Raw genomic sequence first — 72,089 nt, forward strand, 5'->3', positions numbered from 1 at the left:
CACACTATTATATCACAAAACTTAGGCTTTCTGAAGATTCTGTGGGATATAGTAATTCTACGAAAATCGGATTTTTTTGGATTTTTATCATTGAAACTGCTATATCTCAGAGACAGAAACAGAGTGCGAGCTTCCGATTTCTATACAATTATGAACGGTACTGTATATTTGAATAAGATAATAACAATAGTGATAGAGCTCTTATTATTTCAGCTAAGTTTCATATTTTGAAAATATCTACCACTTTTACAACTGTGACTAATTTTTGGTACTTTCACGTTATAGGGAGCGGTCTAACTAGTAAATGTTCTCAGGACACCTAACATCGAAAATAAAAAACAAAAGCACTAAGAAAAAAATCTACATAAGTCCCTTTTGGACTACTGTGATTTGGTCTGACCACCTCACTCGCTACCGGATTGGTAGCGAACACTTGTTTTGCATTCTCGCCTTGTTCGGAATTCTCACAACACGCCCTGCCCAGCGTATCCGTCCAGCCTTCACCACCTTCTGGATACTGGGTTTGCCGTAGAATCGCGCGAGCTCGTGGTTCATCCTTCACCTCCACACTCCGTTCTCCTGCACGTCGCCATAGTAGGTTCTTTATATTCGTCACTCGAATACTTCGAGTGTACGCAGGTCCTCCTTGAGCAATATCCATGTATCGTGCCCGTGGAGAACAACCGGTCCAACGAGCTTCATATACAGGTTACATTTCGTGCAAGGGCTAAGTCTTCTCGATCGCAGTTGTTTGTGGAGTCCATGGTAGGCACGACTTCCTTTGATCATTCGCCGCCGGATCTCTCGGCTGGTGTCATTGCTTGCGGACACCATAAATAGGTAATAGTTCCGCTATTTCCAGCTCGTCACCGTCGATCGTGACCTTGTTATAACTGGACAAGCGGCTTCGGTCGGTCTCGGATTCACTGGCCAGAATATACTTGGTCTTGGACGTATTAATCATTAACCCAATTTTTTCTGCTTCGCGTTTCAGTTTTCTGTTGATCTTCCCCACCGTCGCAGATGCTCTGCCGACTATACTAATATCATCGGCAAAGCAGATAAGTTGACTGGATCTGTTGTTGATGTGATTCGAATGAACTCAACATTTCACCCGAAATTCGCAAAAACCACTGCGTTCCATCAATCGCCGCCTTGATAAATTTGGCCGTTCTCGCCCATGATTTTCCATAGCTTGTCCCGGTTGATCGTGTCGCATCGGGCTTTAAAATCGATGAATAGATTATGCGTAGGGACTTGGTGTTAACGGCATTTGTGGAGGATTTGCCGTAAAGTGGAGATCTGGTCCGTTTTAGACCATCTATGATGACTTCCCACGAACCTGTTTGCTAGTGGGGCTAGGCAGCGGAGTAGGGTTTAGGACAGCACTTTGATCTTGATGTCATGTTTTGAACAGCGGTCGTATTCACGTTTCAGCTGCACGTAGAATTCGTCCATGGTACTTCCGAGGTGAGGGCTGAGCTCGTTGATGATGCTGATGTTAAAAACCGGCCCTTGAGTTTAAACCGGCGCATTCGTGAGTTGCTCGGACACCACCCGATCACGCGCTTCTTCATCTTCCGCATCACTTTAAAAACTGTTCCAAGCTTGAGTATGTTATGAGTACGACCAGCTGGGTACGTTCGTACCGTGGAGCCCTTCCAGCATACCTCCTGCTGCGCTACGATGTCGAATTTGCGGCTCTTCGATTCATTGGAGAGCATGTGGGTACTGCAAATGAAATTTACAAATCGGCATTTTCATGATCCCAATCTAAGGTCTAATTCCGCCGCGTGGATCTTTGCCGATTCCATCCGAAAATTGTTGTGTCATTAGTCACGGGCTCGGAAAGCCAATAGCTAACCCCACAATCTCGCAGGAGGACCGTTGTGATGTGGCTGTTTTGCGCCCCGAACACCACCAGGACATTGTTGCACGCCGCACGTCTCCCCTAACATGAAGAACAGAAGCGTACGGAGTTTGGATACCCGATCCCCGTTAAGGTTGCCTGCACCGTAGCTAGCACCTCGGGGAGGTTGAGAATCGGAGTTGTAAGACAAGAGGTGGTATAACCACTACCCGAAGGTTGGGTGTATGAGGTCTCGAGTTGCACATTGTCTTCCGTTTGTCAGCCGATATGCTAAAACTAAAACAACATTTGCTTTGAATGACCTTTTAAAAAAGCCATCAAAAATTCTGAAAACATTTTTCATCACTCCTGTCCTTAATAAGCATCCAAGCCATATTTCAGCGTTCAAGGTCTTATGACGGCTGAGCCTTTACTCAGAGGACCGACAAACAAACATATAGAAATTGCTTTTTAGATACATAGAATTCACTTTGACGTGAAGAAAAATCAAATTTTTAAAGACTAAATTCAATAAAATTATCAGCCCATTCTAGAAGAGAAGGTGACAAACTCATTTTAATATTTACAAGCAAATATATCTTTGTAGGCCATTGAGCTGAGTCGAATGGTTTTACTAAAGGGGAGTCAATGACCCTCAATTAAAGATACTCTCAACTGACCGTTTGCTATACCATTATGAAAGGAAGGCCACAAAATTATCCTTCTTCAAGGAAAGCTATAACACATCACTAGCAATATACTTTCTTTAGGAGATCTATCGTTCCAAGCCAATTCAAAAAAGAAAAGGTGTTTTACATTATGTACAATAAATTTCAGTTCATCTCCACACGAACGGCTTGTAACTAGCTCAACTAAGTGAATAGGAAATAACTGAAACGGTCACGTTCCCTCGAGTGGAGAAAGTACTAGATCATTTCCATCATCCTGATGCTATAGGTGCGGCTTGGATATAAAATGCACGGTGAAAGAAAGCATCAACATTCATTACCGATACATCTTCCCGAGTGATAATGCAGCTGTGGATTGTTTTGCTAGGCGTGTTGCACACCGTTGCCGGGGATCAGTTTTGGAGATCGCCGTTCTTTCGATCGTTCGAAGAATCCCTCTTCGAATGTGCAAGTTACTTCGACATATCAAACAGTACCGTCGATCGTTTCATTCAAGATGGTTTCACAAATGAACCAGGCGTCAGTCAGCTGATTTATTGTGCGCTCATCGATTTGCAGGCTTGGGATACTCAAAAAGGGATCATTGGCCGGCAGCTTATTGCAGTTTTAAGCGATTTTCAGTTAAACGAAGAAAACGAACGCCAGATACAAAACTGCCTTGCCAATTCACGAGTTGATGAGCTGAAAGATCGAGTCCTAGAACGAGCGTATCTCTCATTTTTGTGCTATTATATTGTGTATGGCAACCCTGGAAGCAGCAGCCAGCAGTATCTCCGCTACACAGAAGACATCCGGAAAAAGTTCATGCGAGAAGCCATCTTGATCCAGAATGTACCAATCCGAACGTTGTTGGAGTTCTGCAAGGATAATGTTGTGACTCAATCGGAATGGCCAGACGTTTCCCTAACGTACGCTCTCAGAACAGGATTTTACAGTCGTGAGCGAGGTTATGACTTCGAGCGACTCTACGCTCAATTTGGAGCACCGGAATTGCTCGGAAACGAAGTGAAACTTTGTCAAGATAGAATACGAGAGCTGAATTGTAAAGAGCCCGCATGTGTGACACAAACAGTCGGACAGTGTGTCAGACCCTACATAACGACACTGAACATTGTTTCAATTGCTGCCAAGGAACTTCTCTTGGAAGCTGGTACTGTTTGTGGAAGTGATCCTGAGCCATCAACCACGCCAACTTTGATATCTATGTCTGAACTATTAAGTCTGATGGGTCTGTCAACTTCGACACCGGTATCAAATGTTCCTGAAACGACACCAACTCTGCCAGCTATTGGAGAAACTCAACCAGCTCAATCAGCCGTAGGAAAAGCTACAGAACTAGTAACCCTCTTACCAATAACTCCAGCCCCGATAGATTCTGATTTTGATCCAACACTTTCAGACGTTACACTTCCTAACGGACTGCCTATCGGTTTAGGAGGAATTTGAAGAACCTCACTAACATCAATAAATTTGTCATATTTTGTAACATGTCCATTACGAATCAACAAAAACATTTATTAAAAAGGTTTATCAACTGTTCAATAGTATAAGAACCAAAATAAGGAGTGAAATAATGAGTCTTTGCTGCTACGTTTAATTGTAATCCCAAAATAAATTTAAGGTTGAAAACCACTTTGTTTATGATGTCTATTAGCTTGGAAACAAGGCTGACCCCAAGAAGAGGGTTTAGCGGTATTCCCCCTCCACCATTGAATTATTCTTTAATGCAACTGTTTACCAAATGAAACCTTATAATAAGCTTTTACCATTGTTTCACCTCTGGTATTTGGAACCGACTTTTTTTCTAAAGATGGGTTTTTGATGTTCTTACATACCATTTTTAAAAGTTGAAGCACTCTTTACTTATTGTTTTTCACTATATACTTTTTTGAGAAATTTTCTGGCGTTTTCAACATTTATCTTGGGTCCAGAAATTATGAGACATGTATTTATTTGAAGGTTTTTGATTTTAGCTCCAAAGAATCCGGTCCCACGCAAACAAAAGTCTCTTAATACATGAACTGAGGAATATGTTTTTGTTAATTGGGAAATCTTTATTGACTTTACAAATAAAATACGAAGTATTACAGGACAAGACATTAGACTGAGTCGATTTGGGGTCATTTTTGAATTTTTCAAACCCTGGGATCTTAAAAGCTTCGTTTTGGTCAAAAACTCATCCATGATTTTTTGCAGAATTTTTAAGTAACGTTTACATGAGTAAATTTGAACTTTTAGGTTTGTATGGGAAAAATGAATATTTTGTACTGAAAAATCAACATCATTTTTGTTTCTTCTGTGGAACCGAGCCTGCTGATGGTTTTTGTGCCAATTTATAAATTTCTTACAGGAAATTTTCCGCTGAACAACTTTGTCGAATATCATAACTTCGTATCTTTTTAGACAAAAAAAGTTATTAGCTCTTCAACAGGTGTATGTCTTTTGGCATTGATAAACAAGAAATTCAATTGACACCACTGCTGGGTGCCTAGTGAAGTATTGCAAGACCACTATTCATGCCATAATTCGTGGGGCACAAGCAGTGGTGTCAATTGAATTTCTTGTTTATCAATGCCAAAAGACATACACATGTTGAAGAGCTAATAACTTTTTTATCTAAAAAGATACGAAGGTATGATATTCAACAAAAGTGTTCAGCGGAAAATTTCCTTGAAAAAATTCATGAATTGGCACAAAAACCATTAGCAGCCTCGGTTCCACAGAATAAACAAAAATGATGCTGATTTTTCAGTACAAAATATTCAATTTTCCCATACAAACCCAAAAGTTCAAATTTACTCATGTAAACGTTACTTAAAAATTCTGCAAAAAATCATGGATGAATTTTGGACCAAAACGAAGCTTTTAAGACCCCAGGGTTCGAGAAATTCAAAAATGACCCCAAATCGACTCAGCCTAACACGACATATAACGTTCTTACTCACGAAAAAAAAGGAACTACAATTACCTTTTTGTCAACCGGTTTCGGACTCGATGTTGCCCACCTACAGGACGATGTTTGACTGGCATGAAATCGTAATTGAGTAATTGAGTGAACAGATTTACGATAAATGGGTGGTCTTTGGCACTCTATCCCGGCATCTCTATCTACGACGGCCAAAGTGCGATCCCGGAGGCTGTGCACGACGATGCTGACGAAGTTTGACTGCGTGGTAATGGACGACGAAACCTACGTCAAAGCCAACTACAAGCAGCTTCCGGGACAGGAGTTTTATACGGCAAAAGGAAGGGGAAAGGTAGCAGATATTTTCAAGCACATGAAACTGTCAAAGTTCGTGAAGAAATATCTGGTTTGGCAAGCCATCTGTACCTGTGGCTTGAAAAGCAGCATTTTCATAGCTTCCGGGACTGTCAACCAAGAAATTTACATGAAAGAGTGTTTGAATAAACGTCTGCTGCCTTTTCTGAAGAAACACGGTTGTTCTGTACTGTTTCTGTTGGATTTTGCATCTTGCCATTAAGGTAAAAAGGCCATGGAGTGGTACACCGCCAACAACGTGCAGGTGGTTCCAATGGACAAGAACCCTCCCGACACGCCAGAGATCCACCCAATTGAGAAATACTGGGTTATTGTCAAGCGGAACGTAAAGAAGATCAAAAAACTGCTAAGGACGCACAGCAGTTCAAGGCAAACTGGCTTTCTGCGGCGAAGAAGGTGAACAAAGTGGCTGTACAAAATCTGATGGCAGAGGTTAAGCGTAAGGCCCGGCATTTCGGATTTGGAAAAGCGGAAGCCTATCTGAATATTTTTCCTAAATTTTATACTAATTAAACTTGAAAAAGAAATTTAATTTGATTTTTTAAATTAACGATTTCACCGATTTACACGCGTTTCCCTTGACCAAATTTTGTCCGTATCACCCTTTAGCATATAGCTACAAAAGTGGTGGCGATATATCTACAAAGGCAAGATTCAAACGATAGATTCCCTCACAAAAAGCAAAATATAGTATTTTTAGTAACTTGAGTAAAACGAAAAAAAATTCCCCGACCGAGATTTGAACTTCAGTCCTCTGAGTTCGCTGTCCGATATCTTAGCACGATGCCATCTCATCAGTTGATATGATTCACGCTATAGCTTTATAGGTGAGATTTTATTTTTACAAACCGGTCAAAGGAAGAAAGGGGACGGGATAATGTGCCAAGGACCACCCATTTATCGTAAATCTGTTCACTCAAATCGTACATGTCGAATAAGCATATTTTCAACTTATTGGTGACACATTTACGATTCGAATAAACTTCTATCCCATTCAACTTTTTCTGGGCAAAGCTTGTCGTAAATAAATGATAGAAAATCATTCAATACCAACTTGTTTACGATGGTTATTGTAAATGTCTTAATATTCGATTTGGATTATCATTTCTATTACGATTTCATGTTAGCTAAGGAAGCTATAGAACGCTTTTTTGGTTAGTTGAATACAATCTTTTCATCCGGTATAATTGTTTGAATAATTATGTTATTTCTGCGATATACCTTCTAAATGTTTGCTGGGGATTACGTAGGAGGAAAACACTAACACAGCATCATACAATCTTACAGTAGTTGTCAAAGGGTGTTTGTTTTTTTTTCAATTTTTAAAAATATCAACCATCCTTCGACAAGGTCAAAAATTTTCGCTCTGTGAAAAATTCGTTCTAAAAAAGGAAGAATAAAGTTTAAATAAAGATGAACCAGTATCGTATCCAGTTGCGTGAAAAAGTTGCATTTTGGAAATTTGACGAATCTTTTTCTAAGCTAGGAGATTTAAAATTTCAACTATTTTTATTGAGTTTGAGTAATTTTAAGTTGAAATGATGGAAAGAAATATACCACCAGAATGGTGACAGACGTGTTCTGCATTCTTTTGGCTGCGATTCGCACGGCAATGAAGAAAATTGATAATGGAAAAGGATGAACCCCAGTGTTTTTATTTTGTTTCGATTATAGTCGTTGTACCATCTTTATGGCATTCGCGACTTTATCAACGTTGCAATTTACGGATCGTTATTGAAAAACTTATCCGGTAAAACTGTATTCGATGTTTACTCTTGGGCTCGAACTCGCGAACATCGGCTCAGGAGACAACAGACTTGCCAACTGAGCTATATCATAAGCCCATTATGATGAATCCCAGGTTTCTCGGGATCTCGTGAAGAAAAAATATGGCGGAAAGAGATCTCTTGGAGGATGCGCTTTTAGAATGCAAATGTTGATCGATTCGAGCCGAATTGTCTAAAAGAACTAAGAGGATGGAGAGTGATTGATTTTAAAATTGAGAAACATTTACATTTTCTAGTGTCATTTTCGGGAGCCATCATTGCTTCGCCAGCGAAAGAACGGATTGGCTTGATTTACAAAGGTTTGCTGAGAAGATTTAAAGGCCGCCCACTGTCTAGCTTTCGAAGAAGAACAGTTTGCATTTGACCGCACTAGTGTTCGGAATCTTTTTGCTCTGCAGTCTTGATTAAAATTTTCTCTCACTCTCAAAGAGCTGCTGTTCTATTCAGAACGGCTGGTTCTTGTTCACCAAATTGGTTTTTGAAACACGAAATCGTCTGTGACAGCTCATAGTTTTTTGTGGTAACTGTTCCATCTCGTGATGGATTCAAATCCTCCCTGGGGAGGTCAAACCGGACCACCGGGCTCATCCAACAGAGAACAGTGCCTATATGGATGGACCCAAAAGGATTGCTTAGAGAAATTCAGTTCATGGTAATCAAGCTGATTTCCGGTGCGAAATTACCAAACCCTTTCATTATTGCCAAAACGATCGACCAAACCTTTGGTAAAAAAGATGGTGCCCACTCAACCGATGGCGGTAACACCTACCTTCTGAAGGTTAGGAGCCAGGATCAAGCCTTGTTGGCTCAAAAACCTTCCCTGCTTCTTGATAATACCCCTGTTACTATCACCGACCACCCTTCGCTCAACGTCTCCTTATGCGTCGCCACCTGCCGGGATGTTGCTGGCCTTAGCGACGAGGAGTTGCAACAATACTTGTTTGACCAAGGCGTGACCGGTTTATCTGAAAAGTTAACGGCAAGGAGGAACTATCAAAGGAGCTCTCCCACCACACATCTTTTTCGGATACATCCGTGCTCCAACCCGCCCCTATAATCAACGTCCGCTCATGTATCTGAAGTGCGGCAAGTTTGGACATATGTACTAAGCTGCGCTGCCAACACAGTGAAGTTTGTCTTACTTGCGGTGAACCCAATGTCCACTCAAAATGTGACAAACAACCGCACTGCTTCAACTGTAACGGTTCCCATGCTGCAAACAACCGATCCTGCCCAATACAAAAGAAAGAACAAGAAAATGTTTGCATCCGTGTTGATTTGGAAATTTCCCAATCCGCCGCCGCACAGTGATTCAAAATCAAAAATAGTGGGAAAAAATTATTAAAAAGCTTTTTTATTATAGATTATTGGCGGAAAGTTGAAAAACATAATAAATTAGAATTTGTTTTCAAAATTTGTTATTTTTTCAATAATGGCTGAAACGGGGTTTGAGCTTTATACTAGGAAATTGAATATTTTTCAATTAGTTATGAATATTTTATTAAAAGTAAGTATGGGCTCCTAAATTCCTGTATATTAGTTGGATGAATATTGAAACTGATGTTTCAAGGTGAATTTGCATATGTATTGAAGCAAACAATGCTTGGTTTACTCTGTATAAATATTTTAAAATTTGCATTTTTAAACAAAACAACGTTCCACTCAATGACTTCGTATTCAAAATATAGCAAAAACTAGCAGCTGATTTTAAGATATGTTTTTTATGAGGCTTTCACCTATCCAACGGTGTATAATTTACCACGGCGATGGACAGCGCAAGCTTTATTTTTGCTTCCGAAAAATAAATAGAGTAAATAGAAATTTTTTTATCATCTAATTTTGGGTTTTCAATCAAGCGAAACTTTATAAGTTCATGATATTAAGGACATTTTTTATCTTCAAACTGTGAATATGGTTATAAAACACACTTCGATATAAACATTTATAAATTTTTAAGGATTTATATTCTTTTTTATGTTGTTTTGGCCTGAGAATAAAAAAACCAATTTTTAATTCTTGTGTTAAAGTTGTCGTTCATGTTTGTTTCACAGAAGGTGTATAAAAGGTCCTAGAAAATATCTAAATACATCATAACGTTCCTAGAATATTGAAGATTCGATTCCAACATAAAAAATTTGGTTGTCGCTGACTTGAAAAATTGACTTTTTTCCGGCTTTTTGGGGATTTGAACCACTGTGCGCCGTGAAAGAGTACTGTATCTTCCCAAAGCGCCATCATAGGAGCCCCCACCAAGGTTCAACAGAGTCGCGAAGCCAATCGCTCCCAGCTGCCGTTGGAGGTAAAGGCTTCCATGATTCGTCAACTGCAAGCCCAAGTCATCGAACTAACATCCAAGATGCAGGAGTTGAAAAAAAAAACGAGTCAAGTTCCGGTGACGAGTGTGACAGCACAATGCTCAGTGTATCGAGCCAATCCACATCCTAATAAACACCAAAACGAAATCGCAACGGCGGATCATCCGGGGAACAATCACCAACCAACAACAAGACAATAGGCCCTGAAAAGAAAAGAGTGTCCCCTCCAAATGACCAGAATAACGCAACACCAGATAAACTACTCCCAGAAAACTCCTCCAAACCCATTCGGTAAGTCAAACCGCTCTTCAAAAATGGAAACAATAAACCAAATCAACCCCATCAATTTCCCAAATAATCTACCGTAGCCTTCCTCAACAACCATTGAACTTTGCAATTCAGTGGAATACCAGGGGTCTACTAGTGAGACTCCCCGAAATTCAGCATATACTATCAAAATACTCTCCATCTGTTTTTGCAATCCAAGGTATTCTCACCAATTCTTCTCCTCCCCAAAATTTAATTACAAATTACCATCTCTACACCGTTTCCAACTCGACTTCGAACATCAAACAAGGCGCAGGAATTTCTATTGAAGCAAACATACCATACGATCTTGTGATACGATCTAATGAGTGTCATGTGCAGGTTACACTAAGTGCGAGGACTAAGTCTTCTCGACTGCAGTTGCTCGTGGAGTCCATAGTAGGCACGACTTCCCCTGATCATTCGCCTCCGGATCTCACGGCTAATCATTGTCTGCGGTCACCAGTGAGCCGAGATAGATAAAGTTTTCGACTATCTCCAGCTAGTTACCATCGATCTGACCTTGTTATTACTGGACAAGCGGGTTCGTTCGGTGATAGATCCGCAGGCCAAAATATACTTGGTATTAATCTTTAACCCAATTCTTCCTGCTTCGCGTTTCAGTTTTCGATTTCAGTTTTCAGATGATCTGCCGACTATATCAATATCATTGGCAAAGCAGATTAGTTGACTGGATCTGATGTTGTTGTGATTCGAATGAAATCGACAATTCGCTCGAAATCCGCACACAGTACTGCGTTCCATCAATCGTTGCCTTGATAAATCTGGTCAGTCTCCCGGAGCCGTTCTCGTCCACAATTTTTCATACCTCGTCACGGTTGATCGTGTCGTATGCGGCTTAAAAATCGATGAATAGATTGTGCGAAGGGACTTGGTATTCACGGCACTTTTGGAGGACTTGCCGTAATGTGCAGATCTGGTCCGTCTTGGACCGTCCTTCCATTAAGTCGTGCTGATGACTTCTCACGAACCTGTTTGCTTGTGGCATTAGGCGATGGACAGCACTTTGTAGGCGGCATTTAGGATAGTGATCGAACCCTTGAAATCTTGATACCATGTTTTGAACAGCGGTCGTATTCACGTTTCGGATACACTTAGAATTCGTCCCCGGTACTTCCGAGGTGATGGCTGAGCACGTTGTTGATGCTAAAGTATAGAAGAAAAAAACGAACACAAACGCATACAGGATCTCAATGAAACATGATGTTTCCTCGAAAAGATTCCTTTTTACTTAACTCTAAGCGTACATTTTTCGAGGATATGATGGCTAGCATCTTCCAAATGCTAAAACCACCAACCCACCGAAAGTGTACTATGTATGCCGTGACTTAGAAGACTTGAAGGCTATCCTCTACGCCACGGGCGGCGGCAAAGGTTAAAAAAAAACCGGCCCTTGAGTTTAAAACGGCACATTTGTGAGTTGATCGGCCACCACCCGATCACGCGCTTTTTCATCTTCCGCATCACTATAAGAACTGGTCCAAGCTCGAATGTGTTGCTGCAGCTCTTGTAGATAGCACGACCAGCTGGGTACGTTCGTACCGTGGAGCCCTTCCAACATAGCTCCTGCAGCGCTACGAAGTCGAATTTGCGACTCTTCGATTCTTTGGAGAGCACGTGGGTACTGCAAATGAAATTGGCAGTATGGCCAATAGCTAACCCCACAATCTCGCAGGAGGACCGTTGTGTTGTTGCACTCCGCACGCCTTCCCTGACATGGAGAACAGACGCATACGGAGTGTGGATACCTGATCCCCATTAAGGTTGCTTGCACCGTAGCTAGCTCCTCGGGGAGGTTGAGTATCGGAGTTGTTTGTAAGACAAGAGGTGCTATAACCACTACCCGAAGGATGGGTGCATGAGGTCTCAAGTTGCACATTGTCTACCGTTCACCAGCCAATATGCTAAAACTAAAACAATATTTGTCTAGAATGACCTTCAAAACAGGTCATCAAAAAATCTAAAAACATTTTTTATCATTTCTGGTCCGTATGAGCATCCATGCCAAATTTTAGTTTTTTTTTTTGCTTTTAAGACGGCTGACCCTATAGAGGACCAGCAAACAGACATACAGAAATTGCCTTTTGGATACATAGATTTTACTAAGACGTGAAGAAAAATAAAATTTTTAAAGGCTAAATTCAATAAAATTATCAGCCCAGTCTAGAAGAGAAGGTGACAAACTCATTTTAATATTTACATACAAACAAATATATCTTTGAAAGCCATTGAGCTGAGTCGAATTGTTCCACTAAAGGGGAGTCTAAGACACTTAATTAAAGATACTCACAACTGACCGTTTGAAAGAAAGGCCACAAAGTTATCCTTCTTCAAGGATTGCTAAAACACATCACTAGCAATATACTTTCTTTAGGAGATCCATCGTTCTGAACCAATTAAATAAAGAAAAGATGTTTTACATTATGTACAATAAATTTCAGTTCATCTCCCAACGAACGGCTTGTAACTAGCTCAACTAAGTGAATAGGAAATAGCTGAAACGGTCACGTTCCCTCGAGTGGAGAAAGGACTAAATCATTTCCTTTCAACCTGATGAAATAGCTACTTCTTGGATATAAAATGCACGGTGAAAGAAAGCATCAACATTCATTAGCGATACATCTTCCCTAGTGATAATGCAGCTGTGGATTGTTTTGCTAGGCGTGTTGCACATCGTTGTTGGGGATCAGTTTTGGAGATCGCCGTTCTTTCGATCGTTCGAAGAATCCCTCTTCGAATGTGCAAGTTACTTCGACATATCAAACACTACCGTCGGTCGTTTCATTCAAAATGGTTTCCCAAATGAACCAGGCGTCAGTCAGCTGATTTATTGTGCGCTCATCGATTTGCAGGCTTGGGATACCCAAAAAGGGATCATTGGCCGACAGCTCATTGCCGTTTTAAGAGATTTTCAGTTTAACGAAGAAAACGAACGCCAGATTCAAAACTGCCTTGAAGATTTACGGGTCGATGAGCTGAAAGATCAAGTTCTCGAACGAGCGTATCGTTCATTTTTGTGCTATTATAGTGTGTATGGCAACCCTGGGAGCAGCAACCAGCAGTATCTCCGCTACACTGAAGACATCCGGAAAAAGTTCATGCGAGAAGCCATCTTGATCCAGAATGTACCAATCCGAACGTTGTTGGAGTTCTGCAAAGATAATGTTGTGACTCAACCGGAATGGCCGGACGTTTCCCTAACGTACGTTCTCAGAGTAGGATTTTACCGTCGAGAGCAGGGTTACGATTTCGAGCGACTCTACGCTCAAAACGGAGCACCGGAATTGCTCGGTAACGAAGTGAAACTTTGTCAAGATAGAATACTAGAAAGGAATTGTGAAGAGCCCGAATGTTTGACTCAAATATTCGGACAGTGTGTCAGACCCTACATAACGACACTGAACATTGTTTCAATCGCTGCCAAGGAACTTCTCTTGGAAGCTGGTACTGTTTGTGGAAGTGATCCTGAGCCATCAACCACGCCAACTTTGCTATCTTTGTCCGAACTATTAAGTCTGATGGGTCTGCCAACTTCGCCACCGATATCAACTGTTTCTGAAACAACACCAGCTCTGCCATCTATTGGAGAAACTCAACCAACTAAATCAATCGCTACAGATGCTACAGAACCAGTAACCCTCTTCCCAATAACTTTAGCGCCGATAGTTTCTGATCCAGAAACACTTTTTGGCTTTCAACCTTTTACAGGACCGCCTATCGGTCTAGGAGGAATTTGATGAACTTTATTAACACCAATCATTGTGTCAATTTCAATAACCTGTCCGTTACGAATCAACGAAAAACATTAATTAAAAAGGTTTATCAACTGTTCAATAGTATAAGAACCAAAATAAGGAGTGGAGTAATGAGTCTTTGCTGCTACCATTAAATGTAATCCCAAAATAAACTTAAGGTTGAAAACTACTTTGTTTATGATGTCCATTGTCTTGGGAACAAGGCTGACCCCAGGGAGATGGTTTGCGTAGGGTTGCCATCCGTCCGGCTTTTTTGATGAATGTCCCGCTGTCTCGTTTTTTCCTCAATATGTCTCGCTTTTTTCTTGGAAAACTTTTGCAAACTTCACTTACTGACACTGGAAAAAATTGAACTCCGGCCTCATTTTGAATTGGAATAACTTTGGTATGAAAAAAATATTGTTTATGTTGCTTCCAACCCCAAAAATCAAAAGTCTCGTTAAAAAGGTCACAGCTTAATCAGCATAATCAATACGCTGAATTTCGTTTGATTCACATCAGAGTTTAAGTTCTTATTGAAACTTTGCAGTTCCATTACAGATTTGAACGGTCTTCTCTTCAGCTCAAAAGTAATCGTTTAGTGAGCAAACACAAAAAATCTCTTGTCCCTTCTCTTACTTTGGTCACCACCAGCCCATGTGGTGCTGCCGGTTTCTCGGCATCCATCTTTATTCCTCCCATCACCTCAATTCATCTGACTTAATTGTTTTGTTTTTGACTTTGTTCGATACATGCCGGCACGCACGCCTACGATACGAGTCGTATCATACGACACGCATCATTATTTCGTCTGACGGCTTCGCTCTCTGCCCAAATCACCACCCACCGTACCTACTCGGAGAGCAAACAAACACGTTTTGCTGGACGCGCTGCTTGTAGTTCTAGAAATTCAGGAATGATTTTACGTATATAATTTTCATATTTTTTGTGAAATCTTACAGTGTAAATTGTTGCACCTTACTAGAATGTAAATTAAATTAACTTTCCAATGAATATACTTTTGATTGGTCCAAACAAAGTAAAAGCACTGAAAATCCGGGTACAACCAGACGGTGGACCACAAAAACAGATAAAATTTCAATTTGTAAAAAAATCGCGCAAAGTAGTGTACTTTGAAAAACTCCAGTAAATTTGATTTTTGTTGCATGGCAAATCTAAAGACAGCAAAATGTTAGAATTTTAATAGATTTCGTAGTCAAGATTTTTCAAAAACTCTACCATCGCTCAAACGTATTTACAAGCAATCGAATGAAAAGTAGGTTTTTCAGACCACTTTTTTTAACTTTTTGCGATCGTTTCATTAAAAAAAAAAAATTAAAAAAATATTTCTTGGCTTCATGATGTAGACATTAACTTCCGCTTTCATATGCATAAAACAAATATTTTTTTGGACGTGTAATATATGAACTACAGCAGTTTTCCTGAGGCATGTTTATCGGATTTTATTTCTTTCGTGCTGAAAAACGAGAAAACTAGACCCCTACCTAACCTACCTAAGGGTCCAGCGCCGATTGACCGGCGCATAGGGCTGAGATAAAAGATCTCCACTACTGGCGATCCGGAGCCAGCGTCTTCACTTGCTGCCAGCCAAGGTTCTCGTCAACTGTGCGGATTTCAGCGGCTAGACTTCGCCGCCACGAGCTTTTGGGCCTGCCTCTTCTTCGATGCCCATCTGGATTCCAGTCAAGCGCCTCTGTGCAAATCTCGTTTTCATCTCTTCGCAGCGTGTGCCCAATCCATCTCCACTTACGTTCCCGAATCTCGATTTCTAGCGCCTTTTGATGACACCGGCGATGAAGTTCAACGTTTGAGATCCAGTTGCCAGGCCACCAAGCGCGGATGATGTTCCGCAGGCAGCGATTCACAAAAACTTGCAGTTTTCGCGTCGTTACCGCATATGTGCACCAAGTTTCACACCCGTACAGCAATACGGATTTGACGTTTGAGTTGAAGATTCGGATCTTAGTTCGTAGAGAGATCTGGCGTGACCGCCAGATGTTTCGGAGACTCGCAAACGCAAATCGGGCTTTTCTGATCCGGGTTTCGATGTCCTTCTTGGTACCACCATCAGGCGTAATCTGACTACCAAGATACTGGAAGCACTCCACTGTCTCAACCTGTTGTCCAGCTACCACGAAATTGGAACGATTTCCTGTATTGATTTCCATCGACTTGGTCTTTCCGACATTGATTTTGAGACCTGCTGCCTTGGAGCTTTCGGTAAGGTCGTCGAGTTTGCTTTGCATGTCTTGTTGTGTTTGGGCGAGCAAAACAATATCGTCTGCCAGGTCAAGGTCGTTCAGTTGCTCCATGGTTGAAGGATTCCACGGCAATCCTCGGTTTGGTCTACAGTCAATCGATCCAGTCAAGATCTCATCCATTACGATGAGAAAAAGCAGCGGTGACAAAATACATCCTTGTCTCACTCCAGCAGTTACCGGGATTGGTTCGGACAAGACACCGTCGTGCAAGACCTTGCACGAAAAAGCCTCGTACTGTGCTTCGATGAGATGGACTAGTTTCTCTGGGACCCCTCGTCGTCTAAGAGTAGCCCAGATGTTTTCGTGGTTCAGTCGGTCAAATGCTTTTTCGAAATCAACGAACACCAGCAGAAGAGAGTCCTGGAATTCGTTGATTTGTTCCAGTATGATTCGTAGCGTTGTGATGTGGTCCACACATGATCGTCCGGATCGGAATCCAGCTTGTTGCCGTCGGAGTGTAGCGTCGATTTTCTCCTGGATCCTGTTCAGGATCACTTTGCAGAGTACTTTGAGGGTTGTACAGATCAAAGTTATGCCACGCCAGTTACCGCACTCTGTTAGGTCTCCTTTCTTTGGGACTTTTACGAGGATACCCTGCATCCAGTCGGCCGGGAATGTTGCAGTATCCCAAATGTCAGCGAAAAGACGGTGCAACATTTGTGCTGACAAGGCAGGGTCGGTTTTGAGCATTTCAGCAGGAATGCAATCGATTCCAGGCGCTTTGTTGGATTTCATGTCCTTGATTGCCGCTCTATTTCAGCCAGCGAGGGCGCTTCCGAGTTGACGCCATTAATGCGACTGACTGTGGGCGCCTCGAGCTGCGGGTTCTGTTGGCCATTGCTATTTGTAACTCGGAAAAGTTGATCAAAATGCTCAGTCCAACGCTTGAGCTGATCTGTTCGATCTGTCAACAGCGGACCTGCTCGGTTTTTCAGCGGCATTCTTGCATTAGTCCTTGCACAACTAAGGCGGCGAGAAATATCATATAATAATCGGATATCTCCAATGGCGGCGGCTCTTTCTCCCTCTTCGGCTAGGGAGTTTGTCCAGGCTCTCTTGTCTCGTCTACAAGCTCGTTTAACTGCCTTTTCCAGCTCCGCATATCGTAAGCGGGCGGCTGCTTTGGCTGACCCGGTACATGTCTGCTCAATTCCGACTTTCGCCTTTCTCCGATCATCGATCATCCTCCAGGTTTCATCCGACATCCATTCACTTCGTCTTCCACAAACTTTACCGAGAGTACCATGGCTCGTCGTGATAAAGGCATTCTTGATTCCACACCACTGTTCTTCGACTGTTCCGTCTGTCGGCAGCTCCGAGGCTCGGGATTCTAGCTGTTCAACGTATGCCCTTTTCACCTCTGGATTCTCCAACCGGCGGACGTCGTATCAACACCCGACTTTCTCCTCGTGCCGTTGGACACGCGCAACTCTCAGTCGTATCTCGCCAAGGACGAGGTGATGGTCAGATGCAATGTCTGCGCTTCGTTTGTTGCGGACATCAAGAAGGCTCCTTTTCCATTTTCGACTGATGCAGATGTGGTCAATTTGATTTTCTGTTCGGCCATCTCGGGATACCCAAGTGACCTTATGTGCTGGTCGATGGGGGAAGAGCGATCCACCGATCACCATGTTGTTGTTGCCACAAAATTCTACAAACAGCTCTCCGTTTTCGCTCATCTGTCCTAGGCCATGGCGCCCCATGATGCGCTCAAAGTCCTGATTATCGGAGCCAATCTTTGCGTTGAAGTCGCCTAAGTGGATTTGAATGTCACCCTTCGGAATTTTCTCAACCACGCTGTTCAATTGACTGTAAAACTGCTCTTTCTCCTGCAAATCGGCAACGTCAGTTGGCGCATAACACTGGACTATTGTAAGGTTTCTAACCCGTGTTCTGAATCTGGCTACGATTATTCTTTCGTTTATCGGTTCCCATCTTATGAGGGCCGCACGGGCCTGCGGGCTTAACAGGAAACCAACTTCTCGTTCCCGAGTAGCATGTTCTCCTCGTATGCCAGAGTAAAGCAGTACTTGCCCGGACTGTGTCTTGTGTTCTCCAGTGTTAGGTCAACGGACTTCGCTCAGTCCCAATATCTCTAGCTTGAAGCGGCTAGCTTCTCTAGCCAGTTGAGCCAGCTTTCCTGGCTGGGCAAGGGTCAAAACATTCCAAGTTCCAATTCTAGTCCGTGTTTTCATGCTAAAAGTCGTTGCCAAAGTTCCAATTCGGTTATTTCTTCTCTCAGTTTCTGTAACAATACAAGATATCAGGAGCAGTAGGTTGTTAGCCTAAAGTCCCTATCCCGCGATGGGGCTGCCATCTTGGACTTAGCTGGCGGGAGCCGCATTTCATAAGTTCAGCCGCTCGCTGCGAGACAGACGCTGTTTGAGCCGCCCCTGACCTGGAGAACAGACGCTCGGTTGTTGTTGCACGCCGCCCCTGACCTGGGGAACAGACGCATGCGGCCACCTTCTCAGTATGCATGCGACCAAAGCATCCACCGGGGTTGGGTACCCGATCTCCGCTTAGGTTACTCGCATCCCAGCCGGCACGGCGGATAGGAGTTGTGAATAAGAGGTGATATGACCACTATAGGGTCTCGTGTTGCACATTATCCACCGTTTACCAGCCAGAAAACTAGAAGCTTCAGCTATATATAATGTTCTAAACATATTTTACTGACATTACAAGGTTTCTATTGATATAAGTTTTGTTCAGATCGGTTGAACACGCCAAAAGTTATTACGATTTTAGTTTGTTGTGTCAAATTGACACTCCTACCCAGTAAGCGCGGCCTCTCAAAAATCGACAGAGAATTCAGAAAATTGAGTACTGGGTATCCCGACTTAGGAAAAACGGTTATATTTCGGCGACACTCGCGCACGGCGGGGCTGATATTTCTTCTTATTCGCCTTGGCAGCATTTTTCTGAAGAACTTAACCAGGCCGACGGGCGCCGGCTGCTCGTTTGATATTATTCATATTATTACCTCACCGGGTTACTCGTTTGTCGTTTCGAATAAACTGTATGCAAGCAAAGCATTGGCAGTTCCAGACGTGCCCTCGTGTGGTGCGGTCGGGTGATAGCGGGCGGTAATTTTTTAAACAAAGGATTGTGAAGTTTTGAGAAAATGTAGTGTTAAATGATTATAGTGATTTAGTGATATTGGTGGTGATAATGGTGTCAAGTTGTGCAAAAGGCATCGCCAATAAGGTGCAACATTCGGTAAGTGACATATTACGATTTGTTTAAAACGAATTTCATTTAAAAAAATATATTTTAAAATTTCATACCGATCTGATTAAATCACCGACCAGGTATCCGAGCAGGTATCAAATTTTGTTTCATTGGAATGATCATTCTTAAAACTTTTGTTTAAGTTTTTGAGAGAGTTTTGCATTGGGTAAGTTTACAAGTTTCACCAAACTGAGCATGCCTCATCTTTAAAAAAAAATAGCTTTGTTGATTTTTTCTAGTACCAGCACGAATTTTTATCTTAACTGATTAAAAATATTTTCAAAAAGCGCTCCTTTTTCTGTCGAAAAGGAAAAAAATTCTCCAACAAATTTATATTCGCCTGACCTAGGGTGTGTTCATTTTTTGTTCTTTCTATATTTCAGTATTCAGAAGTAAAAATCAAATCTTAAGACATATGGAATCGCAATTCCAAATTTCGAATTTAAAATTAGGAATTCAGAAATCAAAATTTTTAATTTAAAGTTTGTTATTCTGAGCCTCGATCGTTTATTTAGGAATCTTGAACTGTGCAATCTGAATTTCATATTGTATGTTTTTCAATTCATGATTCAGAATTAAAAATTATGAATTTAACTCTCTTATTTTAAGTGAATGGAAAGTTTGTAAAAAATAATTGAGATCTAGAGATATTGAGAATTTTGAATTCTGCGTTAAGGTTAAAGATCATTGAGTAAAGCACTCACAACCCAGGACTAGGAATTTCGAATACTATGTTATTCAAAGTTCAGAATTTAAAATTGGAAACCCTTAGTTGGGAAATCGACGTTACAATTTAAATCGAAACATCGATTTCCAAACTACGGATATGGATGAAATTAATTTCTGAAATCTTAAAGGAGAGTTTAAAATCTAGAATTAATAATTTTGAATCGAGGATTCATAATTATAATTTGAGATTCAGGAATACTAAAATTGAAGTTCTTAATTAAAAATTCATTTTAAGAAACGTAGATCTTTGAACACAGGTTCAGGTGATATTCCAGAATATAAACCTACGTATGTTATGGTAAAAATACAAATAACCATCTTAATCTGAACTCTGAATCTGAACTCTGTATGTGAACTCTGAATCTGAATTTAAAATCTGAAATCTGAATTTAATTTTGAATCTGAATCGGAATTCTGAAATCTGAATCTGAATTGTAAATTTGAATTCTAATTCCGAAATCTGAATCAAAAATCTGAATCTGGAATCTCAATTATGTTGAATCTGAATCTGTAATAAGACACCGAAATCTGAATCTAAAATCTGATAAAACTGATTCCGAAATCTTAATTTGAAAACTGAATTTGGAAATCTGACTTCTGGATCTGAAATTTGAATCTGGGATTTGAAACCAGAGTCTGATGAATGAGTCTGAAATTTTAAATACAAATCTGAATCTAAACTTTGAAAAATAAATCTGAAATCTTTATCTGAATTCTAAATTTGAAATCTGACACGGAAACCTTTATCTAAAATTTGAATTTGAACGCTGAATCTGAATTCTAAATCTGAATTCTGTATCTTAATTCTGAAGCTGGATATCTACAATGTTTTGGTTGTTGGATAGTCTTTTAGACTGAGTTTGCCATGTTACAACCAAAACATCAAATAAGAATCACAGTCGATAACTCCGAACAAGAATCTGGATTCTGAATCTGAATTAAAATGCTGTATCTGAGTCAAAAGTTAGATATGTAGAAAGCATGAATCAAAATTCCCTATTCTGAAGCTTGATTGTATTGTTCTGATTATATCTATTTGCTATTAAACAATTCTTAGTCGGATATTAAAAATTCAAGAGATTTTGAAAAGGAAATTTGAATTTCGAATTTTATGATTTGGAAAAAGAAATGTAGTATAAAAAAAGTTTAATAAAACACTCATCAGATCAGGAAATATAAATTTAAAAGTTTTCTATATGTACTGTTTTAGTACGCTGCCGAAAGAAAGTAAAAGCATTCAAACGAGAAAAAAAATGCGGTTAACGGTTTCTGAAAGGGTTAATCCAATAAAGCATTAATTTGGCAAATTGCGTTTTTAATGCCCTTAATCAAATCAACACCACTGAAAAGAGCCGAACACACACACCACGATAGGAACACACGAGCATAATTCGGATCGCGCTCTCTTCGAGCGGGCTAAGCATTTCTACTCAAATTTCGTAGCACTCACGCACGAGACACGCATATGGTGAGTTCCTCTCTACCGATATAATGATGCAAAATCGCCAGAGAGATCGTTAACGATTTCTCTGGCGATTTGAGTTACCTCTCTGCCGATTCAAGTTTACCGGGTAGTGCTGATTAGGGTAATATTTTCATATTTTTAAAACCAGTACTGGACTCCTATGAACGTAAAACATGGCTGCAGAAATTTATAAGACAATTTTAGATTTGATTAAAAAATCGATACCGTCTCTGTTCAGAATTGGATGCTTTGGGGTAACATTGATTAGTCTCTATTTTGACGGTTTTAACGAGTATTCTTGATCATAAACGATACAAAACACCTTCGTAATTTTCTACAAATGCTAGTTTATCAATTTTACCTTGCTCTTTGACGTTTTCTCTTAAAAACATTCATAATCGAAATAAGGACAATGATGCTGCATACACTTAGGGGCAAAAATTATAACAATTGCTAAATAGTTTTAGCTTCAAAATACAAATTAAATTTAACCTTCACACATTCTCCTAGGGCCTCTTATTATTGCCATTTTCATTTTTTCTTCAAAGCTAACCATTTGATACGGTTCCAATGCATTTGTCCAATACGGGCTTACTCTTGGAAAATGTCCTTATTTTTTTAAATATTAAAAACTGATCATTAAATGACTATGAAGATAGCACTCTAACTATACATATAGGTACAAAGAAAAAAAGTTGTCCTTTCACATTCAACAACCCGTTTGAATCTAATTGCTTTTTGGTATCATCAGGAGAGTTTTTTGTTTGCGAGCCTTGGAATAGATAGATATTTAACGATTTTGAAATTACATTTTTACTCACAGAAAAAAAAAATCAAATACAAACCAAATTTCTCCTATTCGATACTTAATTAATAGTCTTTAAACGTTGAAAACAGATTTAAAAAATTCAAACTATAGACTGTGTTATTTATGCTAATGTGGAACATTTTATTGTTTTTGAAAGTTACCCCGGTAATCAATGTTACCCCGTAAAGTCAATATTCGTAAAACTATTACGAATATTGACTTAAGACACTCACTATATATTTTCGCTTTGATTAATACACTTTTTGTCAGCTGTTTACTTTTAAAAGTGTTTTATATTATTCATACAGAAAATTTGAATCAATTTAAAAATATACATATTTAATGATACAAAATAAGCTGTTTTTATGCTACGTTAACTTCATAGCCGTGTTTTAATAACAATTTGTTCAGATTTTGGATGAATATAAGATGCGTAAATATTGAGCTTCCTTTTTATATCTCAAAGGTGTATAGATAGAATAGATGCAAAATATCAGCTGACTTATATCCGTAAATATTATGCTACAGGTGCGGGTATGGATCCACCAAGTAATGCCGATGATTCTGGCCATTATCCAGCAACTTCACCCACTACCGGCAATCCTCCAACAGTTCCAACCACACCTGTGCCTCCTCCAACAGCTCCACCCCCACCTGTGCTTCCTCCAACAACTCCACCCACGACAGGCAATCCTCCGATAGGCAATCCTCCGACAGGCAATCCTCCGACAGGCAATCCTCCGACAGGCAATCCTCCGACAGGCAATCCTCCGACAGGCAATCCTCCGACAGGCAATCCTCCGACAGGCAATCCTCCGACAGGCAATCCTCCGACAGGCAATCCTTCGACAGTTCCTCCAACAACTCCACCCACGCCTGAGCCTCCTCCCACAACTCCACCCACGACTGGCAATTCTCCGACCAACTCTGGTAATCCTCCAACCACCCCACCCACAACTGGCATTTCTCCTACGAATCCTAATGGAGTGTTAATAAGAAAATCAACGTTTGAATCACCTCCGTGACAGCTGCTATCCGGAATTATAGGATCAACAGGTTCATTAACACAATCAGCACTTGCTTCCGGCAGAAGCTCTCTGGCGACGATTGTTGTTGTTGTTGTTGTTGTTGATTTATTTGTCTCGTGGCGTAAAGGTTAACCTTTTTAAAATTGCCACTATCGGGGTAACTTAGTACACATGGTTATTACATTTTATCATCCTAGCACTTTAACTTTTAAACTACTCTTATTTAATCCGAATACAAATTAAATTAATTACGGCTCCAAAACTCTAGACAGCCCCTCTTAAAAATTGCTTCCTGTATCGTTCGTTTTAATGTGGAAGGTAGCGAATTCCAGTGAACCACACCTCGCACGAAGAATGATTTTGAATAGGTTGATGAGTAATTCGTTGGGATGATCAGATTTTGCAACCGTTGCCCTCGGGATGACAGTAGCTTGCTGGAAAGTGTTGGCGGGTTTCCTGTTGTAATAAGCTTGCGTATAAATAAACAGGAGCGATGAGCGTACAGGTTTTCCAATGGACAGCCAATTAAGTTTTTCTGAAGGTGACTAACATGTGCGAATCTATCCAAGCCATAGACGAAGCGTACGCAGCAGTTGAGAGCCACACGAAGCCTGTTGAAACTTGTGGCACTTGGGTTCACATGCAATAGATCGCCAAACAGGAAATGAGGTAGGATTAACGCTTTAAACAGATTCAGTCGGGTGTCACGAGGAGCCAATATCGCGCTGCTTCGCAATAAACGAAGACTCGCGTACACCTTACCGCATTGTTGGTTGATTAACTTGTCCCACTGAAGATCGGTTTGGAACACGAAACCAAGATTCTGTGCACTTTCCGTCCAGTTTATAACCTGATCACCCAAAGTGATGGCTTCCAGTGGGGTCACGTTCCGTCGTCTTCCGTTGAGAAAAAGTGCTTTACTTTTTGTTGGATTGACAAGAAGTTGGTTCTGCTGGGACCATTCCTCGATACTTTTGAGATCTTCGTTGACCATGGTGATAATCTCACGTCCACAAGGACCTAAACGGCCAATATGCAGTTGAACATCGTCGGCGTAGAGTTGGATTGAACAATACTTAAGAACACCAGGCAGGTCGTTCACATGACAGCAAAAAAGAAGTGGGCCAATAACGGAGCCTTGAGGCACTCCAGAGGGTACCGCGCCACGTCCTGACTGCTGTTCCCCACAGAAAACCGTTTGAGATCTTCCTACCAAGTAGGATTCAATGAGAGTTACAGCGGAATCAGAAAAATTGAACTGCGTGCTTAGCTTGTGACAGAGTTTGTCATGTGGAATAGTGTCAAATGCCTTAGAAAAATCAAGTAGCACCAAAATGGCTGTGCCTTTCTTGTCCATCACGCGAGCTAGCTCATCATATACGTGAAGTGCGGCAGTTTTGATGCTGTGGCCCTTACGGAAACCAGCTTGGTGTGCGCTGAGGAGTTCATTTTCCGCGATAAAACTTGACATCTGTTGCTTTAATAGTTTTTCGAATGCTTTAGAAATGGCGCATAGGATACTTATTGGCCGAAGATTGCTTATCGAGCTCAAATGTGGTTTTTTCCGCAGTGGTATAATTTTGGCGTGCTTCCAAGTTGTAGGAAAAACTGACGTTTCGATGATCTGGTTAAATAAATGAGTGATTTGTCCTACTACAAATGGAAGTATGATTTTTATAAACTTAATCGGTAGACCATCAAGACCCGTTGCGTTGGATTTGACATCTCTTATGGCATTGACGACCTCCCACCATTGAACAGATCGAAAGGAGAAATTGTTTGATGAAACTCGGGATGCCCTTCTTTCGTGGATGTCTGTTTCGTTTTGTACGTAATTGGACAGAAAAGTTCGATTTACTTCATCGGGATCCAAATCGCAGATTTGGGTGGATCTCTCCTTGCCTACGCCAACGGTTTTGAGTCGCTTCCATAAAATCGAAGAAGGCAAACGACTGTCCAAGAAATTTGCGAAAAACTGTCGTTTTGCTATAAATACCAAAGAATTAACTTTGTTTCTGAGTTGTTGGAAACGACTTCGAGCCAACGCTTTGTTTGCTGTAGGAGCAAAACGCCAGTCTCTATAACTCAAATCGCGTTCCAACATTGCTTTGGCGATTTCGTCATTAAACCATGGATTGCATACCTTTCGGCGTTTACGTTTGCGCAATGGAATGCATCTGTCGTGAATCAACTGCAAGTGATTGTTGAAAAATGTTATTAATTGGTTTGGATCATCCATTTCGTAAAACTCATTCCAAGGGACACAGAAGATGTTATTTTCTAAAGCTCTGAAGTCTAAGCGCATGTAGTCACGGAACATTTCCACTTTAGGTGTGATCGTCGTATCAATATCCAATGAACCATAGATAAGATCGTGGTGAGATAATGTTGGGAAGCTCACCTGGTTGAAACGGAGCACATTTCTATTACTGCTAGTTACAAAAAGATCCAACTGAGAGCACCCATCTGCATGGAAAAACGTAGGCTCAACACCGACGGAAGAAAGTGAAAAATTTGTGAAAACATCCTCCAGGTTCGAGCGTTTCCTACTTGGCCTTGAGAGATCTGTATTAAAATCTCCGACTAATATAATACAGCTGTAACGGATGGCATATTCTTCCAACTTATCAGAGAGAAATTGAGAACAATCATTATCCGGTGGGTTGTAAATGCACAAAACAAGTATTTTTTCTCCGCCCAAGTTTAACTCCAACCCAATACATTCAGTTTTGTCCACCGTGTTCATTGTTAGCTGTGAATTGAATACAGTTATGCATGATATATTTTGTTTTACGTAGACCAGTAGGCCGCCACCTCGCCGATAACCTCTGTCGTTCCGAAAAGTTGTGAACCCGGGAATTCCAACACTACGGTTGCTGTTTTTAGTGGACAACCAGGATTCCGTGAAACAGGCAACCGAAATTTTGGAATTTAACAAAAGCTTCTTTACTTCGTCGAATTTTGTAGAATTCCGAGCTAAGATACTCTGGGCGTTTCCATGGCAAACATTTAATTTCCCAAACGGTAATGAGGCATTCAAAACTGCACTGATGATGTGCGTTGAGGTGTGGTTGTTACAATTAAGAGTCATGTGTAATAGGGAAAGCAATTTTTAGGGGGCTGAAGGTAAGCGATTTGCAACTCTATTTTAAAACACATTCTACTACAAACAGGTTTAGAAAAACAATAACTAAAAAACGACTTGTGATCGAAAAATAACTGGGTACTTAGCTACAAATATTGTCCAAGTTGCCCCTCGTTCCGGATCGCTGCTGGTGGTCCGTCGATTGTCCGTTTCACGTAAACGACACCCATTTTCGAATACACCGAAGCCAACTTCCCGGCCTTCTTCAGTTGTAGAGCAGCTGCCTTGATTTTGCGAGCCTCGATGGGAAGGTTCTCGTTGATGTAGAAACGTCGATTTGAGTCAATACCAAGATGAGAGAGCTGCAGGTCACGTTTCCGGAGATAGGCGCTGTAGAAGTCGTCTCGATTGTTCCGAAGCGCAAACTGAATCAAAATCAAGCTCTGATTTTGAGGGCCCGATTTCAGCCGTCTGACGTCAACTGTCGGTGTGTTGTTTCTAGGTAGGCCAACGTGATCCCACATTGCGGCAAAATATTCAGCGAGGTTTTCATTTGGAAGAAACGGAATCCCACTAGCAATTAGTTCGTTTCTGTTCACAATACCACCAAATTCATTGGAGATTTCTTCGACCTTCGTACCCAATGCACGCAAAGCTTCTTCGTTGCGGCTGAAACGATTCGTGCAGTCTTCTTTGATCGTGTTGACATCACGGGAAACCAGATCGAGTTTGCTATCCAATTCAGCTTTCACTGCGTCGATTTTGCCATTGATAGAATCAATACGTTCGAAAGTTTTGGTAAATTGTTCGTTTATGGCTTGAAGTACGGCTTCCAGAGTCAGAGTTTTGGCGGTTCCTTCGGTATCGTCGTCGGATCGGATTCGCTTGGCATTTGTTTTGGTTTCATTGCTGCTGATGGCTGATGATGGTGGAGTACGTGAAACCGACATAGTGCAACTTTTCGAAGTGCGTATCACTGTGCGAGAAGGACAGCAAAGAAACTATAAAGCGGGACAGTGCACTTATCGCGATGTGAACAAATAGTATAGCACACAATAGCTGATCACGGCTTGCTCAGAAGATAAAATTATCTTTTAGTTTATAAGTAGCTATGGATAGCTTTTTCACTAGATAACGCGTGTGAGATTGCAACTCAAGCTCCGAAACACATTGAAGCGGTTTTCGGGAATATTTACAGCGAATGTTCTTCCACAATCGTTATTTAGTTCACACGAATTCTAGTAACGACACATGTCTTCTTCTTCTTTGACTTGTTGTGAAACTATTTTCAGTGTTGATTGAAACTATTTTCAGTGTCGTTACGTAGGGTCTGACACACTGTCTGAATGTTTGAATCAATCGTTGGGGCTCCTCGCAATACTGGGCTCGTACTCTATCCTGACACAATCTCACTTCGTTACCGAGCAACTCCGGTGCTCCGAATTGAGTGTAGAGATGTTCGAAGTCGTAACCCTGCTCACGGCTATAGAATCCTACTCTGAGAACGTACGTTAGAGAAACGCTCGGCCATTCCGGTTGAGTCTCAACATTATCCTTGCTGAATTCCAACAACGTGCGATATGGTACATTTTGGATTAGGATGGCTTCACGCATGAACTTTTTCCGGATGTCGTCGGTGTAGCGAAGATACTGTTGGCTGCTGCTTCCAGAATGCCCGTAAACATTGTGGTAACACACAAATGAACGATACGCTCGTTCGAGAACTTGATCTTTCAGCTCATCGACCCGAGAATTTTGTAGACAGCACTGGATGTGGCGTTCACTTTCTTCGTCGAACTGAATACCACTTAAAGCGGCAATGAGCTGGCGGCCAATGACCCCTTGTTCCGTATCCCAAGCTTGCAAATCGAGCAAGACGCAGTGAATTAGCTGTTTAACGCTTTGCTCGTTCGGAAACCCATTTTGAATGTATCGATTTGCGGTACTATTCGATATTTTGAAATAGTTCGCACATTCCGAGAGGGATTCCTCGAACGACCGATAGAATGGTGATCTCCAAAACTGCGCACCGGCTACGGCGTGCAATACACCTAGCAAAACTATCGACAGCTGCATGATTACTCCGAACGATTAATCCGTTGTGGATGTTAATGTCCTCCATTACTGAGTCTTTTATACCCAGTCAACAGCTAACATCATGAATGAAACTGGTAAAATCCTTCTTGAGTTGGGGTAAAATGTCATAAAAAGCTCACTCTGCAAATATTTACGTTATTAAAAAAAAAAAAAATTATATTTCAAATTGATTTTTACATATTTGAATTCCTGGAGGTCAATTTTTATTGTAATACTATTTAATTAGTGCTTCTTCATGCTTATTAAATTTAATTTTTTGTTGTTTTTATTTTACAATAGGGGAGAGTGGGGATACTTGATCCCCTTTTCTTATTTAAACCATATCATTTTGGAAAAATTTAGCAACTCGCCGTCTTTGACGTTTTCTGACAGCTTGTAACTTCAAGTTTCTATGCTCCAAAAATTAGAACGATACTTGAACCCGTTGATGAACTCGAAGCATTTTCGTGGGAGTAAAAAAAATGCAATTTTTCTGAAGTTAGGGGAGACTTGATCCCAGTGATTGAATTTTTCTGAGCATGAATTGATCAACCTTCTCTCGCTCACTGCTTTACTCGGAAGCAAAGGTTGCTTTGAGGCAGCGAAAACGACAAAACCGATGATACATACGCTCTCGACATTGCCCGCCTTCAAGAAGCAATATACATTCGAGGCAGCGAATCCAAAAAATCAAACGAATGGCTCTCACTTATCTCCTGTTACAAGCTTGAGGGAAGCGAATTCAAAAGGCAGAGCGAACCCGAGTCTCCTCGTTTGTTCCTGGATCGAATGCCCGAGGTTTTTCTGCTATTGCTACTATTGGACAGCAACCGCACGCAGGCAGCTAGTTTTTCCGTTTCTTTTTCCTCTCCCCTCTTTGCACTATACGTTGCGGGCCTGAGCAATGCAATAAGTTCGGTTGTGTTGTTGCCTCAACCTTTGCGGCGGGGTTGAAGATGTTCTCCTCAACGACAGCTATCGGCTGGAGCTATTCAAATTCAAGAACGTAAATGAGTATGTGTGCCTCGTCTTTTCATGCATCATGTAGCAACCGAACGTTGAGAGAGTTCGTTCGGGGCAGCAAACGAATAGTGTCTCTCAGAGCAGATCCTCCTCATGGGGGGAGGTTTGAATGAATGTATATGTATCGTCTCCTGTATAGCTATGCGAGGCCTCAAAGCGTGTATTTTGAATGCCTCTGATGAGAAAATTGGTGAGGATTTCAATCACCGCTTGATCCCCTATTGAAGGAGACTTGGTCTTTTATTCAGGAAGCCCTAAACCTTGTATCAAAATCAAACAAAACCCCAAGATAGAATGTTTATTGACTAATTTGGTCATGATTGTTCTCATTTCACAATTTATAGCAGACATAAGAAGAAAATTCTATAACACTGTCTCAACGCTAATAACATTGCCTACTTAAAGGAGCTATTTTTATAATTTAGAGAAAATTAATTATTTTTGCTCTTTTCTTCGGACAATTGTATGATAAATATTAGTTTTTGGATAAATATTAGTAATTTCGTAATCAACAATCATAACAATCAATTCAATTCAATTCAAGACTTAGGCCTCGCACGAAGTGTAACCTGTATACGACGCTCATTAGACCGGTTGTTCTCTACGGGCACGAGACATGGATATTGCTCGAGGAGGACCTGCGTACACTTGGAGTATTCGAGCGACGAGTGTTAAGAACCATCTTTGGCGGCGTACAGGAGGACGGAGTGTGAAGGCGAAGGATAAACCACGAGCTTGCGCGACTCTACGGCGAACCCAGTATCCAGAAGGTGGTGAAGGCTGGCCTGATACGCTGGGCGGGACATGTTGCGAGAATGCCGGACGACTGTCGTGCAAAACAGGTGTTCGCTACGAATCCAGTAGGAACAAGATGAGCGGGGGCGCAACGAGCGAGGTGGTTATACCAAGTGGAGCGTGATCTGGCGAACGTAGGGTGCCCGAGAAATTGGAGAACGGTTGCTATGAACCGAATGAATTTTAGGAATTATGTTCGTCAAGTTATGTCGTGAGACGGAATACTATGTAAATAAATTAATAAATAATAACGATCAATTCAGAAGAAGAATATGCCGTTTGGAAGGGGGAACATTTGTACCCAACTCTAGGGGATCAATTGTACCCATAATCAACTTTTCAGTAAACTTTTTCTGAAAAAAGTTGAGAGTTTTCCATTACTTTGAAAATATGGCATTATGAAGTTCATGTTACGTTCGAACGATTGATACATTGGAACAAATATTTTTTTCATAATTTTCCCATGTGAGGAACATTTTAAAGTGATGAAAAAAGATCTTCAAGTTACATTTTGTGAAATTTTTCAAACAAAGTTCAATTACTCAAACAATTATTTTGTTAAAATTTTCTTAACTACAAGCATTGTTATTTTGCTCATTTTGGCACATTTTTCTAGAACATTTGATCTTTGTAAGACATTCCAGTTTCGAGATATAGCTAAGAAATCAAGTATCCCCAGGGATCAAGTATCCTCATTCTCCCCTACAATTTTTGTAAATGTTGAAAGTTTGCACTTGTTCTAGTTTATATGTATGTTGGTAATCCACCATGGGTGCACGGATTCACCGCAGTTTCTGCCAAAGTATGTGTTTACATGCATTCTTTAGATTATTAAGTTTGACAAATCTCCAATGCAGCGCGCCACCGTACCCGGACCCCATGGCTTCGTATGAACTGTTATGGAGTGAATGTATTGAGTGTGTTGATGTAAGTATATTTTGGAAGAACGAATCAATCAGGTGGGCTAGTTTACTTACAGGTATTCCGGCATCCGTGTATATACCTGGCCAGCTGGCAACTGATTGAACATTCCAATTAGTCAGTTATATAATGAGACACATCTTACCTGTCGGCCCGCTTATGGGATTCGAACCCAAAAGTTTTTCTTGCCGATATCGGGAATCGAACCCAGTACGCCTGGCGTACCAATACCAGACTCGCGCCAGCCTATCCACTAGACCACATCGGTGCTTATAAAATTTGCACTTGTTCTAGTTTACCATCTTAATTGAAAATTCTTCCGGAAAATAAATATCCTCACTTTTTGTTATGAAAAAGCAGTTTATTTTATTGATAACTTCAACTTACGCTTGTGAAAAATCAGAAAGTTTTTTAAAGCTTTTTTTTTTTTTTTGTAGCGGCCCACCACACTCCCCCACACCAAGAGGCTCAATTGAGCCCCCTGGTAATGGACGCTACTGTTCTCAGCACGTCTGGCAGCAAAACAAAGAAATTTCAACGCGAACAAAATTTTAATCATGCTGAGAACACAAAAGTTTATTATTTACTGCGAGGAAATGTATGCTATAATTAAACAATATTACGATAAGGATCTCAATGGAAGAAAATTTCCTTTAAAGAGATCCATTTCTTTTTTTTTTAATAATGTTAACTAATCAAATATTATGCTACATTTACTTAAGTTTACTTATTAATAGTTAAAAGTACGACAAAAGAAAACTACGATGCTACAAAAACAAACAAAATTTGATTTAAAAAAACTGGTTGTTGATCGACTTTTTTAACGATTCAATTTTTCTTTTAATAACTGTACTACTTTGACTTTAAACATGGAACGGTTGTTGATGGTCTTTATTTCAGTAGGTAAAGCGTTGTATATTGTAGGTCCTATAAAAGAAATTCTTTTTTGCCCTAAAGATGTCATGGATCGGCATCGTTGCAAGTAATTATTTTGACGGGTATTGTGGGTTCTTAATCCCGTAGTAAAATTAAGGTTTTGGTTATTGCTACTCGAGTGTATATTATCATGAACATATATAACGGTTTGCAAATTACAGAGTTCGGTTATTGGAAGAATGTTGTGCGTTCCCAGAGAGTATAGCTGTTGGGTAGGAAAAAGCAGGGGTAGTCTGAAGATGTTTTTCAAACATCTATTCTGTAGGGTCTGAAGTTTTTGAAGATGTGACAAGGAGGCTCTTCCCCATATCAAAATAAGATAGTTTAGATGAGACTGAATAAATGCATAGTAAAACTTTAAAAGAACATGTTGGGGTACTAAGTTTCTTAATTTCCACAAAACACCGCAAAGAGGAGAATTTTTTTTTACTAGGTTCTCTGTGTGACAACTCCAAGAAAGTGTTTCATCCAAGAAAATTCCTAGGTACTTGAAGTAATGAACTCTCTCAATAACAATTCCATCCATAATTGGGTCATTATTTGACAGTATTTTTTTATGTGAAGAACGAAACAACATATATTTGGTTTTTGTATAGTTTAGAGAAAGCAAGTTGCATTTAAAATATTTTGATAGTAACTTCAAATCATTTTCAATTTGTTGAGTTATAACATTCGTTGATGCAGCTGAATAAAAAATAGCTGTATCATCAGCAAATAATCGAGCTGTGCCTTTCAGTGGTAAATTACAAAGATCGTTTACATACAAAAGAAAAAGTAACGGACCAATGTTGCTTCCTTGGGGTACACCAATATCAATGTTTCTCAAATCGCTTCTAGTATTTTCGATCGCTACGAATTGTTTCCTTTCCGATAAATAACTGCGAAGGATGTTGTTAGCAGCACCTCTTATTCCGTATTCATTCAATTTGGACAATAATATGTCGTGGTTTAGTGTGTCAAAGGCTTTTTTAAGATCCAAGAACAAAGCACCAACGATATTCTTTGAATCAATTTTTGAAATAATAGAATCAACTAACTCTGTGATAGCAATTAGCGTACTCGATCCAGGTCTGAAACCGTACTGCAATTTGTACAGTATATTTTCCTGATTTAAAAAATTTTCAATTCTATTCATTAGAAGTTTTTCAAAAACTTTTTCAAAAGCTTCCCAATTTCTTTTTTTAAAGGTCCGCTAAGTGTCATACCATTATTTCATAGGCATCATTACTTAATTCATATTTTTTGGACAACAATTCACAACCTAAATTAACATGAATTAAAAATGGTTTTAATATTTAGAATCGTTTATATGGTTTTGTTTCGATGGATAAAATCCCAATCCGTGTCACATCTAGGCGCCATCCATTACCATGTGCTGTGTACGAATAAGCTAGAAAAAAACACAGCTAGGTTGCATATCGCCCCCACGTGCATAAGGAATATGCACATGTGTGTACTTGGTTGAGAAACAGGCACTTAATTGTTAAATTTTTCCAGCGATCAATGAACAGTATGGTTTTGTTACTATTCACTTGCGACGACGTTTGCCCGCGACGCCCATTGAAACGAAAAACAAACCCCTCAAAAAAAGTAAATCTCTAAAAATGGATGCCACGGCTTTTCAATTTCAGATTTTGGCAAAAAATAAAGTGTATACCTACCTATGTTTTATTCATTCATCGAACTTTCAATCTGGGTCACATCTAGGCGTCATTCATTAATATGTGCTGTACAAAAGTGCTGGTATTCAAGAAGAAAAAAAAATCATATCTAGGCTTCATAGCGCCACCACGTGCATTGAAAGTATGCCTGGTTGAGAAATACGCGCCCAAATGTTCCCACTCATCGGTATGCTATGCCATGGTTACTATTCTCTCGCGACGTTTACTCGCGACGCCTCGACCTTGGAGATAAAAAACAAACCGTCCAAAGGAAAGAAAAATTTAGAAAACATGGAAGCCATGACTTTTATTTGATTCAAAAAATACAAATTTAATTATTACGAAAAACTTATGCGACTTCATGTTATTTTTACTCCATATAAACCGATTCGCATGCCTGCAGAATATTCTAAAAATAATTTCATTTGAATCGTTTGGGTCATTTCGGAGGAGTAGTACTACAAACAAACAAGAGAATTTTATATAATAGACTAGCAGACCCGGTAAACTTCGTCTTACCATGTTAAACTTGGCGTCTATTTCCATTTTTTCTTCGCTGTTTAACTTCAAAAAAGCATCAAATCTTGAGTTTTTAATCGTCTCACTTTCTTGAACATGTCCTAGTTTTTTTCCATATCCAACTTTTCAGTTTGCTCGAATTGTCCCGCTTAATTATATCGGAATCATCTAAGAATTTTGACTCAATTCTACGGGTCTTTTAATAAATTATCAAAAAAATTTGCTACAATCAATCTTACATGCATCTTACATGAATGTTTTTCATTTACATTTCTTTGATTCGGATGCTTTTAATATTGCCGAATGGTATCAGGTATCAGCTTCCCGTTGCAAATTCGATTTTTTCAGCACTCAACGTAACCATCAAACTTGGCAAGCCTTATGCTAAAAGAAATCCACTCTTTGTAACTTGTTCCATAAATAACATATGTTGATTTTATCTATGTTTCATTTATTGTATACCATTTAGTTGATTTACTCCGCTTTTGGTTGAAACCAAAATCAAAAAAATTTCATTTATTGGAATATATTGCATATGAAACTTCATGGAAGAAGAATTTTGAATATCGGGACAACTTTTGGAGTATTTGCCCAATATTCTGCCTAGCGCAGCACTTTTAGCTTCCGACAGCTTTGGATGGTACATTTTTTAGAACTGAAGAAATAAAAAACATTAGAGAAGATGTCTTACAAACATTTTCAAGCAGCTTGCTGTTCACTATCCTCACCCTTGGAAGCAGTGGTTATTAATATCCATATTTTCATCAAAACCACGTCCAAAAAAAAAGTTCGCTCTTTTTGTATTTGTCGAAGCAAAAATTGCAAATTTTATTCCATAAAATATTAACTCAATAAATCAAGTTTTCTTGATTTATTGGTTTAATGTTCAAATTAATTTAATTTGGTTTTGAAAGAAGAAAAATATGTTTATTTTTTTTGTTATTAACAGTGTTGAAGGTGATTTACGATTTCATTTAAGATTATGTAATATTTTCAATATTCAATAACATTTAATTGGAATGCAGGTTCAAAAAAATAAAAACATAATAAGAACTAATCTGTTAATGCTACGATGATTTCATGTGTTCATTCTATTTTCTAGAAATTTTCATATAAATTTACCTCGAAACCTTTAACATTTAAGTGTCTTTCTTTATTATACATTGTTATTTTTATTAAAGAAACATCGGGGCAAGTGCAAATGAATATCATCACAGCTCAACTTTCATATTCTTTCAAAAAGAAAAAGAAAGACTTTAAAATGAATTTAAAACTTGTTCCTGTTTGTCTTTTTTTTATCACCTTTCATTGATATATCTGCAGTTTTTCTCCAGAATAAAATAATTCTTGGTACTTCAATTTTTCTGAATACTGTTTAACCAAAAGACCTTCATTTACGAAGACATTTATTAATTTTTGAATATCTGCTTCAGATTTAACACTCGGGATACCTTCTTTGACTATTTTAGAGAAAAATTGGTAGGTATATGTTTCATGGCTAAATAGCGCGCTGCCACTTGTTTCACCGTGTGAAATGACAGGAGTTAATATTATTTTCAACACTTTCAGGTCATCATAAAAACTTATCAAAAAAAATTCTGCTTCTGCTATCAAAAAATTATGCTTCTGGAATATCAATAAAAAAAAAGGACAGGGTCTTCTTCAGTTCATGTGTCTGTCTGTTCATTTTCAACGGATTTTGTAGTTGTTCTGTTAATTCAAAGGCGCTTGATATAACTTCAGTAAATCACATTTGTGCATGTTCGAAAAATGTTTCTAGGCGTATTGGATTATAAACCAAATCTTTCGACTTTTCTTTTTTCAAATGTCCGTAAAGAGTCATACCATTATTTCATATGCATCAGTACTAAATTCTTATTTTTCATACAAAAAATCCTTCTTTAAATAACACGAATTAAAGTTTTTTTTTAAATCGTTTAAATGGTTTTGATTTGATCGGCAAAATACCAATTTGGGTCACATCTAGGCGTCATTCATAACTATGTGCTGTACAAATGATCTAGGAATCAAAAAGAAAAAAAACACAACTAGGCTTCATATGGCCACCACATGCATTGGAATTATGCTTGTTTGAAAAATGCGCGCCCAAATATTCCCACTAATCACAATCAGTATGCTATGCCATGGTTACTACCCTCTTTCGACGTTTGCTCGCGACGCCTCGACCATGGAGACGAAAAACAAACCGCCCGGCCGGCGCCCAAAGGAAAAAAAATCTCGACAAAATGGAAGCCATGACTTTTATTTTATTCAAATAATTACAAATTTAATTATACCGGACAAATGATGCGACTTTTTATTATTTTTAATTGGATATAAACCGATTCGCATGCCTACAGAATATTTTAAAAATAATTTCATTTGAATCGTTTGGGTCATTTCGGAGGAGTAGTACTACAAACACCGTTACAAGAGAATTTTATATATTAGACTAGCAGACCCGGTAAACTTCGTCTTACCATATTCAAATTGGCGTCCATTTTCCATTTTTCCTAGTTTTCTTTACATTTCCCTTCTTTCCCTTTACTCGAATTGACCCGCTTTATTCTATTAAAATTTAACCTAAGAATTTTAACTCAACGGGTCTTTTAAAATAAAATTTTTGTAACTTGTTCCATAAATTACTGTATGTTGATAATATGTATGTTTCATTTGCTGTATTCCATTTAGAAGATTTATTCCGTTTTGTTCGAGTTCACATTAAGGTTTAAACCGAAATAAAAAGTTTCTTATTTAATGGAATATATTGCTTATGAATCTTTTTTAAAATAGTATTTTGAATATCGGGACAATATTTGGAGTATTTTCCGAATATTTTGCCTAACGCAGCGCTTTCAGCTCCCAATTAGCTTTGGATGGTGTATTTTTTAAAAGCTGAAGAAATGAAACACATAAGAAAAGATTTATTACTAACCATTTTCAAACAACTTTTTTTTCACCATCCTCATGCTTCGAAGCAGTTTGAATTAAAATCCATATTTTCACCAAAATCATTTCAAAATGTTTCGCCTGATACTTAAGTTATAGACTTTACACATTTCAACTTAAAATGTTCCCAAACAGCACTTGTTATGGCATTAAATCTGACGATTTTATTATACTGCAAATTCCTTTTTTTTTATTCAAGCAAAAATGCAAATAAATTCCTTTGAACTTTAACCCAATGAATCAACGAAACGATTGGTTTTAAAAAGAGGCATATGTTTAGATATGTATATTCACCCATTATTTTAAAGATTATAATTGAAGCATTGAGATGTTCTGATTTCAAAATTTCCTGAACATTGTTGGTGGTGATCTGTGATTTCATTTAGGATTATGTAATATTTTTAAGATTTAATAACATTTAATTTAAAAGCAGATTTTTTAAAATTTAATGGATCGAAATGAAATAATCTGTTCAGGCTTCGATGGTTTCGTGAGTTCATTTCAAAAATGAAACACCGGGGCAAATGCAAACGAATATCACCACAGTTCAACTTTCATATTTTCTGAAAAAAATAATATTTTCAAAAAAAAATTAGTTTAGGAAATTTCGAAGTATACATTTGTCCCATTTATTGGGACAAGTGAAAACACATAGGTCTTTTTCAGATGCGTCAGTGAAAAGACTTTAAAATGAATTTTATACTTATTCTTGTTTGTCTGTTTTATCAACTTTCCTTGATATATCCTAAGTTTTTCTCCGGAATAAATTAATGCTTGGTAGTTCAATTTCGCTGAATGCTGTTCAGCTAAAAGACCTTGATTTACAAAGACCTCATAATAATTCTGAATATCCGCTTCAGATTCAACACTTGGGATATCCTTTCTGGCCATTTTGGAGATAAAATTATTGAATTGTAGATGTTTCATTGCTAAATGGCGCGTTTTCACTTATTCTACCTAAGAAATTACAGGAATTTATATTACTTTCAACACCTTCAGGTCATATTTAAAGTTCATCATAAAAATCTGCTGCCCCTGAAAAATCAATCTTAAAAAAATATTTCAACAAAAAAGTTAATCAAAAGTCTCTTCTATGTAGCCAAAAAATGTTGAGCAAAAACATACTATCCATTCTAAGTTCGTACTTGAATTGTGTGTAAACAAACAGTAAACGTGAAAAAAGTTTTTTGATGAATAATAAAAAGAGTTGAGTTTATTTACTGTGCACCCAAGGTGGCTACCATGCATACCTACATACAAAAAAGAGTTGAGTTTATTTAATCAGACAGTTTTTTTGGGCCCAACAATTTTTAGATGAAGAAATAATGTATACATTTTTTGTTTAAGTTGAAAGTTTGCACTTGCTCTAGTTTATTTTCTTAATTGATAATTCTTCCGGAAAATGCATATCCTCACTTTTTGTTATTGAAAAGAAGATTATTTTATTGATAACTTCAACTTACGTTTGCAAAAAATGAAAAAGTTCATTCGGCATTTAAACACTTCAATCCTATCTAATCTATTTCAAAGAACAGACTCGCGTTCAGTTAATGTGTCCAGCGTTCTAAGCGTATTGGATTATACGAAATTGAATGTAAAGCTTCCCAATTTCTTATTTTGAAACGTTTGCAAAGTGTCAGTATTTCATATTTATCATATTTATCAGTATGCTTTGGTTACTATTATCTTGCTACGACGTTTGCTAGCGACGCCTCGCCCATGGAGACGAAAAAGAAACCCCTCAAAGAAAAGCAAATTTCAAAAAATGGATGCCATGACTTTTCAATTTCAGATTTTGGCAAAACAAATTTTATTTGTTTTATTCGATCGGCAAAATGTCAATCTGAGTCACATCTAGGCGTCATTCATAACCATGTGCTGTAGAAATGAGCTAGGAATCAAGAAGAAAAAAAATCAAATCAAGGCTTCATATCGCCACCACTTGCATTGAAAGTATGCCTGGTTGAGAAATACGCGCCCAAATGTTCCCACTAATCAGTATGCTATGCCATGGTTACTATTCTCTCGCGACGTTTACTCGCGACGCCTCGACCTTGGAGACAAAAAACAAACCGTCCAAAGGAAAGAAAATTTAGAAAAAATGGAAGCCATGACTTTTATTTGATTCAAAAAAAAAACAAATTTAATTATTACGAAAAACTTATGCGACTTTATGTTATGTTTACTCGATATAAACCGATTCGCATGCCTACAGAATATTCTAAAAATAATTTCATTTGAATCGTTTGGGTCATTTCGGAGAAGTAGTACTACAAACACCGTTATAAGAGAATTTTATATAATAGATGATACAAAATAAGCTGTTTTAATGCTACGTTAACTTTAAAGCCGTGTTTTAAAAACCATTTGTTTAGATTTGGATGAAGTTAAGATGCGTAAATATTAAGCTTTCTTTAAACATTTCAAAGCTGTATAGATAGAATAGCTGCAAAATATCAGCTGATTTTAACCGTCAATATTATGCTACAGGTGCGGGTATGGATCCACCAAGTAATGCCGATGATTCTGGCCATTATCCAGCAACTCCACCCACGACTGGCAATCCTCCTCCAACACCTCCACCCACGACTGGCAATCCTCCTCCAACAACTCCACCCACGACAGGCAATCCTCCTCCAACACCTCCACCCACGACTGGCAATCCTCCTCCAACAACTCCACCCACGACTGGCAATCCTCCTCCAACACCTCCACCCACGACAGGCAATCCTCCTCCAACACCTCCACCCACGACTGGCAATCCTCCTCCAACACCTCCACCCACGACTGGCAATCCTCCTCCAACAACTCCACCCACGACAGGCAATCCTCCTCCAACACCTCCACCCACAACTGGCAATCCTCCTCCAACACCTCCACCCACGACAGGCAATCCTCCTCCAACAACTCCACCCACGACAGGCAATCCTCCTCCAACACCTCCACCCACGACTGGCAATCCTCCTCCAACACCTTCACCCACGACTGGCAATCCTCCTCCAACACCTCCACCCACGACTGGCAATCCTCCTCCAACACCTCCACCCACGACTGGCAATCCTCCTCCAACATCTCCACCCACGACTGGCAATCCTCCACCCACGACTGGCAATCCTCCTCCAACACCTCCACCCACGACTGGCACACCTCCTACGCCTCCTACTGGAGTATTAATAAGAAAATCAACGTTTGAATCACCTCCGTGACAGCTGCTATCCGGAACTATGGAATCAACGGGTTCATTAACACAATCAGCACTGGCTTCCGACAGAAGCTCTCTGGCGACGATTGAAACTATTTTCAGTGTCGTTACGTAGGGTCTGACACACTCTCCGAATGTTTGAATCAATCGTTGGGGCTCCTCGCAATACTGTGCTCGTACTCTATCCTGACACAATCTCACTTCGTTACCGAGCAACTCCGGTGCTCCGAATTGAACGTAAAGATGTTCGAAGTCGTAACCCTGCTCACGGCTATAGAATCCTACTCTGAGAACGTACGTTAGAGAAACGCTCGGCCATTCCGGTTGAGTCACAACATTATCCTTGCTGAATTCCAACAACGTGCGATATGGTACATTTTGGATTAGGATGGCTTCACGCATGAACTTTTTCCGGATGTCGTCGGTGTAGCGAAGATACTGTTGGCTGCTGCTTCCAGAATGCCCGTAAACATTGTGGTAACACACAAATGAACGATACGCTCGTTCGAGAACTTGATCTTTCAGCTCATCGACCCGAGAATTTTGTAGACAGCACTGGATGTGGCGTTCACTTTCTTCGTCGAACTGAATACCACTTAAAGCGGCAATGAGCTGGCGGCCAATGACCCCTTGTTCCGTATCCCAAGCTTGCAAATCGAGCAAGACGCAGTGAATTAGCTGTTTAACGCTTTGCTCGTTCGGAAACCCATTTTGAATGTATCGATTTGCGGTACTATTCGATATTTTGAAATAGTTCGCACATTCCGAGAGGGATTCCTCGAACGACCGATAGAATGGTGATCTCCAAAACTGCGCACCGGCTACGGCGTGCAATACACCTAGCAAAACTATCGACAGCTGCATGATTACTCCGAACGATTAATCCGTTGTGGATGTTAATGTCCTCCATTACTGAGTCTTTTATACCCAGTCAACAGCTAACATCATGAATGAAACTGGTAAAATCCTTCTTGAGTTGGGGTAAAATGTCATAAAAAGCTCACTCTACAAATATTTACGTAATTAAAAAAAAATATTTTATTTCAAATTGATTTTTACATATTTAAATTCCTGGAGGTCAATTTATATTGTAATACTATTTAATAAGTGCTTCTTCATGCTTATTAAATTTAATTTTTTGTTGTTTTTATTTTACAACATACTAACCAACTCGACTGGATATTTCAAGCGATCTTTATTTTTCAGAAACAAAGTATGCGGCCTCTCACAACTCTATGCTTATGAAGCGTTTCGGCCCTTCTCCCTCATAACCCTTCAACTTTAAGGCCTATCATAGGTGAACGCCATTTGAGGAAGACTTGGGCAAATTGTTTTGAATATTTTCACGAGCCACGCTTGCCGAGCTTTATCAAGCAATGATTGCCTTTACGAAAATAAAATAGGGTTGTTGAATTTGCTTGCTGCTCACCAATGAGTTGTTATACAAACTTGAATGTAAACATTACTTGTAGTGCAAAGTTTGTCAACACCAGCTAGCATAATGAAGAGGGTGATCCAGCAGTTCAATCGGAATGAGTTAAGGTAGATTCAACTCAGAAGATTTCGTACGACAAAATAATATCAAAGCCAAAACATTAGGAACTCAAATGTTCTGTGTCGGCAAAATTTCATTCAGTCTGCAAAAGTTTTATTACGCAAACTTTCTTCAAGAGCTCTAAATAATCGAGTATTACAGATGGTAGACTTTGTTGATAGGCGGTTATCTTTAATTTCCCGAAAGATCCACGACATCAATTATGGACCATCGTTTGCTCTGTCCCCTTTCTTGAAACTGTTGACCTCATCAACGATCAAACAAAACTAAAAAAAAACACCGGTGAAATACAATGGCCAATAAAATCTTCCGGATAGTGCGCGGGAACGCCATACGGCACTTGCTCCGTAGTCGCCGCCTGTGGGAAACATCCGCAGAAAATTTCGTGTCCCATGATGAGAACTGGTTCGATCTGATGAATTTAGTTGGGTTGCAAATGGAGTCAAAAGGATGAAACAAGTTCAACCGCTTCCTGGAAACACAAATGTGCCATTATAAAGCCAAATTAGCATATAACTTAAAACGAGCGGTACAGTTGTTTCGCAAACTTTTGCAGTAATTTATATTCCATTGAAAATTTTAAGGTTTCTGAAAAAATAAGCAAATTATAGCACATCTTTTACTGGTTGTTTAACCTTGGTACAATGAAGGTTGTCGAAATAAAAGTTGGTGTTAGTACAAATTCTGTAGACTTTTAAACATGTATTTTTGACACTTTCTAAAATGTTTATTTTAGCATGAACTATACCGGGAAGTCATATTGAAGTTTGAAACATATGGTTATGTTTACATTTCCTTTAAAAAAATTCAAACTTGAGTAGAATAAATGTTTTAACAAAATAATCCTATTTTTTCCATTTTCGGTATGTGAAAAAATGTCTAGAACTGAATGATATTTTTGGACAATATAGACTGTTCCAGAAGCTATAGGCACACTATCAAAATAAAAAAAAATCTTTTAAATTTTATTAATTTTATTTGGCACACTGTATTATTATTTGTGTCCTGCGCCTACCCAACACTGTACTCTTATTTGATGAAAATCTGTAATCATAAGCCAGACTTCGCACTCTTCCTCAAACATGACTTATAAGCTTCTGTACAGATGCATTAACCACCATTTTCACCACTCTCTGCCAATCCTTTTTCAATTTTCCGATGGCATCAGCTGGTTTTATGTATTTTTGTAGCTTGGCTTTGGTTAAAGCTCAAAATGTCTAGATTGCACTATGGGGTTTGAGGCGGCAAAAAGTCAAAAACTGAACTTTATCGCATCGCTTTATTTATTTTTTCTAGTTAATCAGACATCAGACTTTGAAAAATTGAAAAATGTATCTGATCACGGAGAAAAAAGACGACAGTTGTTCCAATTATTTCATATTGTTAAACCAATAATCGAAATGCAGTTGATTTTTTTGCAATTGTGCTTACGCAATCAACTATCAATATAATGCATTCAACTGTATGATTAATTTTATACATTCAACTAAAAATACAATAGATTCAAAAACTGATGATTGCACTTATGCAATCAACTATGAATATAATTGATTCAATGGTAATTGTATAATTGATTCAACTGTAGATATGATATAGATTCAACTACAATTGTATGATTGATTTCAGACATTCGACTATAAATATAATAGATTCAACTAAAGTGGTATAATTGATTCAATTGTCAATATGATAGATTCAACTACAATTGTATCATTGATTTTAGGCATTTGTTTATTTGTGTAAAAACATCAACGGATCACCTGTTGATCCTAATGATAGCTTAATAAAATAATGAGTTACAAACAAGTTCAAAGCTACCTTAGTCTACACAGTCCTCGATACCATTAAACTTTGTCTTCGGAAAGTGGCTCTTGATACGTTGAAATCGAAGTACTCGGCGAAGCGGTTAAAAGTTCTAAAAATTCCTATAAGAGCGCTGTTTGCTCCGTAGTTGTTCAGCCGTATTGGAACATAGAGCTGCAGATTTTGGTTCCTTAGTCCTCGGGGTCGCACACTGAGGGGAATAGCTTCCAGCAACACGGGAGAGTCAATTCTCGACGCGAGGAGATCCGATACGACTAAAACTCGTGCAGCGTTTCGGCGGACATGAAGTGTGTCCAAATCAATTAGGTGGCAACGGCTTTCGTAATTGAGTAAACGAAACGGATCTAGCCAGTTCAAGTGTCTCAGGGTATACCGCATAAAGCGCCGCTGGATAACCTCAATTCGTTCGGCTCCATTCTGGTAAATTTGGCACCAAACTGCTGATGCATATTCGAGAGCTGAGCGAACGATGCTGCAATACAAGCTTTTTAGGCAGTACACATCTTTGAACTCCTTGGTTACGCAAAATAAGAAGCCAAGACTTCTAGATGCTTTATCAACGATGTAAATCGTATGAGTCTTAAACTCTAGCCGATGGTCTAGGATCCCGCCCCGATCTTTGATGTGGTTCACCCAGGCGATGGTTTCGTTACCAAGAGTGTACTCCGCGTGTATAGAGTTCCGCTTGCGAGAAAATGAAATGACAGCACATTTACTCCGGTTCAGAGGCAGGCAGTTGGTGTCACACCAGTGAGCGAAGGTATTGAACTGCCTTTGCAAGAAATCGATGTCCTCTTGGCTGTTGATGGTGTGAAAAAGTTTTAGGTCATCAGCATACGCAAGTTTAGGTCCATCAAGGAAAGTGAGTACATCGTTAAAATAGATGACAAAAATTATCGGTCCCAGGTGGCTTCCCTGAGGCACGCCTGAACAAGCGGAGAATTGTCTTGAGAAAAAAATTTCTGTTTGAACTGATAATTTTCGTCCCGTTAAGTAGCTTCGAAACCAGTCTAGTAAAGATCCACAGAATCCTAAGCTTTCGAGTTTAACGATTGCAATATCGTGATTTACTTAATCGAAAGCAGCAGACAGATCAGTATAGATGGCGTCAGTTTGTGACTTCTTGGCAAAGCTATCTTGGACGCACGATGTGAAAGTCAGCAAATTTGTAGTCGTGGATCGTTTTGGCCAAAATCCATGTTGATCGTTGGAAAAGTATTGCTTAGTGGACGAAAAAATTGGATCCAGAACAACCAATTCAAACAGTTTTGCTATCGAACAGAGAGCTGAAATTCCGCGGTAGTTGTTTATATCTTTCTTATCTTCTTTCTTGTGAACAGGGAACATGTAAGCTTCTTTCCAAAGCGAGGGAAAGATTGCGAAGTCCATCGAAGCTCGAAAATTATGCCTAATGGGAGTCAGTAGGTGTGGCATGAAACGTTTCAAGAAGATAGCTGGTATCCCGTCCGGACCCGTGGAAGATGAATTTTTAAGCTTAGCTGTCGCCTTCAAAATGGCTGCGTCATCGAAAGTGATACCGTTTAAGGAAGAATCTAGAGGTGAAATATTTCTCTATATCCAGTTGCTCTGAGGAAATGGACCCCGTTGTGAAAACGCTTGAAAACTTCTCAGCAAAAAGATTACATATTTCATGATCGGTGTTTGCTGAGTTGCCGTTCAAGAACATTTGAGAGGGAAGTCCGGATTCTTTCCGCTGATTTTTGACGTACTTCCAGAAAGATTTCGGATTGGTTTTAAAATTGCGTTGTAGCCGGTGAAGATAGTTCTGGTAGCAACGCCTGCTGCTTTTTTTGTACGCTGTGTTTAGTTTGCGGTATTCTTCTTTTGTGCAGAGGGACTTGTGCTTGCTGTAGTATCGAAGAGCACGGTTTTTAGCCGTCTTCAATTGTCGCAGCTGGTTAGTGAACCAGGGAGCTCGAGGGTTGGAAGGTAAGCTACGTTTCGGAACATGACGATCGATTATGTAGTTGAGTATGTTTGAAAAAGAGATCGAGCTCGTTCTCCCATTCGATGGAATCTAGAACTCAAGAGCAGGCTTGTAAGTGGTCACCATCGTTTGATTTTTTTAGGAGACATCCACAACACATCGTTCGTGACAATCATGGAGAGCGCAATCGTTTGATCGGAGAGCAAAAAAATGTCAAATGAAATTTTGATCTTTGTTGTGGTTAGTCGTTTGACTTTCATCCCTCTTGCGTAAATAATCTTCCACATTGTTCGACCAACACATCCAAACATCACCCGGCGCTGCAGAGTGGCGAATTTTTTTTCAACAGGAGGGAGTTAATTGAAAAGATTGCATTTACTTATTTAGTCTGTAAGTTCTGCTGCGTGAAAGAGACAGGCGATATCGTAAACTGTCGGGAATTATGGTCGTTTGACCATCAAATTATCGCTCTCGTGTACCAAGACACGAAATTTCGTTCGACAATCACACAAAGAAGAATGAATGTCGTTTCGTTTGATGGTAGTCGACTGTTCGTCAAGTGTTTGGTCGCATTCGTTTGATGGCACGAACAATGATACTGATAAAAGCAGGCTGTGTGACTGTCAGAGAAAATGTCGATGGTTTACAAGTCTGCTCAAGAGATTGCTTCGTAATCGGCGTTTTTGAAGTCCTGGTAGAATGAAGCAGTTTCCTCCTCCGTTAATGTTAGTGACATCGAGTGAGACCACTAACGCTGGATGATGAGAAACAACTTTGACGAGAGGAGCGGGAGCTAAATCAATTGTCGGATTCCTGAAGCCTTCGTTTATGAAGCAGAGGTCTAGCATACGGCCGTTTTCGTTTTCGAAGCTGTTGATCTGGTGAAGAGTCGCGGTGCTCAAAGAGTCCAGGAAGATGTTGGTAGGAGCCGAGAAATAGGAGCGCATAGGATCTGGGAACAAAAAAGCACCGTGGGATTTAACTGGCATTTAACTATAATTATACAGTATGCAAAAAAACTAGATTTATTCCAAAAAACCCTACGGAAAATTAAAACACAGTTAATTGTTGTTCAGTTTATAATTGTTTATGTTAAAACAAAGTTGCATTTGAGATATGATGTTAAAAAAAAAGATAAAAAATAACGCAAAAAAGTTTATCCACCCCTCTGGCTCACATAGCTTTAGTACTTCGTGTGACCTCCTTTGGCTTCAATAACTGCTTGACAACGTCGTGGCATTGATTCAACAAGCTTAGCAGTTGTTTTCGGGGTGATTTTGTCCCATTCAGTTGAGATTACCTGCCGAAATTGCTGGATGCTTGTTGGTTTTTGCTCCTGAACCTTAATTTTCAAAATTGACCAGAGATGCTCGATCGGATTAAGGTCGGGAGACTGTGCTGGCCACTTCATAACCTTGATACGCTTTTCGTTGATTCATTGCAAAACCAGCTTTGAGGTGTGTTTCAGATCTTCGTCTTGTTGGAACGTATATCTTCGCCCCAACTTTAGCTTTTGTGCAGACGCTGGTAGTTTCTTCTTCAAAATATCCAAATAAACCTCCTTGGCCATGGTTCCATCGATGAATTCAAGTTCTCCAATGCCAAAAGAAGCCACAGACCACACCATGACTCAACCTGCAAATGAAATTCAAAGTTATGCTCAGTTGGCTGAAAAATCAATGTATTTTAAGTAACACACCACCGCCATGCTTGACTATAGGCCGCAAACACTCCTTTTTCAAACTTTCACCGGCTCGCCGCCATTTTCTTGTGATACCAGCAGACCCAAATAGCATTACTTCCGACTTATCTGACCAAATCATCTTATTCCAGTCATCACTGGTCCATGAAATGTGATGCAGAGCCAACTTCAATCTTTTTTTGATATTTTTTGCGGACAACCATGGCTTCTTAAACGCTACTCTGTCCTTAAGACCTTTCTTATGAAAACGATTTTGCACGGATTGTGATGTCAGTTCAATGGAAAATTCGCTTTAAATCTGTTTCGCAATTTTCAGAGCTGATAGTCCCTGGTCCAGCTCTGCCTTCTTAACGATAGCTCTGTCAATTCGGCCTGTAGGGCTTGTAGTGCTAAGTTAGCTGGTGAGATTGAACCACGCTGTTTGTACACCTGAACAATCCTTGCAACCGTATCTTTATTAAGCTGGACAATATCGGCAATATTACGGTAGCTTTTGCCGGTTTTGTGATGCTTAAAAATCAAATTTTGTATGCTGATCGGAATTTGTGCTTTTTTGGGCATTTTGCAACCAATTACTTCCAATTTTGAACACGATACACGAAACGAAAACTCCAAGAGCGCTAAATTACAGTTAGACACAATGTTTACATTCAAGAAAGCTGCAGGCTACACACTAAAAATTTGTAAAACACACTTAAATCGTAGTATCCATTTGAAGGTGGATGAACTTTTTTGCGTATTTTTTACCCTTTTTCATAATTTATCACATAAAATCCCGAGAAAAGATGTAAACGCCGTATTTTCAATAGCAATATAATAATTAAACATGAAATGATAAATTGTGAAGGAACATTCATGAAATCAACTTGATTTTCACCAGAAAAACATTACAACTGTAAATTTGTGAGGTGGGTGGATGAACTATTTTGCATACTGTAATAGATTCAACTGTAGTGGTATAATTGATTTAACTGCTAATATGATAGATTCAACTGTAGTGTTTTAATTGATTCAATTGTAAATATAATAGATTCAACTACAAATGTATGATTGATTCTAGGTATTGAACCATAAGTATAGTAAATAAAACTATATTGTTATGATAGATTGTGTGTTACTTGAATACAATAGTGTTCATCAGCAAAAACAAAAAAAAAATAGTAAGTGTGGGACCCAATTCGTGTTCCCTGTAACGATCGTATCGCGGTTTTTAGGGCTCAGCCGATAGTACCTGACGTCGGTGGCAAAACGAAATCGCTCTCCAGTGATGGGAAACATTTTCCTCTACCAGTTCCTGGCAGCGGTCGTGCAGAAGGCCTACAGTTCCTGGAATTGGGGAAAGTACACCTATTCTGGCTGCCCGGAAAATCGACGTGGGTCTCGACGTTCTTTTACACGATCCTGGCAGGATCCCACAGGAAACTAGCATTATGGTAAGTCAGCTTATGATAGATTTATGTCATGATATTGAGTAAATTTTCCCCACACAAGATCAATCTTCGCCGGGTGCAGAAGCACGGACGTCTTCGGGGACCGATTAGTTAAGACGCACAATTTCCTGGGCAACCATGCATTAAGATGCAAAATGCAAAACGAACAACAGCTGAGGAAACAGGACGCGGATATCGGGATTTCCGGTCAGGTTTTCTAGCATCATGGCGGCTAAAACGCACCAGATGCAAAATGCAGAAATAATAAATTAAAGGAAAATAAAACGTAGCCATAAAATTATTCCGAAAAAGTACTTCAGTTATGACAACTTCCAATATAAACAAAAATTAAATGTACAATATTTATAGTTGACCTCAGTGAATCAATCATAAAAATAAAATTGAATCTATCATATTTACAATTAAATCAATCATATTATTATAATTGAATTTATCATATTTATAATTACATCAATTATATTATTGTAGTTGAATCTATCATATTTAAAATTAAATCAATCATATAGTTATAGTTTATTCTACTATAATTATTGTTGAATGTATAACATCAATCGTGCCTTATAGTTGAATCTATTATACATATAGTTGAATGCACAAAATTAATCATACAACTATAGTTGAATGTATTATAAACATTGTTGAATGTACGAAATTAGATCAAACCAAATCCAGACCAAACAAAATCAGATTGTCTATTATATGTATTGTTGAAATTTTAATAATAATAGTTAGCCGAGAAGCAATCAGATATATGATTGAATATAAGTGGATTATTGTTGGAAATACTATACTTTTTTCTCAATCTTCTCAAAGTTAGTGTTCATACAAATTCTGTAGACTTTTAAACGTGTATTTTTGACACTTTCCTATATGTTTATTTTAGCATGAACCATACAGGGAAGTCATATTGAAGTTTGAAGCATATGGTTATGTTTACATTTCCTTTAAAGGAATTCAAACTTGAGTAGAATAAATGTTTTAACAAAATTATCCTATTTTTTTCATTTTTGGTTTGTGAAAAAATGTCTAGAACTGAATGATATTTTTGGACATATAGACTGTTCCAGAAGCTATAAGCACACTTTCAAAATATTAAAAAAAAAATTGTTCAATTAAACTTTACTTATTTTTATTTATTTATTTATTTGGCAGACTGTATCATTATTTGTGTCCTTCGCCTACCCAACACTGTACTCTTATTTGATGAAAATTTTCGATCATACCAGACTTCGCACTCTTTCTTGAACATGACTCATAAGCTTCTGCACAGTTGCATTTCCCACCATTTTCACCCCTTTTAGCCAATCCTTTTTAAATTTTTCGATGACATCAGCTAGTTTTATGTACAGGGTCTGGTAATTGAACTACTACATTACTTCAACAAAAATTATTCCGTTGCTCACGAAACAGCATTGAACGACCCCTCGTCGCTTTGTTTACATTAAGTCTTAGCTATCATTGGATGTAAGTGTTGCTTTTGGCAGTACGTAGTACCTTTTTTCAGCACCACCTCCCACACAAGTACACCTGGAGATCACCGTACCAAACGCAATCACAGATCAACCACGTTTTGATTGACAGCCGGCACTTCTCGGACATCATCGACGTTAGATCCTGTCGAGGCGCCAACATCGAGTCAGACCACTATCTGGTGATGGTGAAGATGCGTCCAAAACTCTCCGTAAAGAACAACACACGAAACCGGCGCCCGCCTCGATTAGATATCGCACGACTGAAGCAACCTGAGGTCGCGGCAGACTACGCGCAATCGATCGAGCTTGAGGCAGAGGGCGAGCTTGACGAAGCCCCTCTCGAGGACTGTTGGGATACCATCAAGACAGCCATCAGCAGTTCTGCGGAGAACGTCATCGGTTATATGGAGCGAACTCGACGGAACGACTGGTTCGACGAGGAGTGTAGGAGGGTGATGGACGAAGAGAATGCCGCGCGGGCGGCAGTAGTGCAAAGAGGCACCCGTCGAAATGTGGAAAATCACCGACAGCGGAAGAGGCAGCGAGTCCGAATTTTCCAGGAAAAAAAGCGCCGCCTGGAGGAGAAGGAGCTCGAGGAGCTCGAACAACTGCATCGTTCCCAAGAAACACGAAAGTTCTATCAGAAACTCAACGCATCCCGCAAAGGTTTCATGCCGCAAGCCGAAGTGTGCCGGGATAAGGACGGTGGCATCCTGATGGACAATCGTGAGCTGATCAAAAGGTGGAAGCAGCACTTCGATGAACACCTGAACGGCGCACATGCAGGAGATCAAGACGGTGGGGGAAGGTACATCGCCGGCGTAGCAAACAACGTAGAGGAGCCACTCCCAACGATGAGTGAGGTTAAGGAAGCCATTCGCCAGCTGAATAGTAACAAGTCGGCTGGGAAGGATGGCATCGCAGCTGAACTCATCATAATGAGCCCGGACAAGTTGGCCGATTGCCTACACCGGTTGATAGTCCGGATCTGGGACATAGACCAGCTACCGGAGGAGTGGAAGGAGGGGGTAATATGCCCCATCTACAAGAAGGGCTACAAATTGGACTGTGAGAACTACCGAGCGATCACTGTCCTCAATGCTGCCTACAAAGTGTTGTCCCGAATGCTACTCCGCCGCCTAACGCCACAAGCAAACAGATTCGTGGGAAGTCATCAGGCCGGCTTCATGGAGGGACGGTCAACGACGGACCAGATATTCCCATTACGGCAAATCCTCCAAAAATGCCGGGAACACCAAGTCCCTTCGCACCATCTATTCATCGACTTCAAAGCCGCATACGACACGATCGACCGTAACGAGCTATGGAAAATCATGGACGAGAACGGCTTTTCCGAGAAGCTGATCAGAATGATCAAGGCGACGATGGATGGAACGCAGTGCTGTGTGCGGATTTGGGGTGAATTGTCGAGTTCATTCGAATCGCGCAGGGGGCTTCGACAAGGTGATGGTCTATGCTGCATGATGTTCAACGTGGCGCTAGAAGGTGTTATTCGACGAGTGGTGGGCGAAATGCGGGACACGATTTTCAACAGATCCAGTCAACCTATCTGCTTTGCCGATGACATTGATATAGTCGGCAGATCAACTGCGGCGGTGGAAGACATCTACCGCAAAGTAAAACGCGAGGCAGGAAGGATTGGGTTGATGTTTAATACGTCCAAGACGAAGTACATGCTGGCCTGCGGATTCGAGACCGACCGAAACCGCTTGTCCAGTAATAACAAGGTCACGATCGACGGCGACGAGCTGGATATAGTCGAAGACTTTGTCTATCTCGGCTCACTGGTGACCATGCTTCCGAAAATCAATCATTTTCACTGAGCCATGCTTGACTACATTCAGAGCCAAAAAATCAAAGCAGTCAAATTTTCCTTCTTCAACCAAATCATACAAACAATCATGCATGACACCGACGCTTCTGTATTTGAAACACTTTTGCGATACATGATGAGGTAAAAAAGGACGCAGACTATCAGCAACGAACGTCTCGATGCTGATTTCCTTCCCCTAACGACTTTCAACCTTTAGGATCATAACTGATATGTATCAGTTCTGAGCGATCTACGTAGGCTATCAGATGATTTTTTATTTTTCGTTTTGCCTAGAAGGACAAAATCATGACTAGGTAACCGCAATGAACTGTCCAGCATGTGCTACAGCTTTTTTGAACATGTGGTCCTGGTATTTATTCAGATTTTTCCTTTTGAAACATTAATGATCGTCTATCAATAACGAGCATTATCAACAATGATGCGAGGATAGACGTTCGGGAATGATTGAGGGAGCGACGTTCAAAATGTATCACCAAGTATGTCGATCACCGTCGATTAGCCACGTGACGAATAGCAACGGTAGCCTCCGGTGGGGCATGGTATATCTTCTTGTATCAAGTTAGTTTGATTTTCGACATATATTCAATGGGTACTTTTACCACGTGCGTATCACAGCACTCGGAGGTAGCATCATTCTAGCTAGAAACCATTCCTGATTGCTTTTCTTGAGCGATTTTCCGACCACTGCTGGTGACCGCAGACAATGACACCAGCCGTGAGATCCGGAGGCGAATTATCAGCGGAAGTCGTGCCTACTATGGACTCCACAAGCAACTGCGGTCGAGAAGACTTAGCCCTCGCACGAAGTGTAACCTGTATATGACGCTCATTAGACCGATTGTTCTTTACGGGCACGAGACATTTATATTGCTCGAGGAGGACTTGCGTACACTCGGAGTATTCGAGCGACGAGTGTTAAGAACCATCTTTGGCGGCGTACAGGAGGACGGAGTGTGGAGGCGAAGGATTAACCACGATCTCGCGCGACTCTACGGCGAACCCAGTATCCAGTAGATGGTGAAGGCTGGCCGGATACGCTGGGCGGGACATGTTGCGAGAATTCCGGACGACTGTCCTGCAAAACAGGTGTTCGCTACGAATCCAGTAGGAACAAGACGAGCGGGGGCGCAACGAGCGAGGTGGTTAGACCAAGTGGAGCGTGATCTGGCGAACGTGGGGTGCCCGAGAAATTGGAGAACGGTTGCCATGGACCGAGTGAATTATAGAAATTATGTTCGTCAAGTTATGTCGTGAGACGGTATACTATGTAAATTAAAAAAATGTAGCTACTTTTGTAATCAGGTGTTAACCGGAAAAATGGATATCGAACAGAAACGTAGCGCTGTGGTTGCCTTGTTCCTAGCTGGCAAACGGCAAAAGGACATAGTTCGTGAGCTGTCCGATATAAGTGTGTGCAGAAGTTTTGTACACCGTACAGTTAAAAGAAACCTGAAGACCGGAAGTGCCAAAAAACGGTATGCTGGCGGACACCGACCTACACCGACAGGTGTGGCATCGTACGATGTACGATGTAGAAATCCTCGTCGTAGTGTCACTAAATTGGCAGAGGATCTCAACATATCGGATCGAAGTCTCCGTCGGATCCTGAAAGATAAACTTCAGACCAACGAACGAAGAACTTGTGTAAATCGCTAAGAAACTTGCAGTGAATAAGGCCTCTGGCCCGGACGGAATCCCAAATGCAGTGCTGAAGGTGGCGGTACAGACCATTCCGGATACCTTCAGAGTGGTGCTATAAAAGTGTCTCGACGAGGGATCGTTTCCAAATACTACCGAAACCTGGAAAACCTCCAGGGCATCAATCATTATACAGACCCGTTTGTCTGCTGGACACCCTTGGTAAGCTACTGGAGAGGATAATATTTAACAGACTTATTATCAACACAGGAGGCGAAAATGGACTGTCAGACAGACAGTTCGGTTTTCGGAAAGGGAGATCTACGGTGGACGTCATCCGAATGGTGACAGAGAACGCGAAGCGCGCATTTAAAAAGAAGCGGACACTGCGCCATTGTGACAATCGACATTTAGAATGCCTTCAACAATGCCAGCTGGGAAGCGATTGCCAAAGCACTTCCCAGGATGCGTATTCCAAATACCCTCTGCAGGATAATAGGAAGTTTCTTCGAAAATCGAGTCCTGACGTACGAAAACGAAACTGGGTTACGATCTACTGCCCTAACAGCGGGTGTTCCACAGGGTTCCAGACTAGGACCTGTGCTTTGGAATGCCATGTACAATGAGGTGTTAACGCTGAAACTACCAGCAGGCGTGCGGATTTGCTGACGATATCGTGCTCATGATCACCGGCAAAACAATCGAGGAGGTAGAAGACCTTGCAACGGTGTCCGTAGAAAGGGTTGGCATCTGGATGGAGGGAGTTAAGCTTCAGATAGCTTACCATAAGATAGAAGTTCTGCTCGTGACCAATAAAAGAGTTGTACCGCATATGGAGATAACTGTTGAAGGGCACACGACATCTTCGAAACAGCAGCTGAAGTACCTTAGGGTAATGGTCGACAATCGCTTAAGTTTTGGTGCACATGTCAAATACTGTTGTGAAAGTGCATCGAAAGTATATATTCATTGGCCTGGATTATGCCGAACTGCCATAGTCCAAAGAGTAGCAAGAGACGTCTCCTTGCGAACGTAGCACTGTCCAAACTACGATACGGAGGAGCAGCCTGGAGCTCCGCGAAAGAGGTAGAGCGCAACAGATCCAAATTGCGCAGCACTGATAGCCATTGTGGAAAGCTTGTTTCCGTTCCTATCGACTGAACGGGAGACATCCACCCACTCGCGCCGAAGATCGTAAGTTGACTGGCGATCGCTCCCGACACGACAGCTTAGCCGTCGCGTGTGTTCGTTTAGTAAGCACGATTGAGGGAGATTACCGACCCGGAGAGGCCTATTGGCCGAGAGAGTGTTCTATCCGCTATTATCGGCTACACAGCCATGCGAGTTTCCTGTGCATACAGAACCATATCAGCAGATGCAGCTTTTGTCATCGCTGGCATGATTCCCATCGATATAACTCTGGCGGAGGATATGGAGTGTTAGAGCAAGTTCACTGGTGTTGGGAAAAAGTGGTAGAAATTTTGACATTTTGAAAATTTTACCATGCAAAAATGTTTTCAAGATCTTGGGGTGTTGTATTTTTTTAAAACACTGTTTCTTTTTCAGCCGTATGTGATAGAAATATTGCTATTTTTGCATCACAGCATGCGAAAATACAACACGTGTTGTAAAAAAAACTAGAAGGCCACAGATCTTGAAAATGATCTTGCATGGCAAAATTTTAAAAATGTGCCGTAAGTGTCGAAATTTCTACCATTTTTTCCCAACACCAGTGAACTTGCTCTTACAATGCATGAGCTGTTATAAAAGTGCGTAAAATTTAACGAGCAGCGTCTTTTCATTCCCTGTTTAACCGTCGTATCGTTCGGACGTATCTCTTTCGCTCAGTGAAGTTTAGTGCTTTCGTTTTCCGTTTTGTGCGAGAAGTCGGACCGCGAGCCTTTTTCGCGTCGTCGAGACGATGGTGAGAAAGAAGAGGAAGGCAGGAACGAGCCCTGCGAAAACTGACCCAACTTCGATGGATAATACCAAGAAACGTGGCCCATCGTACGGCGCTAGTAATTGCGCCTCGAAAAGCGTACGCTGTACGGAGACAGCCTCAAATGCCAGCGACGTAGGCGACTTCGGTGGTTCCATGGAAAACGTTAACAACGCCGGGCCGCCGGTGAAAATGAAACTGCCCCCATTGGTAGTTAAAAACGTTCCACTGCAACAGCTTATTAGCGACCATGCTTCGATAGGAATATCCGCCGAATATGAACTGCGTGACATAGGCATCAAGGTTCACACCCGCTCTAGAGAAGACTACAAACGTCTTGCAGAATTTTTGAGAAATTCTAAAATGGAATTTTCCACTCACGATATTCCTGGTGACAAACCGTTCAAACTTGTTATCCGCGGCCTACCAAATTTTGACGTTTTGACGAGAATCTTGAAGAAGCTTAACAACAAAGCCTACGTTGAGCTCAATCTTTAACAAGTGTCTAGAATTACACTATTATTCAAGCATCTGAAAGGAAGCCAAGATCGTTCCGATTCTCAAACCCGGAATAGACCCTAGCCTGCCCTCAAGCTACCGACCCATAAGTCTACTCTCAGCGCTGGGCAAACTGTTCGATAAACTCATTCTCAATCGTCTGATCCAGTTCGTTGTAGATCACAACATTTTACTGCCTGAACAGTTTGGCTTTAGACACGGCCATTCCACCACACACCAACTTGTAAGAGTGATGAACACTATCCAAAGAAACAGGGCTGTATCCAAGTCCACAGCAATGGCTTTGCTGGACGTTGAGAAAGCTTTTGATAACGTATGGCACGAAGGGCTCTTGTACAAACTCTGTGCCTTTAACTTCCCACTACACCTTATCAAAATTATCCGTAGCTATCTCCAACATAGGTCGTTCAAGGTTTTGTTGAATGGTTCTCTATCAAAAACGTTCTCTATCCCAGCAGGTGTTCCTCAGGGCAGCATGTTAGGCCCTCTGCTTTATAGCCTATACACTTCTGACATCCCTCCCCTCGGAGATGGCTGCGAGTTCTTTCTGTTTGCGGATGACACTGCAATTGCCGTCAAGGGAAGGAAGCCACGTGAAATAACTAATAAACTTCAACGATGCCTTGATGCCTTTATAAACTACGCAAATAATTGGAAAATAAAGATCAACTCCTCTAAAACACAAACCATACTGTTCCTGCACAGGCAATCCCCTAAATTAGTTCCTCCTCCATCTTGCGTTGTGACTTTGGAAGGCACAAGGGTTGAGTGGTCCGCTGAAGTAACATATCTTGAGTTGTTGATTGACCAAAAGTTATTATTTCGCTCTCATATTGAGAAGACACTGGTGAAATGCTCCGTGCTGACCAGATGTTTGTATCTGTTGATCAAAAGTAGATCTCGCCTCTGTAGGGATAACAAACTGGCCGTCTACAAACAAATAATTGCACCCGCGATCTTTTACGCTGCTCCGGTGTGGGGATCATGCGTACAAACTCACAGGAACAAGTTACAGAGGACTCAAAACAGGCTTCTACGGATGATCCTAGATCGTCCTTTCAATACCAGGATATCTAACCTACACCAAGAGGCGGACATTCCAAAAATTGATATCAAGATATCTGACATTAGATCAAAATTTGTAGCTAAATGCCAAACTTCCGAACATGCTTCGATAAGCAACTTGTATATAGTAGATTCATTGTAGATAATAGGTTAGTTAGTCATAAGTTGTAAATAGTAGATCTAAGTAGGAGTCTTTCAAATTTAAACCAAACTAATCCCACCTAGGTGGTTCCTACAAACATCCCGTACCAAACTGAAGTTGGCGATAGAGAAAAGGAGAAAGATGAATTGAGAAAGAGGAAAAGGATGAGATGTATAAGTGCATGAGCACAGCCTACCCCTTGATGTAGTATTATAGAGTGAAACCAAGGGGAACATCTGGCACACGAAGCCCAAGGTGGTTTTAGTGAGATGAACCCACACACGACAGCAAACACCCGGCTGTTATAGTTTGAAGTCAAATTTCCATCTTGTTTAAAAAAAAACTTCAGACCAAGCCCTACAAGATCCAAAAGGTTCGAGACCTTACGGTGAAACGGAAAAAAGAACGGGTAAAAAGAGCGAAGGCGCTGCTGAAGAGGGCCGAGGAAGGAAGGTTGAAAAATATCGTGTTTACCGACGAGAAACTCTTCATCGTACAGCAGTTCGTGAATGAACAGAACGACAGAGTTTGGTTGCCAGACAGATGAAGCCATGCCGACTTGCTGACGGCCATCCGGCATTAGAAACCAGCATCGGTGATGGTTTGGGCCAGAATCACCCGTGATGGGCGGACTCCGCTGGTTTTTCGTCCCTGAAGGAGTGAAGATCAACCAAAATACACATCGAGGACTAGTTCTACAGAATGTCGTCGACCCGTGGGCACGTCGACATTTTGGTTCCAGGGATTGGGTTCACCAACAGGACTAGGCGCCGGCTCAAAAAGCGAAGAAAACCCAACTTTGGATTGTGCAACATTTTCCAGGACTCATTTCGATTTTCGAGTGGCCGGCGAGTTTGCCAGACCTGAACCCTATGGACTTCGCTGTTTGGAGTATGTTGGAGGCCGAAGTCTTCTCTAGGAAACATGAAGGTGTGGAGGTCCTGAAGCGACATCTCGTGACAGCCTGGGATAAAATGCCACAAGAACACCTGCGGGCCTCAGACGATGCGTTCCTCGACCGTCTGCTGCGAGTGGTTAAACTCACTTTGTTTGGTCAAAGCCCAAAAAGTCTCGATTGGCCGTGCCTCGGGGCAATTTTTTGGGTTCATGTTTTTTTGACACAAAACAGACGTTTTGGCTTTTGAACCATCCTAGTGTGTCTTTGGCGTAATGACATGATGCCAAATCGGGCAAAATATGACGGGTCCATCATGCTGCTTGATCATCGGAAATAAACGCTTCTGGAGGCATTCCTTGAAATAGTTCTTGGTGTTCATTGTTTCCGATATGACGTATGGGCTAGATATTTTTCCGCACTTGCAAATTGTCTGCCACGCCATCACTTTCTTGCCAAATTTTTCGATGAAAACGATCTTCACCGTTTCGGGGATATCCTCGTTCTAGCGTACAGTATAGTATTGTGGCCGAGCAAGGGTTTTATAGTCCAATTTCACATAAGTTTAATCGTCCATGATCATGCTCCCAAAACTTTTGCAAAATATTGAATCATACAGCTTCCGGGCTCTTGGTTTGACACAAGCGGCTTGATTTGGGTTCCTTTTAGGTTTTTTTCTGCTTCCAGTACGTCTTGAGCCCAAGTCACTCTTTAGCACGCATCAGGTTAGACGTCGAAGTCACGACTTTTCTCGCCACATCCCGAACGGAAGCCGATGGTTTCTGTTTGAAGGCATCCCTGACCTTTTTGCCGATAGCAGGACTATCAGCACTTTCAGGACCAGATTTTCGACCACTCCTCGGTTCATCTTCAAATGTACAATTTTCACCATATTTTTAGTAGCTGTCCGTACCATTTATGAAATGATTCGATCAAATTCTAGTTTTTCCTCACCTGGAATTACTTTCCAATAAAAACATGAATTATGAAATTACAATTTTGGGTCGACTCATAAACATTGCTTGTTATTTGATCAATTTGGATAGGGTAGCCCACGATTCCTAACAATTTTTAAAAATCGGAAAAAAATGCAACATATTGTTGAATTTAAATTAACTGGATCCTGGAATATCCTGTATGATCCCGTTTCTATGATTTTTTTTAAACAAGTATAATCTCTATAAACTTTTATTGAAGTTACAGCATACAGCAATTGTCATTTTTGTCATATTTGTCATTTTTGTCATTTTTGTCATTTTTGTCATTTTTGTCATTTTTGTCATTTTTGTCATTTTTGTCATTTTTGTCATTTTTGTCATTTTTGTCATTTTTGTCATTTTTGTCATTTTTGTCATTTTTGTCATTTTTGTCATTTTTGTCATTTTTGTCATTTTTGTCATTTTTGTCATTTTTGTCATTTTTGTCATTTTTGTCATTTTTGTCATTTTTGTCATTTTTGTCATTTTTGTCATTTTTGTCATTTTTGTCATTTTTGTCATTTTTGTCATTTTTGTCATTTTTGTCATTTTTGTCATTTTTGTCATTTTTGTCATTTTTGTCATTTTTGTCATTTTTGTCATTTTTGTCATTTTTGTCATTTTTGTCATTTTTGTCATTTTTGTCATTTTTGTCATTTTTGTCATTTTTGTCATTTTTGTCATTTTTGTCATTTTTGTCATTTTTGTCATTTTTGTCATTTTTGTCATTTTTGTCATTTTTGTCATTTTTGTCATTTTTGTCATTTTTGTCATTTTTGTCATTTTTGTCATTTTTGTCATTTTTGTCATTTTTGTCATTTTTGTCATTTTTGTCATTTTTGTCATTTTTGTCATTTTTGTCATTTTTGTCATTTTTGTCATTTTTGTCATTTTTGTCATTTTTGTCATTTTTGTCATTTTTGTCATTTTTGTCATTTTTGTCATTTTTGTCATTTTTGTCATTTTTGTCATTTTTGTCATTTTTGTCATTTTTGTCATTTTTGTCATTTTTGTCATTTTTGTCATTTTTGTCATTTTTGTCATTTTTGTCATTTTTGTCATTTTTGTCATTTTTGTCATTTTTGTCATTTTTGTCATTTTTGTCATTTTTGTCATTTTTGTCATTTTTGTCATTTTTGTCATTTTTGTCATTTTTGTCATTTTTGTCATTTTTGTCATTTTTGTCATTTTTGTCATTTTTGTCATTTTTGTCATTTTTGTCATTTTTGTCATTTTTGTCATTTTTGTCATTTTTGTCATTTTTGTCATTTTTGTCATTTTTGTCATTTTTGTCATTTTTGTCATTTTTGTCATTTTTGTCATTTTTGTCATTTTTGTCATTTTTGTCATTTTTGTCATTTTTGTCATTTTTGTCATTTTTGTCATTTTTGTCATTTTTGTCATTTTTGTCATTTTTGTCATTTTTGTCATTTTTGTCATTTTTGTCATTTTTGTCATTTTTGTCATTTTTGTCATTTTTGTCATTTTTGTCATTTTTGTCATTTTTGTCATTTTTGTCATTTTTGTCATTTTTGTCATTTTTGTCATTTTTGTCATTTTTGTCATTTTTGTCATTTTTGTCATTTTTGTCATTTTTGTCATTTTTGTCATTTTTGTCATTTTTGTCATTTTTGTCATTTTTGTCATTTTTGTCATTTTTGTCATTTTTGTCATTTTTGTCATTTTTGTCATTTTTGTCATTTTTGTCATTTTTGTCATTTTTGTCATTTTTGTCATTTTTGTCATTTTTGTCATTTTTGTCATTTTTGTCATTTTTGTCATTTTTGTCATTTTTGTCATTTTTGTCATTTTTGTCATTTTTGTCATTTTTGTCATTTTTGTCATTTTTGTCATTTTTGTCATTTTTGTCATTTTTGTCATTTTTGTCATTTTTGTCATTTTTGTCATTTTTGTCATTTTTGTCATTTTTGTCATTTTTGTCATTTTTGTCATTTTTGTCATTTTTGTCATTTTTGTCATTTTTGTCATTTTTGTCATTTTTGTCATTTTTGTCATTTTTGTCATTTTTGTCATTTTTGTCATTTTTGTCATTTTTGTCATTTTTGTCATTTTTGTCATTTTTGTCATTTTTGTCATTTTTGTCATTTTTGTCATTTTTGTCATTTTTGTCATTTTTGTCATTTTTGTCATTTTTGTCATTTTTGTCATTTTTGTCATTTTTGTCATTTTTGTCATTTTTGTCATTTTTGTCATTTTTGTCATTTTTGTCATTTTTGTCATTTTTGTCATTTTTGTCATTTTTGTCATTTTTGTCATTTTTGTCATTTTTGTCATTTTTGTCATTTTTGTCATTTTTGTCATTTTTGTCATTTTTGTCATTTTTGTCATTTTTGTCATTTTTGTCATTTTTGTCATTTTTGTCATTTTTGTCATTTTTGTCATTTTTGTCATTTTTGTCATTTTTGTCATTTTTGTCATTTTTGTCATTTTTGTCATTTTTGTCATTTTTGTCATTTTTGTCATTTTTGTCATTTTTGTCATTTTTGTCATTTTTGTCATTTTTGTCATTTTTGTCATTTTTGTCATTTTTGTCATTTTTGTCATTTTTGTCATTTTTGTCATTTTTGTCATTTTTGTCATTTTTGTCATTTTTGTCATTTTTGTCATTTTTGTCATTTTTGTCATTTTTGTCATTTTTGTCATTTTTGTCATTTTTGTCATTTTTGTCATTTTTGTCATTTTTGTCATTTTTGTCATTTTTGTCATTTTTGTCATTTTTGTCATTTTTGTCATTTTTGTCATTTTTGTCATTTTTGTCATTTTTGTCATTTTTGTCATTTTTGTCATTTTTGTCATTTTTGTCATTTTTGTCATTTTTGTCATTTTTGTCATTTTTGTCATTTTTGTCATTTTTGTCATTTTTGTCATTTTTGTCATTTTTGTCATTTTTGTCATTTTTGTCATTTTTGTCATTTTTGTCATTTTTGTCATTTTTGTCATTTTTGTCATTTTTGTCATTTTTGTCATTTTTGTCATTTTTGTCATTTTTGTCATTTTTGTCATTTTTGTCATTTTTGTCATTTTTGTCATTTTTGTCATTTTTGTCATTTTTGTCATTTTTGTCATTTTTGTCATTTTTGTCATTTTTGTCATTTTTGTCATTTTTGTCATTTTTGTCATTTTTGTCATTTTTGTCATTTTTGTCATTTTTGTCATTTTTGTCATTTTTGTCATTTTTGTCATTTTTGTCATTTTTGTCATTTTTGTCATTTTTGTCATTTTTGTCATTTTTGTCATTTTTGTCATTTTTGTCATTTTTGTCATTTTTGTCATTTTTGTCATTTTTGTCATTTTTGTCATTTTTGTCATTTTTGTCATTTTTGTCATTTTTGTCATTTTTGTCATTTTTGTCATTTTTGTCATTTTTGTCATTTTTGTCATTTTTGTCATTTTTGTCATTTTTGTCATTTTTGTCATTTTTGTCATTTTTGTCATTTTTGTCATTTTTGTCATTTTTGTCATTTTTGTCATTTTTGTCATTTTTGTCATTTTTGTCATTTTTGTCATTTTTGTCATTTTTGTCATTTTTGTCATTTTTGTCATTTTTGTCATTTTTGTCATTTTTGTCATTTTTGTCATTTTTGTCATTTTTGTCATTTTTGTCATTTTTGTCATTTTTGTCATTTTTGTCATTTTTGTCATTTTTGTCATTTTTGTCATTTTTGTCATTTTTGTCATTTTTGTCATTTTTGTCATTTTTGTCATTTTTGTCATTTTTGTCATTTTTGTCATTTTTGTCATTTTTGTCATTTTTGTCATTTTTGTCATTTTTGTCATTTTTGTCATTTTTGTCATTTTTGTCATTTTTGTCATTTTTGTCATTTTTGTCATTTTTGTCATTTTTGTCATTTTTGTCATTTTTGTCATTTTTGTCATTTTTGTCATTTTTGTCATTTTTGTCATTTTTGTCATTTTTGTCATTTTTGTCATTTTTGTCATTTTTGTCATTTTTGTCATTTTTGTCATTTTTGTCATTTTTGTCATTTTTGTCATTTTTGTCATTTTTGTCATTTTTGTCATTTTTGTCATTTTTGTCATTTTTGTCATTTTTGTCATTTTTGTCATTTTTGTCATTTTTGTCATTTTTGTCATTTTTGTCATTTTTGTCATTTTTGTCATTTTTGTCATTTTTGTCATTTTTGTCATTTTTGTCATTTTTGTCATTTTTGTCATTTTTGTCATTTTTGTCATTTTTGTCATTTTTGTCATTTTTGTCATTTTTGTCATTTTTGTCATTTTTGTCATTTTTGTCATTTTTGTCATTTTTGTCATTTTTGTCATTTTTGTCATTTTTGTCATTTTTGTCATTTTTGTCATTTTTGTCATTTTTGTCATTTTTGTCATTTTTGTCATTTTTGTCATTTTTGTCATTTTTGTCATTTTTGTCATTTTTGTCATTTTTGTCATTTTTGTCATTTTTGTCATTTTTGTCATTTTTGTCATTTTTGTCATTTTTGTCATTTTTGTCATTTTTGTCATTTTTGTCATTTTTGTCATTTTTGTCATTTTTGTCATTTTTGTCATTTTTGTCATTTTTGTCATTTTTGTCATTTTTGTCATTTTTGTCATTTTTGTCATTTTTGTCATTTTTGTCATTTTTGTCATTTTTGTCATTTTTGTCATTTTTGTCATTTTTGTCATTTTTGTCATTTTTGTCATTTTTGTCATTTTTGTCATTTTTGTCATTTTTGTCATTTTTGTCATTTTTGTCATTTTTGTCATTTTTGTCATTTTTGTCATTTTTGTCATTTTTGTCATTTTTGTCATTTTTGTCATTTTTGTCATTTTTGTCATTTTTGTCATTTTTGTCATTTTTGTCATTTTTGTCATTTTTGTCATTTTTGTCATTTTTGTCATTTTTGTCATTTTTGTCATTTTTGTCATTTTTGTCATTTTTGTCATTTTTGTCATTTTTGTCATTTTTGTCATTTTTGTCATTTTTGTCATTTTTGTCATTTTTGTCATTTTTGTCATTTTTGTCATTTTTGTCATTTTTGTCATTTTTGTCATTTTTGTCATTTTTGTCATTTTTGTCATTTTTGTCATTTTTGTCATTTTTGTCATTTTTGTCATTTTTGTCATTTTTGTCATTTTTGTCATTTTTGTCATTTTTGTCATTTTTGTCATTTTTGTCATTTTTGTCATTTTTGTCATTTTTGTCATTTTTGTCATTTTTGTCATTTTTGTCATTTTTGTCATTTTTGTCATTTTTGTCATTTTTGTCATTTTTGTCATTTTTGTCATTTTTGTCATTTTTGTCATTTTTGTCATTTTTGTCATTTTTGTCATTTTTGTCATTTTTGTCATTTTTGTCATTTTTGTCATTTTTGTCATTTTTGTCATTTTTGTCATTTTTGTCATTTTTGTCATTTTTGTCATTTTTGTCATTTTTGTCATTTTTGTCATTTTTGTCATTTTTGTCATTTTTGTCATTTTTGTCATTTTTGTCATTTTTGTCATTTTTGTCATTTTTGTCATTTTTGTCATTTTTGTCATTTTTGTCATTTTTGTCATTTTTGTCATTTTTGTCATTTTTGTCATTTTTGTCATTTTTGTCATTTTTGTCATTTTTGTCATTTTTGTCATTTTTGTCATTTTTGTCATTTTTGTCATTTTTGTCATTTTTGTCATTTTTGTCATTTTTGTCATTTTTGTCATTTTTGTCATTTTTGTCATTTTTGTCATTTTTGTCATTTTTGTCATTTTTGTCATTTTTGTCATTTTTGTCATTTTTGTCATTTTTGTCATTTTTGTCATTTTTGTCATTTTTGTCATTTTTGTCATTTTTGTCATTTTTGTCATTTTTGTCATTTTTGTCATTTTTGTCATTTTTGTCATTTTTGTCATTTTTGTCATTTTTGTCATTTTTGTCATTTTTGTCATTTTTGTCATTTTTGTCATTTTTGTCATTTTTGTCATTTTTGTCATTTTTGTCATTTTTGTCATTTTTGTCATTTTTGTCATTTTTGTCATTTTTGTCATTTTTGTCATTTTTGTCATTTTTGTCATTTTTGTCATTTTTGTCATTTTTGTCATTTTTGTCATTTTTGTCATTTTTGTCATTTTTGTCATTTTTGTCATTTTTGTCATTTTTGTCATTTTTGTCATTTTTGTCATTTTTGTCATTTTTGTCATTTTTGTCATTTTTGTCATTTTTGTCATTTTTGTCATTTTTGTCATTTTTGTCATTTTTGTCATTTTTGTCATTTTTGTCATTTTTGTCATTTTTGTCATTTTTGTCATTTTTGTCATTTTTGTCATTTTTGTCATTTTTGTCATTTTTGTCATTTTTGTCATTTTTGTCATTTTTGTCATTTTTGTCATTTTTGTCATTTTTGTCATTTTTGTCATTTTTGTCATTTTTGTCATTTTTGTCATTTTTGTCATTTTTGTCATTTTTGTCATTTTTGTCATTTTTGTCATTTTTGTCATTTTTGTCATTTTTGTCATTTTTGTCATTTTTGTCATTTTTGTCATTTTTGTCATTTTTGTCATTTTTGTCATTTTTGTCATTTTTGTCATTTTTGTCATTTTTGTCATTTTTGTCATTTTTGTCATTTTTGTCATTTTTGTCATTTTTGTCATTTTTGTCATTTTTGTCATTTTTGTCATTTTTGTCATTTTTGTCATTTTTGTCATTTTTGTCATTTTTGTCATTTTTGTCATTTTTGTCATTTTTGTCATTTTTGTCATTTTTGTCATTTTTGTCATTTTTGTCATTTTTGTCATTTTTGTCATTTTTGTCATTTTTGTCATTTTTGTCATTTTTGTCATTTTTGTCATTTTTGTCATTTTTGTCATTTTTGTCATTTTTGTCATTTTTGTCATTTTTGTCATTTTTGTCATTTTTGTCATTTTTGTCATTTTTGTCATTTTTGTCATTTTTGTCATTTTTGTCATTTTTGTCATTTTTGTCATTTTTGTCATTTTTGTCATTTTTGTCATTTTTGTCATTTTTGTCATTTTTGTCATTTTTGTCATTTTTGTCATTTTTGTCATTTTTGTCATTTTTGTCATTTTTGTCATTTTTGTCATTTTTGTCATTTTTGTCATTTTTGTCATTTTTGTCATTTTTGTCATTTTTGTCATTTTTGTCATTTTTGTCATTTTTGTCATTTTTGTCATTTTTGTCATTTTTGTCATTTTTGTCATTTTTGTCATTTTTGTCATTTTTGTCATTTTTGTCATTTTTGTCATTTTTGTCATTTTTGTCATTTTTGTCATTTTTGTCATTTTTGTCATTTTTGTCATTTTTGTCATTTTTGTCATTTTTGTCATTTTTGTCATTTTTGTCATTTTTGTCATTTTTGTCATTTTTGTCATTTTTGTCATTTTTGTCATTTTTGTCATTTTTGTCATTTTTGTCATTTTTGTCATTTTGTCATTTTTGTCATTTTTGTCATTTTTGTCATTTTTGTCATTTTTGTCATTTTTGTCATTTTTGTCATTTTTGTCATTTTTGTCATTTTTGTCATTTTTGTCATTTTTGTCATTTTTGTCATTTTTGTCATTTTTGTCATTTTTGTCATTTTTGTCATTTTTGTCATTTTTGTCATTTTTGTCATTTTTGTCATTTTTGTCATTTTTGTCATTTTTGTCATTTTTGTCATTTTTGTCATTTTTGTCATTTTTGTCATTTTTGTCATTTTTGTCATTTTTGTCATTTTTGTCATTTTTGTCATTTTTGTCATTTTTGTCATTTTTGTCATTTTTGTCATTTTTGTCATTTTTGTCATTTTTGTCATTTTTGTCATTTTTGTCATTTTTGTCATTTTTGTCATTTTTGTCATTTTTGTCATTTTTGTCATTTTTGTCATTTTTGTCATTTTTGTCATTTTTGTCATTTTTGTCATTTTTGTCATTTTTGTCATTTTTGTCATTTTTGTCATTTTTGTCATTTTTGTCATTTTTGTCATTTTTGTCATTTTTGTCATTTTTGTCATTTTTGTCATTTTTGTCATTTTTGTCATTTTTGTCATTTTTGTCATTTTTGTCATTTTTGTCATTTTTGTCATTTTTGTCATTTTTGTCATTTTTGTCATTTTTGTCATTTTTGTCATTTTTGTCATTTTTGTCATTTTTGTCATTTTTGTCATTTTTGTCATTTTTGTCATTTTTGTCATTTTTGTCATTTTTGTCATTTTTGTCATTTTTGTCATTTTTGTCATTTTTGTCATTTTTGTCATTTTTGTCATTTTTGTCATTTTTGTCATTTTTGTCATTTTTGTCATTTTTGTCATTTTTGTCATTTTTGTCATTTTTGTCATTTTTGTCATTTTTGTCATTTTTGTCATTTTTGTCATTTTTGTCATTTTTGTCATTTTTGTCATTTTTGTCATTTTTGTCATTTTTGTCATTTTTGTCATTTTTGTCATTTTTGTCATTTTTGTCATTTTTGTCATTTTTGTCATTTTTGTCATTTTTGTCATTTTTGTCATTTTTGTTCATTTTTGTCATTTTTGTCATTTTTGTCATTTTTGTCATTTTTGTCATTTTTGTCATTTTTGTCATTTTTGTCATTTTTGTCATTTTTGTCATTTTTGTCATTTTTGTCATTTTTGTCATTTTTGTCATTTTTGTCATTTTTGTCATTTTTGTCATTTTTGTCATTTTTGTCATTTTTGTCATTTTTGTCATTTTTGTCATTTTTGTCATTTTTGTCATTTTTGTCATTTTTGTCATTTTTGTCATTTTTGTCATTTTTGTCATTTTTGTCATTTTTGTCATTTTTGTCATTTTTGTCATTTTTGTCATTTTTGTCATTTTTGTCATTTTTGTCATTTTTGTCATTTTTGTCATTTTTGTCATTTTTGTCATTTTTGTCATTTTTGTCATTTTTGTCATTTTTGTCATTTTTGTCATTTTTGTCATTTTTGTCATTTTTGTCATTTTTGTCATTTTTCATTTAAGAGTCATACTTAAAAAAAAATTATATCTTAATGCAGTACCTCCCAAGAGGGAACACCAAAGTTTACTCCAAAGTGCACAAATCGATTCACTTGAATCATCAACCTGTTCGTTGATGCATAAAAATTAACCCATTGTTTTTCAAATTAAATATTCCGCCTCCCTTCCTCGCAGGAAAAGGCGACTCAACTACAAAAGTAAGAACGTCGTCTCGGTTCATTTTCCATATTTCTCGCGGCACACCACACATGATCGTCGGAACAAACTCGATGACAATCCATTCAAAATCTGCCCCGAGGGGAGAAGCCAAGACGTTGTTGGAGCATGAAAAGACAAAAAAAAAATTATAAAAACGCCTAACGCAACCAACCATATAGGTATGGAACATATTCTCATAATTTTTTGTACCCGATGATTCAGCATGGATGAACCTGCCACACCAAAACGGTTCATCGGAACAGAAACAACTAATAGCGAAAAAAAAACTTAAATCAACGACGATGAAACGGTTTTCGATTTTTACCTTTTAGTGGGGTTTTTTTTTTGTTCAATGTTTGCAGCATAGGAGTAGGAGGAGATGCGCACTTATGACCTGACGTTATTGCTTCGCGCGGCTGTTATTATTGCTATTATGAATGTAAAGACGCGATCGTCGCGTTTTTGGCCGTTATAATTTTTTATGACTTGTTGCCCGTTTTGCCGTTGTTCTTTCTTACTCAGCCGATGAGGGTTTTCCGCGACGATCGCTTGCAAAGGAAATGAGCGATTTTTAGGGATCGGCACCGGTTCGGCGTATAATATTCAAATCAATTTTCTTTTCCACCTTCCCTCTGGATTATTTCTTCCGCAAACCATTGCCATCCACCTGTAGCAGCATTTCGGGCGCACTGACTGTAGCCGAGGAACAAAAGAAATCCATTTGTCATAAAAAAAAATCGACGTAAAACCCTCCGAAGACAAGAAATCTTGCGGTGGTTTGGTGCGTTTGCGTGTCATGACGTCGTGATGATTTTCGACATTTTTATGGAACGTCTCTTGTGAAAATTAGCTAACGTTTAGGCTTGAATCGAATGGAAGAAACGGACGGAGCAAGGAATAAATATGGGAGAGTTTCTTTTTCGGGAAGACACCCAACAATGTCTTTTTTGACTTTCCGGGGAAAGAATATCTACCAACCTACCTTGTAATTATGGCATCATGCTCACGTGAGCAGCAAATATGACAAATCCAGGTATGAATGGGTGCAGAATGGGTGATGGGCAAGCAGCAATCAACACGCATGAACGATTAGTTCAACAGTGCGGAAACGTGCCTATAGTCGGGGCAATCATCAAACATCTCAGAACACCCATAGAGGATTTCATTCTTTTAGACACATTGGTTGAATTTTTTAAACTATTCTTTACTTAATTTTAAATCATTTCCTCATTTGTTGAATGGAAATATGAACTGAATTATCTTTATCATATTTACATATTTGCTTTCCATTTCACTCAATATCTTCTTCTTTTCTTTCTAATCAGTTTTCAAATTTGTTTTTGAAGCGACTTTCTATAAAACATGTTTCAATGCAGTTTATGCAAGTTAACGTTTCTATTCAATCAAAAGTGGACTTGTGATATTGCTGAGTTGGCAAATCAGTTGCTTTCTTAGCCGATGTCGGCGAGTTCGATCCCAAGAGTACAGTTGTACCGAATAAGTAGAAAATATATCACATTTAATAAAAAAAATAGTTGTATTTGGCAACACTGAAGATAAATAAACTGAATTAAATTTATATGGCAACGTGGCTGAGTGAACCTCTTAAATGAGATTCGTAAGAATCGTAAAATGACGACAGTGGCGTAGTTGGTAGAATAAGCACAAAGAGCGCAGATTATCAAGACTGCTGCTAAGAAAAAATTGTTTCTGATTCGGCCTCCGGTGGGAGGATGGATTGACACAGGGAGCACCGATTTTTAAAGCTGCTGCTACGAATAATTGTTTCTGATTTGGCCTCCGGGAAGAAACGGGTTGGATTAGATTAGGAAGCTCAGATTTTTTTTTGCTGTTTATTGTAAGTTTTGATTTCGCCTTCCGGAGGAAAAGGCAACCCGCCTTTTCTCGGCTTAGGCAACGCAGATTTTTAAGGGAGCTTCTGCTGATTGTTTTTTTAATTTGGCCTTCCTAACAATTGAGATGAAGGATGACATCATTATAAAATATAAAGGGTGATACGGTCAAAATTTGGTCAATTATTTAAAAAATCAAATTAAATTTCTTCTTCAAGTTTAATTAGTATAAAATTCAGGAAAAATATTCAGTTAGGCTTCCGCTTTTCCAAATACGAATTGCCGGGCCTTACGCTTAACCCCCGTCATCAGATTTTGTACAGCCACCTTGTCCACCTTCTTCGCCGCAGAAAGCCAGTTTGTTTTGAACTGCTGCTCGTCCTTAGCAGTTTTTTTGGTCTTCTTTAGGTTCCGCTTGACAATTGGGCGGAGCTCTGGCGTGTTAGGATGGTTCTTGTCCTTGGGAACCACCTGCACGTTGTTGGCGGCGTACCACTCCATGGCCTTTTTACCGTTATGGCAAGATGCCAAATCCGCCCAAAACAGTACGGAACAACCGTGTTTCTTCAGGAAAGGCAGCAGACGTTTATTCAAACACACTTTCATATAAATTTCTTGGTTTACAGTTTTGGAAGCTATGAAAATGCGGCTTTTCAAGCCACAGGTACAGATGGCTTGCCAAACCGAACTTTGACAGTTTCATGTGCTTGAAAATATCTGCTTACTTTCCCCTTCCTATTGCCGTATAAAACTCCTGTCCCGGAAGCTGCTTGTAGTCGGCTTTGACGTAGGTTTCGTCGTCCATTACCACGCAGTCAAACTTCGTCAGCATCGTCGTGTACAACCTCCGGGATCGCGCTTTGGTCGTCGTATTTTGTTTATCATCGCGATTTGGAGTCAGTACCTTCTTGTAAGTCGATAGACCGGCTCGTTTTTTGGCTCGATGCACGGTTGTAGACGATACACCCAGCTTATTTACGGCATCTCGGAGAGAGAAGTAAGGGTTTCGCTTGAAACCACCGGCAACTCTCTTTGTCGTCTCAGCGGCTTCCGGTTTTCGATTTCTCCCCAATCCAGACTTCCTGGCTGTCGACAAACGTTCCCCAAACACTTTAATTACATTTGTAACGGTTGATTTGGCAACTATTAGCGATTTTGCCAGCTTTGCGTGCGAGTAGTTCGGATTTTCGCGATGCGCGAGCAAAATTTTGATACGCTGCTCTTCTTCCTTGGACGGCATTTTGACAACTGAAGAGTGAATTTCAAAATCAAAATAGGAGCAACATTCTACACACACACACCTTCAAAATGAGGGGTGTTCAGGATTTTTAAATGCAAAATTGAAAGAAATAAGTCATGTTGACATTGACCAAATTTTAACCGTACTACCCTTTAAAACGAGTTGCTCTGTGCTTGTTAACTGATGATAAACCT

At 38.1% G+C, this 72,089-nt stretch overlaps 3 protein-coding genes across 3 annotated transcripts; 1 reads left to right on the forward strand and 2 right to left on the reverse strand.

Moving 5' to 3' along the window:
* Window positions 1-12,883: 12,883 nt before the first annotated feature.
* On the forward strand, window positions 12,884-13,984 carry LOC129741491 (uncharacterized). Its single transcript, XM_055733232.1, has one exon. It carries the CDS (start codon window positions 12,884-12,886, stop codon window positions 13,982-13,984), a length of 1,101 nt encoding a protein of 366 aa, XP_055589207.1.
* A 9,086-nt stretch (window positions 13,985-23,070) lies between these two features.
* LOC129741492 (uncharacterized) lies at window positions 23,071-26,273 on the reverse strand. The gene is made up of 2 exons (XM_055733233.1): window positions 24,290-26,273; window positions 23,071-23,477 (listed from the first exon to the last, which is right to left on the reverse strand). Exons 1-2 carry the CDS (start codon window positions 26,271-26,273, stop codon window positions 23,071-23,073), a joined length of 2,391 nt encoding a protein of 796 aa, XP_055589208.1.
* A 1,566-nt stretch (window positions 26,274-27,839) lies between these two features.
* On the reverse strand, window positions 27,840-28,688 carry LOC129741493 (uncharacterized). The gene has a single exon (XM_055733234.1). The coding sequence runs from the start codon at window positions 28,686-28,688 to the stop codon at window positions 27,840-27,842; it is 849 nt and encodes a 282-aa protein (XP_055589209.1).
* Window positions 28,689-72,089: the final 43,401 nt, after the last annotated feature.

This window comes from Uranotaenia lowii, chromosome 2 (genome assembly GCF_029784155.1).
Source record: "Uranotaenia lowii strain MFRU-FL chromosome 2, ASM2978415v1, whole genome shotgun sequence".
NCBI lineage: Eukaryota > Metazoa > Arthropoda > Insecta > Diptera > Culicidae > Uranotaenia > Uranotaenia lowii.

What these genes read in the sequence shown, in the direction of transcription:
- LOC129741492 (XM_055733233.1), bottom strand. Translation starts at nt 26,273, where the DNA reads ATGAACACGGTGGACAAAACTGAATGTATTGGGTTGGAGTTAAACTTG. An exon ending in GTTAATCAACCAACAATGCG is followed by an intron (nt 23,478 to 24,289) that starts GTAAGGTGTACG and finishes ACACTCCATTAG; the next exon opens with GATTCGTAGGAGAAATGCCA.
- LOC129741491 (XM_055733232.1), top strand. Translation starts at nt 12,884, where the DNA reads ATGCAGCTGTGGATTGTTTTGCTAGGCGTGTTGCACATCGTTGTTGGG.
- LOC129741493 (XM_055733234.1), bottom strand. Translation starts at nt 28,688, where the DNA reads ATGCAGCTGTCGATAGTTTTGCTAGGTGTATTGCACGCCGTAGCCGGT.